Genomic DNA, 72,089 nt, shown 5'->3' on the forward strand with positions numbered 1-72,089 from the left:
GATTAGCAAAACTATACCCTTTCTTTCTTGGGACAGTGCACACCAACATCAGTGACTGAAAGTTTCTTACAACACTGACCAATGGGCTGCTAGATTTGGAGAACTGGAATATATGTGATAGGAGGCTCCCTGCTGTTGTCAGGACCCAGAAAAATTGTGGAAAGAAGTCAAAATCAATAGCTGGGAATGTGGATTGTGAAACTGATTAAGCCGAATAAGGGTTGCATAAAAGGGAGAGGACTCAAAATCAGGAGGATCAGGGCAGCTAGCCCTGGAATCAAGAAGACCTGAGTTTAAATTTGACCTCTGATACTTAATTGCCTAACTGTATGACATTGGGCAAGTCACTTAACCCTGTTGCCATAAATAAATAATTTTTTTTTAAAAATCAGAAGGATCATAACAGTGTCCAAGGGGACTAAGGAGAGGTGCTGTTAGACTGCAGGAGTTGGGCACTGCCTAACCCAAGAGTTACCTCAATTTGCTATATTCAGTTCTTTTTCAGGAAAAAGAAATGGTTTGGGGTTTTGTTTATGTTGTAAATTCCTGATCATATTTAACTGGTCTTGCCCTTCTGATTCTTCTGAATTCACTTAGATACTAGAAGATTCTTATTGTTGCCATCCTTCTTGTTCTCCATGGCAACAATTGAAGTTCTAAGCAATAGGAGAAAATCAAAAATGAGCAAGCTAGGGTGCTTTGACCCCAGGCTAGTCCAGATGTTGAGGACAAACCACCAGAAAGGACTGTGGACTATGAAATTAGGATTAAAGGTAAATTAGTATTAATTATTAGGAAAAAAAGGAAAAGTTAGGAATTAGTGGGAATAAATAAATTGCCCAATAGCATTTGCTTCTTTTAAAAGTAGCTCTAAAGTAGCACCTTAAAAAAGAAAATTTTGTTTAATGTTTAATTTTTTTACTAAAGACTTTTTCTTTTTTAAAGAATAGGGACATATGTGGTTAAATCTAATAGATTAGAAGTGGGGATATAGCTGTGATTTTTTTTTTAACTGCTGGAATCCTATGATTTTGTTAGACTATTACTGGGAATGGCAGCAGCCCTAAATTGCAAAATCAGCAAAATCAGTTTGTGTTGGGGTTTGTTTGTTTGTTTTTTTGGTTCATCTGGGAAGAACCACTTGAGAATTGATTCTAGAAAAACAAAATTATAAAGTAACTTCTTATGAGAATAGTGTCCCCATTTCATGTAGGCTGGCCTGGTTTTTCTTTGTGGTGGAGGGGGAGAGACCATTCTTGAGATCAACATTGATTTGGTTTCCTTACTGCCTGAGGCATTACATATACTCAACCTATAAGGAGTAGTTGGCTGAAATTTTTCAGAATTCCCATCTGGGACACCTTTTGCACTAGAGCATTGCCAACTGATGGGCTGGAGAGGTCATTTTTTATTTGAATTTGAGTTAGGAATTTTGTCCTTTCAAATTCTAATATAAATAAAATTTTTGCATTTTATGACTGGGTGAGGATCTTATTGTATTCCCATTTTAGCTCTAGATCACTAGACTAATCTGAGATAGGACTAGCCCAGATTACAGTCAAAATGACAAGCATGAACTGATACTTCTGAGTAAACATTTGCTGAAATTAGTGGATCACTATTTGAATAGGTGACCTAGAAGAGAAAGAATAATAAAAAATTTATTTCTGATATTGTTTTCTCTTAATTATGTTATTGTGTCCTTAATGATTTTAAAAGAAACTTCTAATTTACTTTTTTTTTAAGATAGGAAAGGAGTAGTTACCCCAAATACAGAATCTACTGTATATTTTTTACTTTGGTTTAATCAATGAAATAATAATTCCTTCAAAATTTGGAGGTACAAAGATGTACTTGTAATTGAACTAAACCTGCCATTTCTCTTTGCTCTCAATTTTGAGGGCATAGTCAGCAAGTTGAAAACACGGTTCCACTTAATTGCTGGGAAATGAAAATCTAGTTAAAGATTAAGGATTAAGGTCTAAGAGTCTCCTGATCACTAGACCATGACTCTTCTTTTTTCTAGTTTACCCTTCTGTATAATTCTCTAAAATAATATCTACTCAGCATTAGACAAGATTTAAAGGATCTCTTCTGTGGCAGACTTATTTTCTCTTATTTCAGCTATGTCCAGCCTTAGTGCACTGAAAAAAACAGGCAACTCACCAAGGATACAAATGGAAGATAAATCCATTTCTTTCTAATATAAAAGAAAATAACTAAAAATCCATACTATTTATTTGTATTGATATTAACACTGAGCATTAGAAAGTCATTCTTTGTAAACTATTATATTGATAAAATATGTAGCAAAATAAATACTATCAATTGTCTCAACTATTTTTTTCTCACAAACATTAAATTCATTTGATTTAGAGGGAATTTTTTTGTTTGTCTGCAAACATATGATTATTGTGCAATATTGCCCTCTTGTGTTTTCTTTGGTTAAATCATGATTATTTTTCAAGTTCAGTACTGTGATTGTAATTTATTCAAATAATGTAAATTGAGAAAATTTAAATTCTTGACTCATAACTTAATATGACAAAGTACATTGGTTCATACTTTTAAAAATCACATATTTTCAAAATCACAAAATTCCAAAAAGATCTATTTTAGCATAATTTTATAGCATGTTACTCCTTTTTTAACTTTGTAAATATTAATAATGTCTGATGTTTGTGTTGTGCTTTATATTTTAAAAGTACTTTTTCATAATAACCCTGTGAGGAAGGCAGAACTGATAGCATCCTTTTTTGACTGAAGAATTGAGATTCAGAGAAATTAAGTGACTTACCTAAAGTCACATAGAAAACAAGTGACAGGGTTAGGTGGCACAGTGGAGAGAGCACTGGCCCTGAAGTCAGGAGTACCTGAATTCAAATGTGACCTCAGACACTTAATAATTACCTAGCTGTGTGGCCTTGGGCAAGCCACTTAACCCCATTGCCTTTCAAAAAGAAAAAAGAAAATAAATAACAAAATTAGAATAAGAATTCAGATCTTTAGTTGTAGTTCATTGCTCTATCCACCACACAAGGAACTAAAGTTAAGGGAAAAAATCCAAACAGACACATCTAGCAATACCATCTGTCATGTGTGTTTGTGCACATACGGATATAATCTATTTTTATATTATAATGCAACATATCTAGGACATGGCATCTATGAAGGTGTAAAACAAAAAGAGCCCAAGACATGGACTCTATATTAAAACAAGATTCCTTTCCTCAGCATATCCCTAAAGACCAATATAAGAGATAATAGGTTGGCCCCATGTAAGTAGGGCTTGTTTTGTTGAGAACTCTGAGGTAGTATTATCTTGAGTAAATCAACCTCACACCCCCATTAACACTGAAAGAAAGATGTCTCCTTTTTCCTTAAAAGGGTGAAACCTCTTTCCCAAAGTTCTTCCTACACCACAAAAAAAGTATCATCCATGGACAACACCTTATGCCAGCCATGCTCACTTATAACCTGACTCAGCTCCCAACTCTCCAGATGGTTACACATCCACTATAATTACCTTCTCTTGCTGGAGGTGCCTCCACCCACATGGCATCTTCCTCTCATTAGTTGGTGAGTTCCTCCCAATTGGATACCAGGCATTCTCACTTTAAAGCCTGCTCAGATCCAGAATCTCCAGATTTTTCTACCTTACTCATTCAGATATCTCTTCCCTTATTGCTGTAGCTTTACAAGCCCCATTTGGGTATTACCTTCACACTTTTGAATGGAAGTTCCTTGAAGCAAAGATTTTCTTTTTGCTTGCACAGTACTTGTATTCCCAGAATAGTGCTAGCACACAGTAATTGATTCATAAATGCTTTATTATTTATAATGTATCATTTATGATATTATATTTTTCATAATATATAAATTATATATAACTTATATAATCTAAAGTACAGTATAAGCTCTAACCCATTCTTTTAGGGTCAGACAAGACTACCTCTGCCAATTCAGTGTTCTAAGGTTCAAAGGTAGGTTTGGGGTATCTCTATCCTTTGCCATTGACTCCAGACTGCACAACCTTTTCCCCTTTATTCTAGGGGACCAATAACTAGAAGTCCAGTTCCATTTTACCAATTTACCAATTTTGGCAAAAGAGTATTTACTTCAAAGACATAGCAAGGGGGTGGCTAGGTGGCACAGTGGGGCGGCTAGGGGCACAGTGAATAGAGCACTGGCCTTGGAGTCAGGAGTACCTGGGTTCAAATACAACCTCAGACACTTAATAATTACCTAGCCATGTGGCCTTAGGCAAGCCACTTAACCCCATTGCCTTGAAAAATCTAAAAAAAAAAAAAAAAGACATAGAAAGAAAAAAATGTAAAACTATTTTTCTCCTTGAAGTCAAATGTCTTCCTATACTTCTATACTTTAGTGTGGGGAGAGGGGAGAGGATCAGTCCCAAAACAGTGCAGTTCCCCTATTAGAAGTAGTCCCAACAGGTTCATGTTCAGATGTGGCAGATGAATCTTTTTCTCTGCTATTCTTGGACTGGGTTCCTGTAGTTTCACTTTCCAAAAGTACTCTACTCCTCAAAGTATTGATGCTGTGATCCTTATAAAACCTAGACTGAAATTAATGGATGCTGAAGGGCCCCAGCTAAACTCCCAAGCTCCTGGGAGATCTCTGAACATTTTAAGCTTGAAAGGGGATAGGTTGTAGTTGCTGGGTTCCCCCAGGATTACTGAGGCCAAAGAATTGATGTTGGAAAGGCATTTTGAATGATTCCTTAGTCAGTCTATAGAGCCACTTCTTCAACATGTGTTCAGATAATAAAAATAACAAGGCAATGGGAATAAGTGACATGCCCAAGGTTACACAGCTAAGTAATAAGTGTCTGGGGCTGGATTTGAACACAGATCCTTCTGACTCCAGAGCTGGTGCTCTATCCACTGCACCACCTAGTTGTCCCTATAACTAGCTTTTTTATAGTGTGCCTACTATGTGAAAGCATTATGTTCCCACTATACAAATACTGTCTAATTTGATTCTCACCACAACCCTGGAAGCTGAGTTGTTATTCCTATTTTATAGCTAAGGCAACTGAGGCAAACAGAGGTTAAGGGGCTAGCCCAATGTCACCCAGCATGTAAGTATTTGAGGTCACATTTGAATTCAGATCTTCCTAACTCCAGGCCCAGCACTCTAACCATTTAGCCATCTAATTAACTAGAGGATCTCACTCTCTCGCTCTCTACTAATGCAATTCCTTCATTTAGGACCATAATCCTGGAAGCAGTCTCCTAGTCCTTCCATGTGAAGAGATGCTTTCTAATACTATCTCAGGTGATCCAGGTATGGCCATAGGCTGGGACCATGTACCCACATTACACTAAGATATAGGCAGACTCTAGATTTTGCATTTGTATTTGTCAGACATATGAACATGCAGAGGGATACAATCAGTTAGTAAACACTGTAAATATGCACTGGCTGCCTTTGGCTAAATCAGAAGCAAGGTGAGGATAGTCATGAGAATACCACAGATGAGCTAGGAATAAGGTGGCTTTGGGCTAATCACCTTAGAAGATAGGGAGAACAACAGCATTCAGCAAGTCCTAGCATGTCAAACCTCACCAATCAGTTGTCATTAATCTCTCACCCTAAATTCTAATTATCACTGTCCTGTATTAGCAGCCCACAAGAGTTCCAGAATATATGTGATGGCATAGAGAAATGCCTCACCAAGAGGTGAGCACCCCCCCCCCCCAACACTCCAACACAGTGTTTCTCTTAAGATGGAATTTTTTTCCAGGTTTTCCTTCCAAAAGTCTCAAAGATAAGTTCAAATGTATTCAGCAATTCAAACAGTTTGATTTCTTCATGGCAATAATCTCTGGGAAGTATGGCTTAGGAACCAAAAACATTCCATTCTACTTTTGAATAACTTGATTAGCAAGGTCTTCTGAAAAGTAAGCCTAATTTTGAGTTGTAGTTTTTCTAGTCCTTTCCTCTGAGGCCAAAGAAGGCAAATCTAATTGTTCTACTGGCTCCCTTCTTGAATATAGCTGTCATATCATCTCTATGTGTTGTTCTTCACGTGTTCATCTGATCCTTTAAAAATGGAATAAACTTTACCATCTTAGATACCCTTCTCTAGGTGTTCTATGACTTATTACTATGCTTCCGAAAATGATGGCCAAAACAAATCAAATACTATGACTAAGACTGAGTATATGATATTGTACTTTTCTTTATAAGACTTAAAATAATACTTGTTCTTTTGGCTGCTACATAAAAGTGCCAATTCACATTGAGCCTACAGTCCTCTAAAATTCACCCAGTTTTCTTTTTGACAAAGTGCTCTCTAACTGGATCCCCTCATCTTCTACTTGGGAAGTTGGTTTTAATCTAAATGTAAGAAATTTATAATCATTCATATAAGATTTTATCATACCAGATCTTTTTAGAGTCTTTCATTCAATTTTTAAATATTTTGTCCTACAAACTCGAGGAGCGTGTTATAGACAAGTCTTTACTCAGATCATTGAAAAAAAGTACAAAATGGCATGAGAACAAGCATGCATAAATGCTTGGAACCCTAGAACCCATCTTCCATCTTGAAAATGTACCACTAACAATTACTCTTGATTACAAGCATTAATCTAGTTCTGGATGCCCCTAATCATGGCAATGTCTAGCTTACATTTATCCATCAAATAACATGAGACTTTGTCAAATGCTTTGTTAGGATATATTGTGAATAAAATTTATTTTCAGCACTTTTGATTATCAATCTAGTAATTCTGTCAAAAAATAGAAATAAATGAGATTAGTTTGTTATACTGGTTCTTAGTGAACATTGCTTCTTTTTCCAGATATAAACAAGCCATCTTAATGACACATTTTAGAAGTTTGCTAAGAATAAAGACAAACTTTTTTTATTCAGAACAACCCTTTCCCTCTTCTAATCCTATGGCAGCTTTTCCATTTTTCATGATTAAAGATAACTGATTGTGACTTAGCAATAACCAGATCTTTTAGTACCTGAGAATGAATGTATTCCTCTGACTTGTTGTACCAGCTTCAAGCCTCAGTTGTGTCATAAAATATTAAGAAATATTAGTGTCTTGGTTTCAAGTTCTTTCTTTCTCTTGAATCAAAGACCTATTCAATCACCCTTGAATAAAAACCAATTTCAGGTGATGATGTTAATTCCCTAGAGACCAGATTGTATAGTTTGTCTTAAGATAGGTAACTGCTCTTGAATTTAAAAAGTTAAAGACAGATAGAGAAGAAACTTTCTCCAAGAATGAACCAGCATCAGTAAATCATTGTTCTGTTTGATAAATCAAAAATTCTATTCTATGTAACTTTATTTTGCTTTGTTATAAAATTTCATTTTTGTTTCAAAATTACTATAAAATATAGATTGGAAGTTGATTGGATAAAAAAAGATGTTCTGATTAGATGAAGGAATTTTGCTGAACTATACTTCTAAGTAGAAATGCTAATATATTAATATGTTGCTTTTGACAGATTTTCTTGATTGTTTTCTTCCATACTTAGGACCTAACCTCAAAAGGTATAGCAAAATGCTGACATTCTCCTGATTTATACTAGTTATCAATTTCTTATTGCCACATTTTTCTGTTTTCATGTTATAGATGATTTTACTTTGTAGAGAAAGCAGAAGCGTGATAATAGTCAAGCAAATCTGTCTTCTCCTCTAACTATTCACTCCATGCAGCAGTTCTGTTCCTTCTATAATCATCATCATTTTCCTAATATACATTTTTAAAAGAACCAATCTTTTCATTTTCTTTGATTTCCCTCAACAACCTCAGTGTATTCTGAAATTTGTGCACTTAACAATACAACAATAACATTGCCATACTCTTGTGGTTTTCCTCTGTGATGTTTTCTTTTTCTGTAGATGCCTTGTAAAAATCTAAATGTGTTGATGAGTTCATTGTTCATTTTCCTTTGACAATTCTTTGTTTCATGACAAGGATCTTTCTTTTTATGTCATCAGAATTTCATTTTTAAGAACTTCTCATCCCGTCTTGACCAACTACCCTTGTAGGATTTTAGTTCTTGAGAACCTACCTATTACTTTTTATAAGTCCTTTGAAATCTTTTCTCACCAAATGTATGGTGTATGACACCATACCCTGTTTTTCTCTTTTACAAATCCTAAAAGTACAGTGGTCAATTCCACATAAGTTTCCCATAATTTATGCATCCACATTTGATGCTTCCTTGTTAGAATAAGATTTTTTAAAAAATCAGATCTAGAATAGCAGTTCCTAAGTTGCTCAGAATTTTGAAAAATGAAATGATCATATAAGACAAGAAATTATTAACTTTTACTTTGGATAGAGAGAGAACGTACTAGCAGATTAGTGAGCTCTGCTATGTGTATGTATGAGATTTGTGAACTGTTTCCTAAAGTCCTTGTCTATTTCCTCTTTTTATCAAAGCAGTCTATAATCTACCCCAGTAATAATATTGATTATACTATTACATTTTGAACTTTACCCAAATGCTTTTTATCATCTCTTAGCTCTGCTAGATTTCCCCACATGAATTTATGGGTGACTCAATCAATCAAAAGCTTTACAATATGTTTGAAAAGTCTTTGGAAGCCATTTCCTGAAGTGAAATGATACCAACAGAAAGTCTATTCCAAATGGCTAAGGATTTCATCGTGCCCTTTGGGTCTGATAAAAACATTGAGTTAGCTGAAATCAGAGAATTCCAACCAGTAGTTAGCTAGGAGAGAAAGTGTTCCAGTAAAATCCCTGAAAAGTAACTGACCAGAGAGTGGGGTAGGAATGGGAGAGTGGAAGGAAGAGTTTCCAGCTTTGGCCTCAGCCAAATATCATTCCCTTCTCCCATACTTTTAACTGAGGTAGTCTTTGTGAATTTGGTGAATAGTTGAATGGCATTGGACTTTCCATCCTCCCATTGTTGTTTTAGTGGTATTCCTAGATCAACTGATGGTAGGGTCTGCACTGGAAGCAAAGGACAGACTGGCACAGATTCATCATGCTTAAGGGACTTCTTGAGCTCCCCATAAATAAATAGGATAAAAACATTTATGTAACAATTAGGAACTTTATCCCTTTGCCACATGTGCATTCTAACATTTTAACCCAATCTCCCATAGACTCTGTATATATTTCTTGGAGACTGTATCACAGATTTTTGAATAGATATTTTATATCAATTATCCTTACTGCTGTTGTTGCTTAGTCAATTAGTCATGTCCAATACTTCATGACACTATTTGAGGTTTTCTTGGCAAAGATACTGGGATGGTTTGCCAGTTTCCTTCTTCAGGTCTTTTGACAGAAGAGAAAACTGAGGCAAATAGAGTTAAGTGAATTATCCAGGGTCACAGTGTCTGAAATCATATTTGAACTCAGGTCCTCATGACTTAAGCCCACATTCTAGCCACCGAGCCACCAAGTTGCCACCTAACTGTCCTTACTGTATCCCCTTAATAAATATCCTTTCCTAAAAAATACTTATGGCTAGCTAAATGATTCTCAAATGATAATCTTGTATATTGATGGAGGCTTGAATTTTCTTATTCTTTTTTGTGACATGGTAATTCCATTCAATAAGCACTTTATTAAATGCCTACTGCGTATCATCATCTGATGTTTTGGGCGAGTGGTAGCATTGCCTTTGTATTTCCCAGGGTCTTGCATCTAGCACAGTGCTAACAAACCACAGTTACCTACTAAAAGCTTTTGAACTGAACTGTTAGGAAATAAAATAAAAGAGTTCTATAAGGGTACAATGACAACAGAACTGTGAAAAATGAATCATTCAATCAAGCAAACAATGTAAGTGATTCAGCTAAATGTATGTGGAATCAGAATACCGATGTCTACCACTTAGAAACTGAACTTATTACCTGTGTGACCATTGACAAGTCAACTAACTCATCTGGAATTCAGTTCTATAAAATTGATTTTAGTTTAGATGACCTCAAAGGTCCCTTAAGCTCTAAATCTATGATCCTATATGCCAAATAACATTGTGTAGTTATTTTCTTTGTGTATTTGTTTTGGTTGTATAGGTTTTTTGTTTAGTTATTTTGTCAATTGATCCAGATTTGTTTAACTTTTTTTAAGGTTTTTTTGTAAGGCAAATGGGGTTAAGTAGCTTGCCCAAGGCCACACAGCTAGGTAATTATTAAGTGTCTGAGGCCAGCCTTGAACTCAGGTACTCCTGATTCCAGGGCCATGCTCTATCCATTGCACCACCTAGCCTCCCCTAGTTTAACTTTTGATGGAACCTTCAAGTTGGAGAGGGTAATATGCATTAGGAAATGATTCTATAAAATCAATTAAGAAAGGTATTCCCTATATTTATGGCTATGACAATTTGTCACTTCATTCTTTGTAGAGAATTCTTTGCATTGACTTAGAATTATAAATTTAAAAATACTCCGGGGTTGTTGGTCATGGTGATAGCATTTTGTTGACTTCCAAATGAGAAAACAGAAAACCTTGAATAGTATTTTAAAAAACTGTCTTGATTTAGAATGTACAAAAGGGATGAAGTTCTAAAGCAGTATTTCTAACCTTACAAGAAGACAGAGGACATATTTTTTTTTAACAAAACAAAAATTATTAAGAGGGTTAATACCCAAGATAAGTAAAGAACTAGCAAGAGAACACCTTGCTGCCCTTGACAAAATCCAATCACTTGCCATAAATGAACTATATTCTCGAGTTTTGAAAAATCTAACCTGATATGATCATTGAACCAGTGGGAGTGATATCTGAAACATAACAAGTAGCAAAATTGGAGCTAATTGGTAGCTATTATAGCTATCACAATACTGAAGAATAGAAAAGTTGTCCTAGTTTTCCAAAAAGGGAAGAGAATATAACCGGCAATCTAAATAACAAGATTGACTTCCAATTTCTGGGGAAATTTTAGAATGTATCATTAAGATATGGTTTATGTACTTCTAGAAAAGAAAGTAGTGGTTACAAGGAACCAAAAGGTATCAAGAATGGGTCATATCAGACTAACTGCATTTCCTTTTTTAAGCAGGATGAATACACTAGTCAATAAAGGGAATTCTGTAGTGTGAAATCACAGAAGAAATGAAAGATTAATGTAGCCACTAGGTGTCTCTGTGGAAGATAAAGTTTGACTGAACCCAGAGCCCTTTCTAATCTTCAGTTTTCTTCTCTCTGCATAAGTCTGACTGCTTAACTTAGCAGCAAGTAGCAACATACTGCTACAACAAGTTAATTTTAGTCTACTGGGATATAAGTGACCCAGATGTCCATGTAATTGCTTTCTTTTGCTACTTTGGGGAACTTTTTTTAAAATGCAGATTATTAATAAAAATTGCATTTAGTTTTAATCTCCCAGATCAGAATTGAAGTCTAATCACTAGGATAAGGCTCCCTGAATTTTTTTAATAATGATGTGAAGTTAGGTAAGTTAATTACTGGTTTCCTCTTTTACTTACTGCAAATGCATGTACACATGCACACACATAGGTATCTAATAAATATATGTGTATACTTGTTATGCATATATATAAATATATACATATTTATATATGTAAGAAAATATATGTATGTGTATATATGTATTTAAGTTCTTGAAGCATAGGAATTTGTAATTAACCATAGATTTTTTTTATATAGTGTAAAACAAGATAAGATACAGCTTTAGATAAAGAAACAGGAATGAGGAGGACAATTTGGAGAAATGAAAAAAAAAAGTTGTGTATTCTTTTAAAAGGGGAAATTGCGTCCTTTCATATCTGCTCAAGTTCTTTTACTCTGTCAAATAAAGGCTTTGACCTGAAACCCAGTTCATGGTTCCAGGGTAACTTCTTCAAGATACCTGCTGGTAGGGACAGCTAGGTGGTGTAGTGGATAAAGCACCAGCCTTGGAGTCCGGAATACCTGGGTTCAAATCCAGTCTCAGACACTTAATAATTACCTACCTGTGGCCTTGGGCAAGCAACTTAACCCTGTTTGCCTTGCAAAAATCTAAAAAAAAAAAAAGATACCTACTGGGAAACCATGGTGTTCTATGTTGTTATCGAAATCTGAATTATCTTTCCCTTACTGATTCTGTTTACCATTTTTTAAAACTACCAGTAATGACTCAAGCAAGTTCAAAAGTTAAAGGAAAGTTCAAATCTCTCTCACAGTTGGGGGCAATGGCTTTCTTTGAATTAAAAATCCCATAATGTTAACTATGACTCAAATTCCTAATATGTTCAGAGAGAAGACAGTAAGCCAGTATGGCTTGAATTTATGTTCCACTTGAAGAAGTGGTCAGCGAGAAGTATGAAATAGAGTACTTACTACGAAATAAGTTTGGGTGGGGCAGCTAGGTGGCAAAGAGCATCAGCCCTGGGGTCAGGAGGACCTGAGTTCAAATTCATCCTCAGACACTTAATTACATAGTTGTGTGGGCTTGGGCAAGTCTCCATTTGCCCCATTGCCCTGCAAAAAATAAAAAACAAAAAGTAAAAAACTGGAAAAATTAGGGTATTCCATGAGGCAGGCTCTCTCTCTCTCTCTCTCTCTCTCCCCCTCTCTCTCTCTGACACACACACACACACACACACACACACACACACACACACACACACACACACACACACACTGCATCCACCATCTCTCTTCCCCCTCTCTTTTTCCCTTTCTTGATATCTATGACTCTCTCTGTCTCTCTCACACACCAATTCCATAGGCCTCTATGTTGATAACTCCTGTTTCCAGCCCCGCCCCCCAAACATCAGTCTGAACTCTTCAGCTGTCTATTAGATACCTTTATGGAGGCAACTGGGGTTATGTGGTAGTAAGTATCTGAGGCTGAATCTGAACTCAGTTTCTCCTGGCTCCAGAACTCATATTCTATCCACTATACCACCTAGCTACCCTCTAAAAGATATTGCAAACTGAATATCCCAGAGTCATCACCAACTCAACATGTCCAAAACAGACCTCATTTTCTTTTCTCCTAACAACATGCCTCTTCCAAACTTCGTTATTTGCTTTGAAGGCATTACAATTCAGCAAATGTCCCAAATTTATAACCATGGCATTATCTTCAACTCCTTATTCAATTCCTCATATATCCAGTCAGTTATCAAATCTTTCCATTTCTACCTCAAGAATATCTCTTATATCCAATTACTTATATCACTACTCATCTAGATTATTACAACAGCCTCCTGATTGGCATCCTTCCCTCAAGTCTTTTCCCATTTCAGTCCATCCTCCATTACCCTGACAAAATAAATTCCCTTAAGACCAGACAGTGACTTTAGTTATTCAACAACATCCAATGACTTCCTGTTGTTTTCAGAATCAAATGTAAATTCCTCTCTTTCATTTTTAAAGCCCTTTATGTCCTGGATCCAACCTCTTTGTGACTTCATCCATTATTATTCTTCCTCTTGTACTCTTCAGCACAGCCCAATTGGCCTTCTATCTGTATACTTTGGATATCAGGATACTCTATTTATCTCTGTGCCTTTAGACTAGCTGTTCCCCTACCTGGATCACATACCACTTCTGGTGTGGAATCATTTCCCTCCTCATTCTCCCTGATGGAAAGACTTTCTTCCATTATGACACAGCTCAAAAAGCCTAGATGAAGCTTTCCCTAATTCTTCAATTACCAGTGCCTTTGCTTGCAAACTACCTTGTATTTTTTTATATTTATTCTATACCAACTTATATGAATCTTTGGTGTTTTCTCAATTAGAATATAAGATCCTTGTGAGCAGAAAGTGTTTTGCTCATTATTACCTCCAGCTCCTACATTGGCTTGGCACATGGAGTCATTTAATAAATATTTGTGGATTGATTGACTAAAAGGAAAGCAAGGACCAGATTGTGAAAAGCAATATTACTTAGAAGCAATAGGAAACCACTCAAGATTTTGAGTAACAGGGTGACAATATGTGTATTAGAAATATTTTGGCAGCTATATGGTAAGTGGACTAGAAAGGCAAGAGAATGAAAGGAGACTGAGCAATTATTCATTGCAATAATGTAGGCAAAGGGTTTTAAAGTCTTAAATTGGGGTATTAGCTATATGAATGTACAAATATGGAAGGGTAAATATGGAAAACTGCTATATATCAAGTCTTAGGGCTATATTATTTAAAAATTATTACTGTATTTTATACTTTAACCCTGGAATGCTGAGATTTTTTTAGTGCTAACAATTGATTTGTAAGTTAAACAATTGTTTTAAGTAACAATAATTATAAGACTGAAGCTTTTTCTGGAATGAACAAGCTTGCATTAAAATAATTAACTAAGCAGGAGGAAAATCACAATCTTGTAGCTCTTATACATAGGTATATAGTAAACTAGACTTCTATTTCTTGGGATGGGGGTAGAGAATTGCTAGGGATAAGAATAATCCCCAGGATGCTGATATGGGGACACAAGTTTCCTCCTGAAAGCTGTTCTATAGATAGCTATTACTATTTTCTTATTTCCTGGACCTTCCCTTCTAGGCTTTCCCCAATCCTACCTCCTTCACTCCCACAGTCCCACTTTGTGACACCTTTCTCCTCAGATCCGCCTTCTAGATTTTTATCTTCATCTTGTCTCTTCCATGGAGTGATGGCTACTGACTTCACCTATAACTTTTCTGTTACCACAACCCTCTCAACACAAATTAATTCCAAGACCTTCCCCACTCCCAAGCAAGAATTCCTATTTAATTGTATTCTAGAGATATATAAATATCTATGAATAAATGTGGATATTTGCAGTCATTCTGTCACCAGATGAAGAGGGGTAATCAATATTGTGTGGTGTCTTCTAAAATCTCAAAGGGAAGATTCAAAATATAAATGTGCCACAAGAAAGTCTTGTTTGCATACTTTTCCCATAGACTTTCAAGATTTAAGATAGTAAGGACAACATATGGTATTTGGTTAAGTTTTACACAACTCATATTTCATGCAATCTATACCTTTAACCAATCTCTACCCCTATAATCTGACAAAATATAAAATTAAAAACTTTTACAATTTCACCTCAAGTAATTCAAATGTAAGAACTAACGAAGCAATAATGAAAATAATAATAATAATTGATATTTACACAAGTAATTAAAGACTTAAAAAAACTTTTGGCAGATGATATACCAAAAGGTGAAAGGTAAAGATTTGCAGCAAAGAATAAATTAACTTCTGAATATAATCTTATGGGGAGAGGCAGGGAGAAATTAGACCTTTAATTGAATAGAAAACTTTCAAACATTCTTAAAGAAAAGGTCACAGTTTAGGGATAGCTAGGTGGTGCAATGGATAGAGCATCTGACCTGTAGTCAGGGGGACCTGAGTTCAAATCCTACCTTAGACCCTTAATAATTACCTATCTGTGTTATCCTGGGCAAGTTACCTAACCCCACTGCCATGCAAAAAACAAAAAAAAAGTCACAGCTGAATAGAAATTTTGAAATAAAATCATAGAATTGAAGAGAAACCTAGAAAGAAATTGGAAGGAGTTAAATGAGTTAAATGATAACCACTACAAGGAGGGGAGGTAGCTGACATTCATACTCAATGCAGTTTTATTGGAATGAAATTAGGTATTGATAGATTATTGAACAGTTAATAAAAGGAAGTCTAATCAGCTCCAACATGACAAGGACATACAACAAGGATAGGTAATCTTTAGCTTCTATAAAAGCAGCCTCCTTCAATATCCATATGGAAACACATCTAGTCAACAGAGCAGGATATGGTGAGTTGTGTAGTGTTCTGGCACCCAATAAATTGAAAGAATCCTAATTCCACATAGTTGGGAATGTGTATGCTCCTAGTTGAACAAAAAGGTCACATCAACATAGCCAGAAATAACTAGGAAGTGTTTTAAGGAAGGCACAGATTACACCTGCCTAACCATGTTGCAGGGGAGAAAAAGGAACTTTTGTAGACACTGAATCTATCACATATTACCCTGATCCATGGTGGCAAGGAGCTAAGGTTCTTCAGAGACCTCCCCCCCATTTAAATGTTTTCTGTGCTTTTACTGAATAATCTTTCTGTCACAGACAGGATTGCTTCTCCCCCTCCTCCCTCCCCAAGTCACTATAAATAAAAATAAAACAATGTCAATAAGTCAAAAATCTTAATATTTTTAAACCCCATTCAAAAGAACTGAATCTCAGATCTCAATGATATGATCCATATTGGGGGTAATGCTAAAGTCTTCACAGTTCAGTCTCTTATAGCAAATGTGTGATAATGAGCTAGAATGGCAGCAGGAATATCAAGAACATAGAACAGATGATACCACCTCCAGCATAGTCACAGATTCTTCCCCTGAGGTGATGATGAGAAGGGATAACTCCAGAAACATCAAAGTGACCAAACAAATGATGACTTATAGCATACTTTTATCACAAGTCAGGATCATCTATAGTAGCATAACTAAGATCATAAAAGCCTTTTGCATGCAACCTGTGTTTGAATCGAAGTTAATACCAAGGTTCTCCCAACCACTCAGAATTCCCTGACTCCTTCCTCTCTGAGAGTCGTATTTAGAGAATAATATAAATTTTTTGCCTCCTTAGCAGCCCCTGTGGAAGGACTTCCACAGGGGTTAAAGGACTCCCCTTCCTATATATCCAAGGACTCAGAATTACTACAGAGTTATATAGCTCCCTCTTTTTTTTTTTTTTGGCAAGGCAATGGGGTTAAGTGGCTTGCCCAAGGTCACATAACTAGGTAATTATTAAGTGTCTGAGGCCAGATTTGAACTTAGGTACTCCTGACTCCAGGGCCGGTGCTCTATTCACTGCACCACTTCATTGTACCACCTCGCTGCCCCCCCCCTTTTTAAAAAAAGTACATATATATATATATATATATATATATATATATATACACACACACACACACACATATATTTATGATAGTTATAGAATCACAATTTAATTTCCCCCCATGCTATTAAAAACCAGAATGTCTCCTGATAATGTTATCCATTTTGTCCCCTAACTCCTTTCAGGGAGAGTTCTTTGAAATATTACAGAGGAAAGGACGCCTATCAATTTAAGGGAACATAAGCAATTTCTCCAGGGTTTAGAGTGCTTTCTAAGGGGGGCATGAAACTTGATGCTAGGGTGACTTTGTGCTAGGTAAAGATTAAGGAAAAAGTTAGAGAGGGTTCACCAGAACTGCTTCCAAAAACCAATCCATCATAATTAGATAAATGTTCCTGAGGCCTTGATCTCAAAATTCATTGGACTGGAGAGTCCTCCTTGTTCCTGTGGCATCACTGATTTGATTCTGTGAGGCTGGACACATGACATGATCAGTCAGATGCATGATTATACAGTTATTGATCAGTAGGAGCAAATCTTTTGCCTTGAAAAAGGAAAATGCCATTTTGCCAGTTGGAGACAAATGAAAGCCACTTGGGTTAGATATGTGCTCTAACTCACAAGTACAGGTCAGCAGGAACAGTGGCCTTATTCTTACCAAAGGGGAATTATATGGTCCTGTCTCTAGCACAATGATGCTATACCACTTCTCTGTCCGTATTGGCAAAGGATCCACCCTCTCCCCCCAACCTCTGCTGTATTTGTAATAACTCCAAGCTGATTGTTTAGCTTAGGCTATCTTTGATGGGTGCTGATATGTTACAATGGGAGGCACTGGAAGAATTCTTCCATCGATCCTGACCCCAAAAGTGAAGACCTTTGATTACTTAGTCCTGCTCTGCAGATTCTAGACTTGGCCAGAAACATGTCCACTGCTCAGGAATCTGTGTGGATGAAGATCTTTGTCCCCTCACTCCAGGCTCTCTCACATGCCATCCATTTAGGCTTGGAACTCAGCCCACTGAGAAGACTTGCCAGGGCCCTAATTCCCTAGGGTATCTCTTGTTCCCATATTAGTGGCTAGTGAAGTCTAATTTTATATACCTATCTCATAACAGATGGAACCGTCAGTAAACCAGCAAAATGGCATTCCAAAGGATCCATGTCTTTCTTGGGGGCCTACTGGGCTAGTGAAAAGAGGAAGGGTTTCAAAATTGGAGGCTTCAATCTCTGGAATAGCCAACACCTGTTTGTGAAGGGCACCAGCACCAGAGGGACATAAGCAAGTGTGATTTCTAATGAACCATTTCCATTTAACAATAATCTCCCATGGCATTCCATTTTTGTTTGAAGAGACCATCTTGAATCACCAAATCCATAACAGGCAATACTGGACCTTATTTGTATGACCTTGCACCATTTGCTCAGTAGAAAATAGAATTTATATTGAGCAAGCAACAGTTTTTAAAAAATAGTTAATTTGTTTTAATCATCCAAAATCCACCTTCCCATTCTCCCACCTGAACTATATCTCCACCTCAATAAACTGAGAACACAAAGAAAAATAAAACCCATTAGAAGCATGCATAGCAATTCAAAGTATGTTTCCAAATTGGGACATTTGTCCCACATTTGGGACATTCCACGTCCCCAAAAATATTTTTGTCTCATTCTGAATTCTTAGTCCTTCACCTATCAGGAGCTGAGTAATATATTTCATCATTAGTCCTCTGGAATGCTGTTTGGTCATTATGCTGGTAAGAGTTCAGCACAATAGTAGTCTATCACATTTCTAAATTATATTATATTATGTATTATATATATTATATTAAACTTATGCATCCATTCCTCAATATAAGAGTTTTCCCTCAGATTACCATTCTTTTGCCACTTCAAAAAGAGCTATGGGGCAGCTAGTGAATAAAGCACCGATCCTGGAGTCAGGAGGACCTAAGTTCAAATCCAGCCTCAGACACTTAATAATTACCTAGCTGTGTGGTTGTGGGTTAGTCACTTAATCCCACTGCCTTGCAAAAACTTAAAATAAAAAGAGCTATAAATTTTTTTTGTTTATCCTTAGTTTTGCTTAGGACTAATTCCTTTCTCAATTTACCTCTCATTACCCTTCCCCCTTCTTTTCTTTTCTATTTCCCAGTTGAGTGACAAGTATTACGTGCACACACATATAGATATTATACATAATATAGATATGTTATAGATAATTTTATAGTATCTGTATTTGTGTTTCTGTGTGTGTGTGTGTGTGTGTGTGTGTGTGTGTGTGTGTGCATTCTGATTTCTTTTGACCAGTTCAGATGAAAGTGAGGGTCCAAGGGTTAGCCACACCTTCCACTCCCTCCTCTTTCTTTGTACAGGTGTCTACTTGTGCACCCTGATTAGGCAATTTTCACTAAACTACCTTTCCCTACACCTTACCCAAAATATTGTTCTTTCCTCTTTCCAATTTTTCTCTAAAATTGTATATCAAGACATAACAGAACCGCTCCCAGACTTATCTTAATGGACTCCCTTTGAGAATTCTGATGATAATAATATTGGTTCAGAGGGGACACACACACACACACACACACACACACACATAATCTTTCCATATTTAAATTCATTGTTCATAAACAGTTACATTTTTACATTTCTCCTCACTCCTGTGGCTGAACTTCAAAGTTTCTATGTAGCTTTGAGTAGACATGCACAAAAGTCTTCTATTTCATTTAAGATTCATTCATACCTCTCCCCTCCCTCCCCTCCCCATTCTTTCTTCTGATTGCCTGAAGTGTTTTTTCTTTGTCCTGAAAGTTCTGGATTTTGACTATAATATGTTGGGAAAATTTATGAAGTGACTTTCTGATCTTTCTAATTCTACTTTTCCTTTTTGGTTTTGAAATTTGATCAGTTTTATGAATATCTAGCCTCTTTTATTTTTTTATATGTTTATTTTTGTCATACATTCAGATTGTCCAATGAATCTTTTTTTTTTGTTTTTTGTTTTTTTTTGTTTTTTTTCAAGGCAAATGGGGTTAAGTGGCTTGCCCAAGGCCACACAGCTAGGTAATTATTGTCTGAGACCGAATTTGAACCCAGGTACTCCTGACTCCAAGGCCGGTGCTTTATCCACTACGCCACCTAGCTGCCCCCCAATGAATCTTAAATTTGTTCCCCTTGATCTTTTTTTTTTCCCATGTCAGTTGTTTTTGCTATGAAATAAATACCATACATTTTCTTCTATTTTTTCAACTTTTTGATTTTATTTTAATATCTCTTGTTGCCTCATGGAGGCATTGGTTTCACTTTAATTTTCTGGAAGCTTGTTGCTTGGGCAAAATTTTGAACCTCCTTCCAATTCTTCTGTATCATAAATTTCTTTTCCATTTTTCCCCCCTAGTGCTCTCATTTCATTTATAAAACATATTCCTTGTCTCTCTGAGGCATTGTTTATAGATATTTTTGAGTAATTTCCTCTTCATTTGTGTCTGTGCATCCCTGTCACTGAATGAAGTCTTTATGGTATCCATATGTCCATTCTTCTAGCCTCCTTCTTTACTTTGGACTTCATGTTAAGGATACACTCTGTTACATTTTTAGAAGAAAGATCTAAGGTGGTCCTGTTGCTCCTTTCTTGGGGTATTAAGTGTAGGATTTTTTCCAGGATCTCAGGGGCAGACTGGGAATGTGCAAGTTTTCAGTGCTTCCAAAGCCAAGAAAGTCTGATTGCTGGCCTCTTATCTGACCTCTGCATATTCCTAACCTGAGTTCAACTGTGTTCAAGAGTAGATTGCTTCTGGATTGCACCTCTTATCATTCAGCTGGAAAGTTCTGTGACAGAACTTTAGGTTGCTATTTGTTTTCTAATTATTGCTCTTCAGTCTGGACAAAGCTAGGAACCTAAGCTGAGTCTGGGGCCTGGACCTCAATGTTGTTGCTCTTTCAGGCTTCTAAATGTTCTCTTTTCTCCAGGACCTCCCTACCTGGAAACTACTCCCAGCCTAGGTTCCTTACTCACTCCACCCTGAATCTGTGACTCAGAAATGAGTAGTGGATAATAACAAAGGTGCCAACTGGCACTTCTCCCCATTAAGGTGACCTGGTATGGGTGTGTTGCTGTCCTAGTAGGAGTCTGGAATCTCCTATAACCCTGGTGTACATTTCCTCCCTGGGCACTGTAGTGTAATTAAAAGTAGGACATTTTTTTTTCTCTGAGGCTCTGCTTGGGATTACTCTCTTCAAGATTTACCCCTAGGATGATTTTCAGAACAAGTTATTTCTTCTTTGTATATGGCACTTTCTTTGTTTGGCTCAAATCATGGGTTTTAGTGAATGGGTTGAGTAAAACATACTTGAGTAAAAGTCAGATCCTGTACTTTGAACCTGAGGATAAGGCCCCAACTTCCTGGATGCTGCCAGATGCCACTGTGAATGAATCTGGCCTCAGATACTTATTAGCTGTGTGACCTTAGGGAAGTCATTTAACTTCTGCTTCATGTTCCTCAGTTGTGAAATGGGGATATTAAAGCACCTACTTTGAAGGGCCATAGTGAAGATCAAATAAAATAATATTTTTTAAATGCTTATTATAGTGCCTTGTACACAAATGCTTATTCCCTTTCCCTACTCCCTACTTACAGCCAGGATTCTGTCTACCACCCTCCCCCTCCCTGACCAAGGCTATGTCCATCCCTTCATTGGGGTCTTTCTACCTCTTAGGGGCACATTGGATTGTTGGAAGATTTTAGACATGCTGGTCTTTGATATTTTGCCCCAAAAATTTATGCCATTTTTTAGAACTTTACTATGGAGGATCTGAGTTCTAGGTCCTGTCATGCAGCTATCTTTCCTAGCTCTTTTTCTACTTCACTTTGCCTTTGTATGTTTCTAGACAGAAGAGGGTTAAATGTCCAAATGTATGGATTAGGAGCAGAATCCTTTAAAAAAAGTCACTTTTATTATATATCATTCTAACTCTGCCAATGTGTTTGATGACTTGATATCTGACTCTAGTAAATCACACAACCTATTTGCATTACAGACCTGAGCTTTGGGGGAAGCAGACTGGTTGGAGGAGAAAAGACTAAGGAATCCTCTACACCAAGTAAGTCTGAGTTGCCAGTCAATTCCACTGAACTCCAGTAGAAGTATCCCAGTAGTTCCTAAGCAAACAGTATGTATGTGTGTGTTGGGGGGAGACAGTAGGATTGGATCATGGTAACTCTTTCCTCCACTAGTGGTGAGAACCATTTCATTACCAGAAGAGCTGGAGGGCCTAGTAGATCAATGCAACATTGTTATCTTTCATTCTAAACAGAAACAAAATATTTTGTTTAACTTTCAGTCACCAGCAACAGGTGGACAAGTAAAGGACCATTTTTGAGTTTGCATTTTACCACATTCCTTGTTTTAATGAATAATCTGGAGCATTTTCAATTGGAGCTAAGCTTTTAACTGTGTGCAAAGTGTTCCTGTATTCATACAATTCCCTAAAGAATGAAATTAAAATTTAAAGTAAATATTAGCCAATAGTCCTCTCCATCATGCAAAACTAGCAAATTTAGCACTATCTAAAGAACCTAAGAATGGTCTGATGCTTCAAGTCAAAATAAAACTTTCCATAAAGTTCTTACTCACATTAAACGTGTAGTTTCATTAATATTTCATGATTCAAAATGTAATTACTCAGATTTGTACTCTAAGACAACCATTCTCAGTGTTACATTTCCTGTACGACTATCACCTAAATAGCATTATTGCTGAAAGAAGTTGAGATCAAAAAGGCTTGAAATCTGATTTTAATGTATTTGAGATAAAAAATGAGCCAAGTAGATCAAAACATCAAGAGATCTTTTAGAATGTAGAGGCAACTTTCCAAGCTTGTTTTGTTGTGGTCTTTTTTGCCAGGATTTTATCGGAAATTTTTGTTCAATATGCATTCATGATGTTGATCTACAATTCTTTTTCTTGCTTTTTGTTCTTCCGTGAAAGTTTTAGGATTGTATTTGTCTACTGAATATAATAGTGCTTCCCTCCCCCTTCCCCGAATGTTTAAGAATAATTTGTCGTTGTTCATTAAGCTTAATAAGAATTCACCTGTAAATACACCTGGCCTTACCCTTCCCTCCTAGTTGCAAGTGTTTTTAATTTCATCTCTTTTATATTCTCGTATGTAATAGGATTGCCCTGTAGTTTGTATATTTTGTATGAATTGTATGTAGATACACTTATTTTAGTGATCTGATTTTTAACTTTTAGAAGTAAAAAAACAGTATTACTTAAAACTTTAGTCTTTTTTGCAAACGCAATGCCAATGGGTGGGGGTAGGAGCCTTTCCCTTTACATAAAATTTAGGCTATTTGTGTCATTCAAAAGCAAATAGCTGCGGAACAAACGTTTCAAGCTTAAGCCTTGAGGACTCAGGGGTTCCGAACCCCGAAGCAGGAAATCCCCAGCTCCCTCCTGGCTCAGCGGGAGATGTGGACTTTCTCCTTTGGTCCCCCCGGTGCTACTACCGAAACGGACGTGTTCAAAAGCACGTGTTCAAGGGCTGAGGGCAGCGACTTAAAATGAATGAGTGTGGGGGCGGCTGGAGGGAAGCGCCGGGGCCGAGAGGCCCGGGCCCCGCAGCGCAGGAGGGCCCCGGAGTTCCCCGGAGCCCGGCGTGCCGGGGGCGGGGGCGGCCCCGGGAAGGAGGGCCGGGCCGGGGAAGCGCAGGCCGGCGCGCCTCGGCCCGGGCTGGGCCAGGAGCCCGGAGCGGAGGGCCGGGCCGGGCCGGGCCGGACCACGGACGCCCCGGGGGGGGGGGGGGCCTGGCCGGCGCGGCGGGGCCCGGGGGCGGGGAGGGGGCAGGGCCCCGCGCGGCCCAGGTGGGTCCGTCCTCCCGCTCCTCCTCGCTTTCCTCTTGAGCGTTCGGGAAGCCGCTAGGCAGGGAAGTGTCGTAAAGCCGGGGACAGGAAACTTTACCGGGGCTAACAGCGACGGCGCTTTACGGCAGGGGAGGCTGAGTGAAAAAACTCGGCGGCGGCGGCGGCCGAGCAGGAGGCGGCGGCGCGGCCCAGGCGGCGGCGGCGGAGCGGGCGCGGCAGCGGCGGCGGGGACTGGTGTGGGGTCAGTGGCGGAGGCGCAGGGGGGCGGCGGGCCCGGCCTGGGCGCTGGGGAGGCGCCGGCGGAGGCTGCCGCCGCCGGGCAGCTGGGCGGCGCTGTGAGAGGGCAGGCGGGGGGCAGGCCCCGGGGGCTGGGGGCAGCGGCCCGGGGGGCCGGCCCGGCTTTGTTCCCCTCCCCTCGCCCCGTCCCCCTCTCCCGGAGCCGCGGCCCGGGCTCATGGGCGCCTTTCTCGGTCTGTGTCGCTTCTAGGATGGCGGAGAGACCGCCCGGGCCTAGCAGCCTCCTGCCTCCGCCGCCACCGGCAGCGGCCGAGCCGCGCCGCCCCTTCCCCGCGGGGGCCGCCCCGGCCTGCTGCAGCGAGGACGAAGAGGACGACGAGGAGCGCCGGGCGGGCGGCGGCGGCCGGGGCCGGGGCCGCGGCCGGGCCGGCGAGGCGGCCGCCTCCCAGGGGCTCCCGCGGCTCCACTGCCCGCAGACCCCGCCGCCGCCGCCGCAGCCGGAGCAGCAGCAGCTCAACGGGCTCATCAGCCCCGAGCTGAGGCACCTGCGGGCAGCCGCCGCCCTCAAGAGCAAGATCGCGGGCGCCGCCGACCCCACCTCGGGCCCCGCCGTCGACGGCCCCCCGCGGGCCGCCGCAGCCGGCAGAGCGGGGCAGCCCCCCAGGGAGAGAACCCCTCACACGCTCCCCAATAATGCGAGAACTGCGCCCCCACACCCCGCAGCGCCGGCCGCGGCCGCCGCCGCAGCGGCCGCCGCCGCCGGCCTGGCCTCGGCCCGCAACGGACTGGCTGCTGGGACTGAGCAAGAGGAGGAGGAAGACGAGTCGCTGCTGCTGCTCTCCTCCTCCCTGACAGCTGTCTGCAGCTTAACAACCTCCTCTGACAGGGAGGCAGAACCCGAGGAGGATCGGACGATACGATATGTCCGATACGAATCCGAGCTACAAATGCCCGATATCATGAGACTGATCACCAAAGATCTGTCTGAACCCTACTCCATTTATACCTATAGATATTTTATCCACAACTGGCCACAGCTATGCTTCTTGGTAAGTGGGTGAAAGGAGAAAAGGGAGTGACCCCCCTCTGAGGATCCAGATCATGCCGGGGAGGGAATGTGTGTGGCAAGCTGACACAATTCCTAAACCCCTGCTTTTCCTAGTACGGAATGTGGTGGAAAGTAGATGTATACACACAGTTATTTGAAGATTTTTTTTTAAAAAACTGTTTAAAGGTAAGAAATCATGGCTAGGGTCAACTGTATTGATGTAATGGAAGTTTAATGGGAAGGGATTGGAGGTTTTGTGTCATGTATCATTTTTAACCCTAGTCTTGAGAGGATCAGCCATCATCATCCAAACACTTGACAGTCATTAACTTTGAAGGCGATTCTACTCAGATACTTTCAGTGGAGAAGTATATCCAAAAATGATTGTAGTGCCAGTAGAGGAATGAAAGACACGTTTTGATGAGCATGATTGTCTATAACGATATGGCTAAATGGAAGCATTAAATCTTACAGATTCTGTAATCAGAAGTTTTTTGTTTGTTTTTTTAAACTTTAGGACAGTTACCACCCTCAGGTGGCCCGGTTTTGGGCACTTGTGTAGGATGTAGAAAATCAGGTGTGAAATTGTTAATTTAATTTTACTTAAGTTGAGAATGGGCAGACACAAAAAAATAAGGGCTGCTCTGTGTTCCCCCTACATCTGGTTAAAAATGCTGAATTTTACGTTAGCAAAATTTCTAGTTGGTAGTGAGAGTGTATAAATTGAATGAGGGTTTTTTTTTTAATTCATTCACAGTTAGCAAGCAGTTTTTATAAAAGAAATATTCCACAGGTCACAATGATACCTAATAAATAAACTGAACGACAAATGAACTTAGGTGACTTTTATTGTGTAAATACTAAAATTATTTGTTGGTCCCATAAAAATCAGTAAAAAAAAGAAGTGTTACACCCCCCAAATTCTTAGAACTATTTAATGATTTTGTAAGGGAAAACTAGCAACTACATTAGCACTGGGTTTTTTTCCCCCAGTTTAATATAGTATCAGTAATGTATCCAAACCATTTTCTATTAGTTTAAAAGTTAATTACTTTTGTTACAAGTGGTCTATCCTTAAAGTACTTTTCACACAGGTGTTTTAGTCTGAGAAAAGGACTTGATAATTGTGATTAACAGTGCCATTTTTCAGTCTGTTCTTACATAGACCTGTGATTGTAGTGGTTTCTTTTACTTTATGCTTAATCTGCCATTACTATAAAAAGTGAATTTCACTGGACTTTTTAGGATTCCAAATTGATAAACTGAGAGGGAATTACTGTTTAAGAAATAGTAATTTAATTTGGACTTTTAACCATGGTTTTCTAGCTTTGTTAAGAACACTTGATGTAACCTTTTTTTTAAATTCCTGTAAAAACATTGATTAAATTGCAAGGTTAACTAAATAACCTTGTCCCTTGTGGCGAGCTAGATTTTTAATGGAAATACCATAACTTTAGACACTTAAACATTTTGTGTTCTCTTCTCCATAGACTGTACAGTCTTTTCCATAGGCGAGATTTTTTTTGTGATAGTTAGATATTGAAGAAGACATTGTTCATGATTTTTATAAGGTCTTTGTTTTTCCTGCTGATGTTCAGGACCTAAGGCTTACTATAATAAATTTGGGATTTCCTTAGGCATGATTTGTGCTTGTACATCTTTTTAGGCAGTGAAGATTAGTGTCCATTTGGAGCTTGTTCCTTTACTGGGAGATCTTAAAATTTAGATTTTCCATTAAGAACTAGAACTGTTAAAAATAAATGCAAAATTTTACATAGTTATAGGGTCCAGGAGTTACTAGAAACTTGAGATTATCTACATTAACCTATTTATTTAACCACAGATTTGGAAACTGAAACCCATGGAGTTTGTGGCTTGACTAAGATCACATGGTAGCAACCCAAGACTTTTGATACCAGACTGATGCTACATTTCATAATGATACTTTAGATTCAAGAACAGGGAAAAAAGTGAATTAGAAAGAACACTAGATGTGGAATCACAGAATCCTTATTGGTTGACCCTTTAGAATCTGTCTCATCCAAGTGATGCCTATACAGGAATCTTCCCAACAGCAAACTCATCAGCTCTTCTAATCATACTCTCCTTAATTTCTTCAACCAACCTATTATTTAGTCTGCCTTTAAGGCTCCTCCCATCTCTCTTTTTCTCCTTTTATGCACTCTATATTTTATCATTCACAAGATCTTGAGCGAACTATGGGACCTATTACCACTCGTGCTACCTTATGTAAGTCACTTAGCCTCTCTGGACTTTAGTTGCTTCTCTAAAGTGAAAAACTCAAACAATACAATTACTCATGGTCCTTGTGCATTTTTTCTTTTAATTTTGGTACTACACTGGAGGCACTTTGGTTTCATACCAGAATATCTCCCCTTGGAAATGGCCAGTGACACTGAAATGTTGTCATTTCCTCATGGTCACACAGCTATTATGGGTCAGAGGCGGGACTTGAACCTAGGTTTTCCTAATTCCAAAACCAGCTTTTCCTGCACTGTGTTGTATGTACTGCCTCTTCCTAAAGCCTGTGATCTTATAAACATAAGTGAAATTGAATCCAGCCCATGACCTGAACAACCAAAGGTTATTTTGTAAGATTATGTGTTTGGCTGCCCTGACAACTTAAAAACATTAGGGAGTTCTAAAGATGTCCTTTACCACTAAAGGAAGAGAGCATGAAAATGGCAGGTACCATAAAAATGATTTGTATTGACAAAATGGTATTATATATTCATTTTATGACCATTCTTGAATTTATCATAACATTTTTTTGAAACTGTTATTTCCAATATGTATCATCTCTTTGGCACTAAGTTTTGTGTGTATACAGTAGAGATGTATAGTAATACTTTATTTTATTTGTTTTAAACATGATACAAAACTTCAATTGGTCTTTTCCTGGATTTGTGAACAAGTCCACATTTGTGGACTTCATATCCTTTCTGCTTTATAGAATTTGATAACATCTACTTTCAGATTAGTACTGATTTTATTTTAGTTTTAAAGATAATTCCTTGATTTAGAAAAAATCGTTATTTGGTAGTAATATATTGAGAGTACACGTTTAAAACTTTTTTTACTTTGGAATACCCCCCCCCAATTGTTCAAATATAGTATCAATAATCTAAAATTATTTCATAATTTTAAAATGATATATACTTAGCACTTTTTTTTGTTTTTAACCAAAATATTTTTTAACTTGATAAAACTGCTATTTTACTAAGACATTTTAAATTTATGTTAAGTCTTAGGCCTTTTGTATAAAATTGGGTTTTTGTTCTTAAAAATGATAATACAGGTATTAATTTTTTTTCTGCTTAATTCTACTTGGTTAAAGGGCCAGAGATGAACTGGATAGAGTCAGTCGAATTGTTAAAAGTAAACTGTATTTTGGTGTTTTTGATGACATTAATACTTTCATTAGGCCATTTCACCATTTTGAATCAAAAGAGATAAAGATTTCATTCTTATAAACTGGGTTAATTCTAGGAGTCCCTGGTAATAAAAGATTTATCTTAATTTTCTAGGTAATTATGACTATTTTTCCACTTGAAATTACAACTGTAGAAAATGACCACTAATGTCTTTTTTTTTCCTTTTTGTTGGTATGTCAATTTATGTGGGTCAGTAGTTTTCCTAGTAAGTAGGTTGAGTCATTCAGATTGGTTTTTAGTATTAATTTCTCCCCCTTTTAAAAAAACTGTATTATATTTCTTTATATATATTATTATAAATTTTAAATAAGCTTTTAAAGTAAATATCAATTTCTGTCAAATACTAACTACGTTGTGTAATTGTATTTTTATTCAGGTTAAATATGCCATTTACTTTACCATATAAGATATGATTTATATGTGATTTTTCATCATGGTTGTAGGAGTTCCATTCAACAAACAATTGTTAAACTCTTTATTATGTGCCAGGCACTGGGAATACAAAGAAAGAAAGAGAGAGAGAGAGAGAGAAAGAGAATCCCTGCCCTCAAGGTGCTTACATTCTTCTGGGGAAGATCCTATCATGATTATAATGATTTTTTTCCCCCACAGGATACACTGTACAGAGTTTCCCCTGGAATGAAACTAACCATCAATTCTAAGTAGAAAAATAATTTTGTTAAAAAAAAAATCAAGATGAATCAAATTAATTTGATTCCCAAAGGACTATATTAGATGTATAAAATCGGACTTTATTTTATTTGTCTTAAACTTATGATCCAAAGTTTCAATTGGTCTTTCCCTGGATTTGTAAAGTCCATCATAATTGGCCCAACTCATAATCCTTTCTGGTTTTATAGAATTTGATAACATCTACTCTTAGATTAATGGTAATGATCTTATCAAAGATAATTTCCTTTGCTTGAAATAAAATAAGAATTTCAGAATTTTGTTAATAACAAACAACTTTGGGAAACTGATAGGAGGTGACTTTGTTATGTTTTATGAGATAATCAAATATATTTAACTAACATGGAATTTAGCATAAAATATATTTTGAGAAAAATGTTCTTTCTAATCAGTTGTTTTCTGTGACATTCTTAAAAAAAGGTTTGTAAGATCACTGATTTAGAGATGGAACATCTTAGTCCCTTAAATTTATATTTTTATGCAGGGAAGTTAAATGACTTTCCTGAGAGTGAACAGACAGTGACAGAATCAGGATATGAACCATGAGCTACTTATCCAGTTAAAGATTCAAACACTTTGTACTCTATCACACTACCTTTCAAGGCAGAACTTTTAAAATCAGGTTCCAAAATATTTTTTTGGTCAGGGTGTTTTGTGTTTTACTGCAATTTGAACTTTTTCCTGTCTTAAGAGCAAATTGAAAGATTTCAGAAGTTTTCTCTTTAAACTTGACTCCATCACCTTTTTAAAAGGGTGGGTGGGTGGGTGGTGGTGGTGGTGGTGGTGGTGGTAGTTTCTTCTTGGAAAATTCATTAATTGCAAAAGTGAATTTTTACCTGAGATATTTAGTACTATAGATATCATGAAATATGTAATTATGTTAAGATGCTCCAATATTCCTAAGTATCTGTAAACATGGACATTTTTCTTAAAGATGCACATTACAGTTCATCTATGCCAGCCTATGAATGGGTGGAGATACTGCTATGATGAAATTTGTTAGAAGACAGGATGACTCCAATTTTGTGAAACCTTTCTTAAGTCTTATTAAATAGAAGTTATGAAATTGTCAGCTAATAAACATTTAGATTTTTTTTACAAACCTAGAAAACTGAGAACCTCTAGTAAGCTTGAAACCTTAAAAATTTATATTTTTATTTTTATTTTTTTATTTATTTTATTTTATTTTATTTTTTCACTATATAATGCTGTCTTCAGAGCTTAGGACTGCCTTATGGGTGAGATATCCTTCCATGTGCTCTTTTGGGCACTTAAATAACTAAAACTCCTTTAGGATTCAAAGTACATATACTTCTTTTAACGAATTGTCTTCTGTGTAATAAAGCCTATACATTTGGATAAATCCATTTTATAAAAATGTGAATGATAGAATAACTCAAAACATATATTTTTAAAGATCCTACTACAGTCAAAGTAATATGCCTTGTACTTTTATTCCATCATATCTTTTCCATTAAACCTCTTAAAGAAATTGAATAATTAGGTGTGCTAAAATAAATGCAGAACATAGAATACTGTAATTAAACCTGTAATTAATACTCAAATGTCCTGAAACAATGGTTTTTCCTCTTTACTACATGTATTCATCTCCTTTCCCCCCAAAGACAGTGATTATTTACTTATCATGGGTTCATGCAAAAAGTTTTAATACTTCATTTTGTTGTCAAATCAGTGGTTACTCAGTATCTACATTGTGCAAGATGTACTAGTTGACCTGTTTTTCAGGCTGTTAATAATAATATAATAAGAAATTCATGTCTCAGGGAGTTCCTAGGTTACAATTTTAAGAAAATTCTGATTTGGTTAATGTATTATTTGCTATCTTGAGGATCTTAACCTAATAAATGGTATTCATTGGTTTAGAACTTTTTCATTATAGTAATGTATTATAACTGATGAGAACATATACTTCATAATTGTTCATTTATTTTTAAGGCTGTGGTAGGGGAGGAGTGTGTAGGTGCCATCGTTTGCAAGTTGGATATGCACAAAAAGATGTTCCGCAGAGGTTATATAGCCATGTTAGCAGTGGATTCCAAATACAGGAGAAATGGCATTGGTAAGAATTTTTTTTTATTTTTGTAATTAAAGCAATGGTTCGGTACTTTTAAGTTTTGAGATGAAGGTCAATGAAAATGAAAGTGGTATCTAGAGATAAACCTAAGAAACTCAGGAAAATAAGCTAATAGACCTGATGCTCATTCATGATACTTTAAAGAACTCTTTTTTTACTTTTTTTTCCTCCTCTTATGCTTCTTTTCAATTTTAGTAATTTTTAAACACCTGTGATATGCTTAGACCCTGTCCTAAGTATACGTGCATCCATGTGGTAGTTCCTCTTCCAGAGGATCCCAATTTTAATGGAGGGAGAGGGAGAAGTGAGAGAGAGCATATACAGAAAACCTTGGATATGAGGAAGAGAGAATGTTAGAAGCAAAAAAAAAAAGAGAGCCAGGGAAAGTGCTATAGAAGAAGTGTGAAGCTGGGGAAGATCAGGAAAGGCTTCATGTAGGAACTGTTAACCTTAGTTGGATCTTGAAAAAAGGCCTGCGAAGAGATTCTCTTCTAAGTCTTTGGAGAGCTTTTCCACCTCTATTTACCTTTGAAACATATTTAAGATTTTTTTTTTGTTTTTAATAAATGTTACAGATTTCACAGAGTTGTTGTTTTATCTGGTACTTATCCTGAAGGAAACGTTAATTTACTTAGTTAAGTATCTGGATAAAATTTTTATTTGGGTATTTCCAGCACCAAATAATCACTAGCAACTCTTGTCTGCCACAAAGGCAGAAAGGAACTAAAAATTGACAATTTTTTTTGGACTGACAAAGGAACTCAAAATTCTACAATCTTAAACTTGTCCGTTTTTTGTAACCTGTTAAAAACATATCCCTATAACACTGTATTATTAGTTTAGTTTTTTTTGTGATGGAGGAATCAGCAGACTAGAGTTGTCTGAGGGTATTGTAGTTTGGTTTTTATCACTAAAGTAAGAACCACTTGGGACTGAACTTTCCTGAAATTCAATTCAACAAATCCATATCTACCATTTCTAAGTCAATGGGTATATTAAGAAGAAAAATAACATCTCCTTCTTAATTATTTTTTTCCTGGCAAGGGGAAAAGAGGTTAAGTGCATAAATTATTTTTTAAGCTTTTGGCTAGTTAAGCCAATAGAGAAAATGCTATAAAGTGACCTGTCAAAATTAAAAAGGGAAGATGTCCCTTCTGTTTGGGGTGGGATCCTGTAGGGCAACTTGGAAGATCTTAGGCAGTTGTTGAATACTGATGCAAGCATAGGTTATGTTTCTGGACAAAGGGATGGAAATAGAAAACAAGATGAGATTGGATGACATTCCCCACGAATTTCCATTGGCAGTTTGCTGATGATCTGTTTTTTCCTTTTTTGGGGGGGGCTTTATTTTATTTTTTTAGGGTTTTTTTCAAGGCAAATGGGGTTAAGTGGCTTGCCCAAGGCCACACAGCTAGGTAGTTATTAAGTGTTTGAGACCAGATTTGAACCCAGGTACTCCTGACTCCAGGGCTAGTACTTTATCCTCTGCGCCACCTAGCCACTCCTTTGGGGGGGCTTTATTAATGGTTTATAGCTTAAGTAATAAAGTATCATTGATGATGATGATGATAGGTTTCAGTGCTCATTCTTTCAGATACCCCCAGGGAGTAAGTGATATTGTCCTCATTTTACAGATCATAAACTTGTTCAGAGTCATGCAGTTAATAGGTGATACTGGATTTGAACTAGGGTCTTCTTGTCTTCAGGTCCAGCATCCTATTCATTGTACCACCTACATGTCTCTGTTTTTGCTCACAAACCAAGAATTTTAGTTTTCTAAAACCATTTCTGAGCTAAATGTGCTAACCAGCATGAAAATTTGACACAATTGCAAATTTAACTTAAGTGAACTGCAAAGTTATAAAGAAAGCTAAGATTTTATGACTTAGAATTTATTATGTAGACAGACTCCTATTTTCTGTGTATTTAAGAAGGAATAATTTTTTTTAAAAGGACTGATATCATTTGAGAAGGTCCAATCTGCTAATTAAGTAATAGCTCTTTTCATTCTTTTTGACTCATTTTAATATTATGGCCCTTTTTTTTTTTTGATGATACTAAACCTTTATATCTTTGACACATTTTTTTCAGAAATATTCCAAAAAATTCTTTGAAACCCACAGCTGAATTCAATTGAATATAAATGCAAATCCTTGTTTAAATGTAAATTTTGTTTTTTCCTAGTTTAAAAATTGCTGTGTCAGTGATATAGGAAAAATTACATTTAGTATATTGAACAAAAGTAATTACATAAATTAAGAAGCAGAATAGTAAGGTTTTCTATGTACTTTATATAATAACGTGATTTAAGAAATTTATTTAAAGAATGAATGAATGAAAAAGAATTTTTAAAGTGCTGCATATTTTGTGTCAAGCATTGTTAAGCTTCAGGTAGGAGGTAGAGGGGGGTGAAAGACACAATTAGAAAAGCAAGATGAAACCTCTTCTCAAAAAACTCTTCCTCAAATTAGAGAACACAATCCATATAGGATGGTTCAAGTGCAGGGTGGATAGCAGGGCCCAGAAGTTTTCAAGGTGATATAGCAACAGGACAAATGACAAGACCCAAGAATCTTTAGGATGAATTATCAGGTGAAATTGCCATGCCTGGGTATTAAGAGGGTGTCACAGCAGGACAGATCAGAAAATCTGGAGCACCTTAGGATTCAGTGCTTAAGGCAAATGATAAGATCTGGTCTTGCCAATAGAATTGTGGTTGTTTACGCCAAACTCTTCTAAGTGGTGTGAGAAGCCATTTCTATTCTTCAAGCCATTGGCAGGATTAGGGGTGGGAAAACCTTAAGGACAAATGCTATATAAGACATATATTGGATATTTGGGGTATCCTTAGGGTTGGGAGATGAGGAAAGTGGAAGAAGAATTGGCAGAAAGTTGAAAGAGAAGCATCCCTTGAACAAGGTAATCCAGCAGCACCTTGGGAGAGAGAGATGAGGAGAGGCAAAAATTAAGAAGAATCTTTTGTGTTCAGTTAAGGATTCTAAAGTTTGGAATAAATATTGTTTTTCACTTTATAACATGAAAAAATTATTATAAAGACATTTTAAACTTAAGACTCTTTCTGAAATTTAAATTATCAAAATATCAGTAACCGTTGACTCTCTGCATAGATTTGTCCTAACCAGCCTAATGTTCAGGAGACTCAGTGGTTTGTAGAATTTAAGATCCAAAGAATCAACCAGTGAATAGACCTTACTAGCAAGTCATTTAACTTTGCTTCAGTTTCTTCATCTGTAAAATGAATTAGAGAATGTAATAGCAATTACTCCAGTTTATTTGCTCAGAAAACCCGAAATAGGGCCATGAAGAGTCAAAAAGAACTGAAACAACTGAATGGGCTCCTTTTCCAGTAAATCAGTTGGTTCCTTATTTTGGGACTCTGTCTTTTTAAAGACATTCATAGAGTCAGAACTATTTCTTCTCTGGACAACTAAGTTGAAGATTTCTTGTGACAGTTCTCGGATCTGTGAATTTATGAAACAGAGTCTTTAGGGGTTGCTGCTTAGAGATTGTTAACTTGACATCTGTGGCTTTGTATATATAGTGTTTCACTAAGAAAAATTTCCTGATACAGCTACATACTTGGTCTAAAGTCTGTAAATTTAGATTTTAATGTTACATATGCCTATTATCAATCAATAAAGTACTTTTTGAGACTTCTTTCAGTGTAATACTTGGTGTTTCTGCATTATTCTGAATTCTTTTAACTCAGACTTTTAATGAAATACCTGTCCTTGTACTCTGCTAACACTGATATCTGTATTCTAGGTACTAACTTGGTTAAGAAAGCTATTTATGCCATGGTTGAAGGAGACTGTGATGAGGTAAGTCTCTGAATCTTAAATAGCTTAGTTTTCTGAGTGATTAAAATACTGTGAACTTACTGCATGTTTGTGAAAAGAAATATTTTATGCATTTATAATTTTTAATGTTATTCTTTCTGATTACATGCAAAGATAGGTTTCAGTTTTCATCTTTTTGTAAATTTTTGAGTTCTAGATTTGTACAATCATGTTTAACATATTTTCAATTAATCACATTGTGAAAAAAGAATCAGAACTAAAGGGGAGGAAAAAACCATGAGAGAAAAAAATCAAAACAAGTTTTGAAAAGTCATAATAGTGTACCATAGTTTGTTTTTTTCCCTGTATGTGGATAGCATTTTTCATCACTCTTTTAGAATTATCCTTGTTCACTGAACTGCTGAGAGGAGCTCATAGTTGATCATCAAACAATGTTGCTGTTAGTGTGTACAGTATTCTCCTGATTCTGCTCACTTCACTCAGCATCAGTTCATACAAGTCTTTCCATGCTTTTCTGAAGTCTGCCTGTTCATGATTTCTTACAGGACAATAGTACTCAATCACATTCATATACTGCAATTTTATACATTTATGCTTTGAGATAATGATGTAAATTTAAGTAGAAGATACAAATAAGATTTGATGTAGACATTTTAATTATATATAATAATCTATGTTTCTTTTTTAGAAAAGTATTGCCTGTCTCACTTCTGAAAAAGTTACTATTCAATTATTAAATTTCTGAGTGAAATAATTATATATGAAAAATGCTTTGCAAAATTTAAGGAGCTATATTTTAATTTTTCTTATTCTAACAAAATTTCAGTGATTTTTATTTGAACTTAATTACATAGACTTTCTTTAATTTCTCTTGAAATAACTTTTTTCATTGTGGGGAAAACTGCCTATCCCAGAGACAAGGCTACTCAGACTTGAAAAAACTTTAATGTCAAACCTACAAAAATTGCAAAATGCCTATATCACTAACTTTATTTTTTTATCCATGTCATTTAATCTCTTCAACACATAGCATACATTTAATAAATGATTGTTGATGAGAAGATTTTTATCACCGTCATAACTGTAACATTACTATGAAAACTCCATGGCAGGAGAGGGAAGTGAATCAGTAGTCTGAATAAGTATTTGTGTGTTAGTAATGACACCATATATTTGTTTAGGATTTTATAGTTTACAAAATACTTTAATTTTTGTTAACTCTTGATCTTTACAGCATGCCTTTAAGGTTGGAGGGGAAGTCTTAGGATTTTCATTTTGTAGATGATGAAATTGAGACTTTTAAATGACTCATCAAAATTGTGTAGCTAGTAAGTAGCTTTGCAATAAACTCAGGATACAGTCTTCTAACTCTTAGAACTGTTAAGAGGTTTGTTTCATATCAAATATGGGGGAAGATCAGGAGATTTTAGAACTATGCCTGTCTTCTCTCTGCCATCTTCTCTAACTCCCATAACTATACTGCCACTACTGCTGGTGAGACATAGTGGAAAGACAACTGAATCTGGAGGCAGAAGTTAGGTTCTCATTCTTTCTTTATTAATTACCTACTTGTATATCATTGAATGAATCACATTATCCCCATAGGCCTCCGATTGATTTTAGCTAAAATGAAGGTGATTTCTAAAGTCATTTGTAGTTTTAAATCTTTATGATCCTAAGAATATAGGAGATTCAAAGATCTTCCTGATTATATACATACATATATATATATATATATATATAGTTTGTATAGGTTACTATTGGAAATTAATTAAATTTTGAGGAGGCCTAAAAAAAGTGCAATGTTGTAGAAAAAAATTATTCTGGGACTTAAAAATCATATGTAGACAATCTCTTTAAGTAGATAATTCACACATAGGCAATTTTGACAGTTTACTGCCTAATTTGAAAAACTATGAAATTCTGTTTTGAGTTCACTAGGCAGATTGTTGCTAGCAACTGAAATTTTGGGGAGTAAACTGGAGCTATCATTAATAAGCACAAGGTTCTGGTTTTGCACTACAGTCTTCTTGGCCTGAACACTCTATTAGGGAAACAAGTAAAATTTTATATTTCTATAACCAGTAAGTTGGAGAAGATTTCTATATGCCAGATTATACTCTAATCTCCTGATTATGGAAGAGAGGTAATTTCCAGGAATCACCTTGGAAACAAGGAATATTAATGTATATTATAACTATCCTACACTTAGGCATTCCTTTTTTTTTCTCTTGCCTATGGTTAATACATAAGCAGTATTTCTTTAAATGTTCTGAAAAGTTTAGTTGGAAAATGTTTCAGATTAATATTATATTTAGTTTGCCTTGAATTTTATCAGAAAATCATTATTCATTATCAGTGCTTTATTTTTCTATTGCTTTTAAGCCAACACAATCATTAATACTTTGTGGCTGAAATTTGGAAAACTCCAAAGCTGTTGCAGTTGTAGATGTAGACTTCAAGTGCTTCTTTCTCTAAGTTAAGACAGTTTGCTATGGTAAAAATGGATTATTTAAAGGGATGGTGCTATTGCGTTTTTTAAAATTTCAGTCCTATAGGACCTTCCCAATTTCATCTAATAATGCTGATAAATTTAAACATTTTTTTTAAATTCCAAGTGAAGTACACATTAGAGGTGAATTGGATTCTGAGTAGAATTCTAATATATCTCACTTTATTTGTAGGAAGGTTTGAGAAGTGAAATTTTAGGTATTTAGTCTGAAAAGTGTGTGTTATGAGAAAGAACAAGACAGACCATAGGAATAAATGCAAGAAAGATTTTAAGTATGCAAAAATAAGTTAATTGATTATAGTCAGAAGCTTTTGATAGCCTAAAAACAAATAGGAAACTTATTTGTAGAGAAATAGTCTTGTATTCTCAGATTGTAATAATCTTTGTATATAATCATAACTATCAGATGTGGAGCATTTGACTGTAGTTCTATGTAGAAAATAGTCCTGTAGACATCAATCATAAAAATCAATGAAACTTGAATTTCAGTATTCATAAGATACATTTGCTTTGGGGAATATCCATTAAAAAAAAGACATTCTTGTATAACTCAAGTTTATAGAAATGTAAATGACAAGTGGCCCCTTGGTGGCTCAGTGGATAGAGCACCGGCCTTGGAGTCAAGAGTACCTGAGTTCAAATCAGGCCTCATACACTAAATAATTACCTAGTTGTGTGGCTTTGGGCAAGTCACTTAACCCCATTGCCTTGCAAAAAAAAAAAAAAGAAAAGAAAAGAAATGCAAATGACGTATACAAATAAAGTGAGATAAATGATTAGGGACTTGCTGATTAGAGACTGTCACTTTATCTATAAGACTTTTTGTACTGAAAGGAACCCTACTAAACATGATCAGTCCCCTTATTTTACATACGAGGAAACAAGACTGAGTGGTTAAGTAGTTTATCTAAGGTCATAGATTTAGAAGATCCTTAGTACAGTGATTTTTTTTTCCTATACCTTTCATATTTTTAGAAAGTTCTTATTATTTTATCATTTGCATATCTGGTCATTCACTAAGTAGTTTTTGAACAGGCACCCCTGAGTAGAGAAGTAAGAGGAACTTGAAGGGTAGGCTTCAATATGAATGAAAAAATCTGAAGGTTTACAATGAAGACAAAGTAAAAAGTTGTTATATTTACCACAGTATTGGCTACTCAAATTACTTCTGGCAGAAACGAAATTACACATAAGAATATGTGGTTTAAGAAAGTCCTTGAAAGTTTTGGTCTCTAAGAATATAAAGGCTACTCTTTTGGGTAATGTTCAACTAAGCTAATAAAAACAAAAATATATATTATTTATATTCAAGTTGAATGATGACCATCAATAAATAATGTTTTTATTAGTTTAGTTGAACTTTGCCCAAGGAGGTAAGGTATATGGATCCATAGAAACTTTGATTACTACTCTAGAAGATTTTTAGCAATGTTACTCAAACTGGTCAAGCATCTCAGTTCTTTCCTGCCCTCCTTTATTTTTTTTTAACCCCACATCTGCTTAAATCACTTTTAACCTTAGCATATCCCTATTAGCCAAAGATATTCATCATTTACCTAAAATCACTATCTCATGGTCAGCCAGCCAAAAGAAACTGGGAAAAAGAAATCTTTTCAATAAGTTTTTGATTGCCTTACCTAATTCATTAAAACTATGCATGCAGTAGTAGCAGTATTGACTCATTTGGGAAGTGAAAATTTTATCAACTACTATAGAATTCTATATCACTATTCCTGTTATATTGTAAAAATACTTGGTGTTTTTTTTTATATCCTTGCAGAGGTAGATTTGTGTTCTTATAAAAACTATATACTTTTAAACCTAATTATATTTGGCCATCACCTCCATATGGAGTTACTATATATAACTACCATTAAGATGGCTTACAATAGTATACTATTTATATTTTTCATCTCAAAAATTAATCAAAATTACTTGAATTATCTATGAATAAGTATTGGTATGGTAAATTAAGAATACATAAATGAAAAAAGTTATAATGATTTTAATGACTTCATAAACATAAAATGAATTAATAGTGTAAAGTTTTGACTTGGAATTGACCATGTAACAATTTGCTCTAGTTGTGACTAATAAGAATGTGTCCATAAATTTCAGATATCCAAACTGAAACATCTTGTTACCTCAACAGAAAGAGTTGAGATTATAACACAATGAAGGAGCTCTTCTTTGATACTTAAGGAAAAAAAAAAAACTTCATGGTAGCCATTTCCTTTTACATGTTCTTGTCCCTAAATTTCCCTTAGGGCTCAGATGCTTAATAGGTGATTAACCAACTTGACAAATATTTCTTTTTCACATTACAAGTTTCTTAATAATTATGCATTTTCAGAAGACATGAAGTATTTGGAAAGGGCATTGGATTGAGTGTCAGAAAACTTGGCTTTAAATCTGAGCTCTTCACTTATTTGTGCGATTTTGGACAACTCATAGGAACATAGATTTGGACCACAGAGTTCCTCAGTTCAGCACACTTATTTTTGAGGAAAATGAGATTTAGTTTTCTTGACTTGTCAAAGGTCATAATATGTGGTTAAGTGGTAGAGCTTAAATTTGAACCTTTGTTCACTGGCTCTAAATCCTTAATTTTTCCCATCATGGCATACTACTCTCACTTAGCCTCTTTGACCCTCAGTTCCCTAATGGGTAAAGTGAGTTTATAAAATCTGCTTCAAGCTGTTGGGAGGATCAGATGAGATAATTTTTTTTAAATGCATTGTAATCCTTATATTTAATCTCAAGGCTTGCTCATTTCATTGGAATGCAAACTCTTCACCAATGAAAAATCATGCCTTATGTAGATGGATTTCATGAGTTTCTCTGGTCAACCCCTCCCCAATCACTAATACTTCCTAACTATACTCTGTCCTTAGATAATAAATGCAACTCTGGACCAGGCCCATGCCATTTTATGTTTAAATCTTGGGGAAGATTGGGTAAAGATTCCAAATAACTAAGGTTTAGAATACTGTTAAAGTATTATACAAATGAAAGTTATGGTTATTAAATAAGATGTCCCAGAAGTCTTAGGTCAGTTCTAGTATATTAATGCTTAAAATTACACTAAGATTTTTAGGATATCTTGTTTAGTTATTGTAAAAAAAGGTAACATTTCTAAAATGTTTGGAAATTGAAGATTTTTATTCATTTATTTATTTTTGTGAGGCAGTGGGGTTAAGTGACTTGCCAAAGGTCATACAGCTAGGTAATTATTAAGTGTCTGAGGCCACATTTGAACTCAGGTCCTCCTGACTTCAGGACCAGTGCTCTATCCACTGCACCACCTAGCTTCCCCTGAAATTTTTTTTTAAAGTGTAATCAGATAATTTTAAACATCCATACCTATATGTTTATGACAATACAGAAAATCTAAATTTCTAATGAATTTTTTTTTGCAAGGCAAATGGGGTTAAGTGGCTTGCCCAAGGCCACACATCTAGGTAATTATTAAGTGTCTGAGGGCGGATTTGAACTCAGGTACTCCTGACTCCAGGGTTGGTGCTCTATCCACTGTGCCAACTAGCCACCCCTCTAATGAATTTTTTATTTAATGAGGCAATGGTGTTAAGTGACTTGCCCAAGGTCACACAACTGGATTTGAACTCAGGTCCTCCTGACTCCAGGACTGGTGCTTTATACACTGTGCTACCTAGCTTCCCCCCCTAATGAATTTTAAGTTATATATTGCATGACTTTCTAGTACTTTTGAATTAAAAAACCAAAAACCTTTATTTCTCCTGTCACATAGAATGTTTTTAATGTCCCAATCTATGGTGCATTTCTTGTATATTTGGATTCTAAGAGGAAAAAAAATCTGCTAGGTTTGTTATTTTTCCCTAAACAAGAGGCTAGCTACATATATCAGTTTTTAAGTAGAATTTTCTCCATGCTTTAAATGGTACATGCTGATATGTTGTGCCATATTGCCAATTTTCTATTCAAATCCAGATCTATTTCCTAAAACATAGTTTACTTTAGCTAACACTGTTTTTAGTAATAGAAAAGATCACCCAGGAGGCATGGGACAACTATTTCTGATAATTTGAACTAGACAATGTAGAACAAGCAGTGGAGGCTGATGTACTTTGTAGCACAAGTAGGTAGAATCATACATTTAAAAAAAGCAACATGGGGTGGCTTGATGGCGCAGCAGATAGAGCACCGGCCCTGGAGTCAGAAGTACCTGAGTTCAAATCAGGCCTCAAAAACTTAATAAATACCTAGCTGTGTGGCCTTGGGCAAGCCGCTTAACCTCATTTGCCTTGCAAAAACTAAAAAAATAAAAATTAAAAAAAAGTTAATGCTTCAATAGAAATTGTACTTAGTTTGGAGTTAGAAGTTCTGGTTTTAAGGATTTGCTCTATCCTGTGTAACCTTGGGTAAATCACTTAGTCATTGGACCTCAGGTTAGTTAGCTATAAAATGAGAAGACTTGAACTGCATGACCTTCTAACTCTCAGTCTATGATGCATTGATCCTGATTGAAAGGAAGATTTAGGAAAACATTTTAGTTAAAGTTGTTACAGGATGGCAGCAAGAAAGGATCTGGTCTTAGGCGCTCTCTGATAAAACTCATAAGCTAAGGACTCTAACTAAACTTTCCAGAGACAGAACCCACAGAGGGACCCAGTGAGGCAGTTCTCCTACTCAAGGGAACCTGGAAAAGAGCAGAAAGGCTCTGCTCCCCGGGGTTGGAGGGGTGGCCCGCCAGAGGGGTGGCCACCAGAGCAAAAGAACTTCAGCCTCCTGGAGGCAGCCCCAGGGCGCTGGGAGCCATAAGCTCCCAGCAGCGGGGGAGTTTCCTGAGCTGCACCCCGGGGAGCACCAGGCACAAATTGGGGGAATGGGTGGGGGGTGGGGGGACCCCCTCTGCCTGAGCTAGCACTTGAAGCCCAGCCCTCAGGGCACACAGCTAGCAGTGTGGCCACTGAATTCCAGATCCAGGAAACAGAAGCAGGCGGAGCCAGTAAGCAGGAGCCCCCAGGGCATGAGCCCATTGAGCTGAGGGAGGGGAGTGAAGAGAGACTGCAGAGCTCTGTCCTCTGCCTCTGGAACAGGACTCTGGGGCTCTGACCACATTCAGATCCTGATCACAGTCCAGGCCTCCCCATAGAACAGCAGGGCCCCCCCCCCACCTCAGCCCCGTGGCATAGGGGACCGCTTATGGTCATTCACAGACCAGGAGGGAGGACAGAGCCTCACACACTGAGACTCTTGTGGGAGTGTCCCAAAAGCTCAGGAAGCACCCCCAAACCAGGCTTAGGCTGGGAAAATGAGCAAGCAGAGGAAAAAAGAAGAACACCATTGAGAAATACATTATCTATGATCCCAAGAAGGATCAATATACTCAGTCTGAAGATGAGGAAGCACAAGCTCCTGCATCTAAAGACTCCAAGAAAAAGAGAAATTGGGCTCAGGCTATGACAGAGCTCAAAAAAGACTTTGAAAATCAAATGAGGGAGGTAGAAGATAAACTGGGAAAAGAAAGGAGAGAGATGCAGGAAAAACATGAAAATGAAGTCAGCAGCTTAGTCAAGAAATCCGAAAAAAAAAAATGCTGAAGAAAATAGCATGCTAAAAACCAGATTAGGTCAAATGGATAAAACAGTTCAAAAAGTTATTGAGGAGAAGAATGCTTTAAAAAGCAAAATTGGCCAGATGGAAAAGAGATAAGAAAACTCTCTGAGGAGAACAAATCCTTCAGACAAAGATTAGAATTCAGAGAGATTGATGAATTTACCAGAAATCAGGAATCAATACTTCAAAACCAAAAAAAAAATGAAAAATTAGAAGAAAATGTGAAATATCTCATTGAAAAAAACAACTGATATGGAAAACAGACTTAGGAAAGATAATTTAAAAATTATTGGAATACCTGAAAGTCATGATCAGGAAAAGAGCCTTGACATCATTTTCAAAGAATTACTACAGGAAAATTGCCCTGATATTCTAGAAGCAGAGGGCAAAATAGAAATGGAGAGAATCCACTGATGCCCCCAAGAAAGAGATTCCCCCCCCAAAAAAAATGCCTAGGAATATTATAGCCAAGTTCCAGAGCTCCCAAGTCAAAGAGAAAATATTACAAGCAGCCAGAAGGACACAATTCAAATATCGTGGAGCTGCAGTCAGGATCACACAGGACTTAGCAGCAGCTACATTGGAAGCTCATAGGGCTTGGAATATAATATACCGGAAGGCAAAAGAGTTTAGAATGCAGCCAAGAATCAACTACCCAGCAAAAATGAATGTCCTCTTCCAGGGAAAAAGATGGACTTTTAATGAACCAGGGGAATTTCAAATGTTCCTGCTGGAATGGCCAGAGCTGAACAGAAGGTTTGATCTTCATATACAGGACTCAGGTGAAGCATAGAGTTTGGAGGAGAGGGGGCAAATATGAGAGACTTAATGATGATGAACTGCATAGAAAAATGACACTGATAATACTCATATGAACCTTCTCAGTCAATAGAGCAGGTAGAGGGAGCTTTTATAGTTGAATCACAGGAGAAAGCTGAATTTGAAGATAAAATATGGTGTAAAAATGGAGTCAGTAGAAAAAAGGGAAATGTAATGGGAGGAAGAAAAAGGAGAGGGGGGGAATAGGCCAAGATATTTCATATAATAAAATTTTTCTTTATTATGATGAGCTACTGCAGTGATAATGGAAAGGGGGAAGGCAAGGGGGATTGAGGGAATCTTTGCTCTCATCAGAGGTGGCTAGGAGAGGAAACAGCATATATACTCAATGAGGTATAGGCATCTGGAGTAAGAAGGGCGGGGGGACAGGGGGAAGGGGAAGATATGAGTGATGGAGGAGAGGATGGACCATGGGGGAAAGTGGTCAGATATAACACATTTTCTTTTTTACTTCTTGCAAAGGGCTGGGATCAGATGGCCTATCCAGGACCATAGGGTCAGGTGGATGCTGGGCCTAAGGGGTGGTATAGTGGCTCAGGGCCTCTTGGCCCCAGGACCAGGGATCTGTCTGCTGCGCCACTCAGCTACGCTACAGCAGAGTCCAAGTGAAAGGAGAGAGAAAAATATAGTACATGGTAGTGGAGAAATACAAAAGGAGGGAGTTGTGATCAGCAGTGGCAACAATGGAAAAATATGGAAGTAACTTTGGCCATGGACTTATCAGTCATAAGGAATGTGATCCACTCGTGACAGAGTTGTTGGTGTTGGAACAAAGACTCAAGCACATTTTTAATTATTATTATTTTTTTGGGGGGGCGTGCAGGGCAAATGGGACTGGGTGGCCCACCTGGGGCAGCATAGCAGGGTGATCTTTGGGTGTCTGAGGCCGGATTTGGACCCAGGTGCTTCTGGCTCAAGGGCCAATACTGTCTGCCACCTAGCCGCCCCTACTATTATTACTATTTTATTTTATTTGGGTTTTTTTTTCTTTTTTGGTCTTTGTAGGGCAGTGGGGTTTGGGTGGCTTGCATGTCACACGGCTGGGTGATTGTTGGTTGTACGGGGCCGGATGTGGGCTTGGATGCTTATGACTCCAGGGCTGGTGTTCCATCCACTGCGCCACCTGGCCATACCTACAATTATTACTATTATTTTTTTACTTTAATTTTTTTCTCTCCCCTTTACTTCATCGCTGAAGTGAGTCTATATTTTTTGGGGGGAGGGGGTATTTTGTTTACTCTTAAACAATAATATTTTATTAATGTATAAAAAATTTGTACACAATGAGAATAAATATTAAATATTAAAAAAATAGAGTTGTTACAAACTTGAGGAAATGGCCCAATTATTTTTACTGTGGTTATGACACTATTTGTTCTATTTTATAATTGAGTAAACCCTTAATCAAAACTATACATATATCTTAATTTATTCTCTTTGACAAAAGCAAAACATCAAATCCTTACCTGTAAAATTAAAGCATTAGACTAGTAATCTTTTAAGCTATTCATAACTCCAGTTTTTATGATTTTTGTGAAGTACATTTTTATTGATGCATTATAGTTTGCTACAGCAGTAACAAAATAAAGTGGATTATAGCATTTTTGTAAAAGCAGGCAGCAAAGTATTGTATTAGTTCATTAAGGAGGGAAAAATTATGATAATATCTCTTCTGTAAATAAAAATATCCTAGAATCTTACTTTGACACTATCAATATAAAGTAGATTTCAGTATAAAGTAAATTTGTTCATGTTCAGAAGCAATTTCATTGAAGTATACACAATAGGAGTTCTGTAGAATTTTCATAAGTCATACTATTAATGTTTTGCAAATATTATATTCCTTTGTTCTCTTTAGTGCCTTAAATTAATGACATTCCTTGGGACAATCTTTGTATGTGTTGGGGAAATTTTATATTTTTTTGAAGTTAGTTATTCTAATGACTTCTTTAGATCCAGGGAACTGTACTTCATTTCTTTTTTGGTGAATTTTTACAAGGCTTAAGTGACTTGTCCAAGGTCACACAACTAGTAAACATCAAGTGTCTGAGGCTGGATTTGAACTCACATCCTCCTGACTCCAGGTTGAGTGCTCTATCCACTGCACCATGTAGGAACCCCAACTATATTTTAAGCAGTTTATTAGGTTGCCAAGAAATCTTGAATTTCAGCACTTAACCACACTTCAAAATAGATGACTTACCAGGGTTATAAGGAGAAGTCCTTTTGGATTCTGTGCCAGAATTATCTTATATTTGTACAGTTTTATTAGCTTCAAATGAGTATTCTATATTATAGATAAATTGTAAAGATTTAATGAAATGTTCTCAAGATTCAAAGAGCTCCTCTTTTTTAAATTTGGTTTTGCTAGGCAATGGGGTTAAGTGATTTGCCCATGGTCACACAGCTATGTAATAAGTGTCTGAGGTTAAATTTGAACTCAGGTTCTTCTGACTCCAGGACCAGTGCTCTACACACTGTACCACCTAGCTGCCCTCATGAGCTCCTCTATCTTCAGTGACTTTTATGGGGGCTCCTTTAATGACTTAGCCATTTTCCCCAAAAAGTAAGATTTGTGATTTTACTTTGTTTAATCAATTCCTCTCACTTAGAATTGCAATTTTAGCATTTCTTTACTCTTCCTTAGTTGTTTTGATCTTAATATTGACCTTATGACAGAATTCCAGTGAAGAGTTTACCAGATCTTCTAATGGGGAGTATAGATTGCTGGAAATTAAATTTATCCCTAATATCAGAACTCTAAAAAAATAGTTTTTATCATTAAGTATTTATTAAATTCCTACTATGTGCCAAGTGTTCACAGACACCGAGAATACAAATAGAATGAAACAATCCCTATTCTCAAGATACTTAAAGTCTATTTAGAGGAGTGGTGTGTGTGTGTGTGTGTGTGTGTGTGTGTATTAAATATATAGAGAATATGTATATGTATATGGAGAGAGAGAGACAGAGAATAAGTATAATATTGTTAAATACTTCAGAAAGAGAAAAAGCTTGATGTTAGAAATTAGTACTTGAACTATGTCTTGAAAGATGTCATCCTGTGTGAGAGAGAAGTAAGGAAGAGTGCCTTCCAGGCATGGGGACTGACTAGTATAAAGGCATAGAGGTGAGGAACAGAGAAGCCAAGTTAACTGGATTGCAGAACATGGAAGAGGGAGTAATGTACGGTGGGGTTAGAAAGCTTATGCATAGGACTTTATATTTGATCTTAGAGGGACTAGAGAGTCACTTCAGTTTATTCAGTAGAGAAATCGCATGATCAGATCTTTTAAGGTAGATTGTTTTGGCAGTTGTGTGGAAGATAGACTTGTAGGGAGGCAGGGAAACCAATTAGAAGGTTGTTGCAATAATCTGAACCAGAGATAATAAGGACCTGAACTAAAGTAGTGGTTGTGTGAGTAGAGAGTGTATGAGATGTTAATGGAGTTACAGTATTTGGCAGTGATGAGATATTTAGAGTGAGAGAGAATGAAAGAATAACACTGAGTTTATGAATGTGGGAGACTGAAGAATGTGTTACCTTTATCAGAAATGGGGATGCTCAGAAGAGGGATGCATTTGGTAGAAAATGGAATGAATTTTATTTGGACATGTTGAATTTTAAATGTTTCTGGAATATTCAATTTGAAAGGTTCAGTAAGAAATTAGTAAGGGGAAGAGGGCCAGAAACTTGGGGAGAGCCTCATTATATAGAACTTTGAGTCATCTGCATAGTAACCAAACCCATAGGAGCTGATTGAGAGACAACAAGAGTTGAGCACGGGAGGCATCCCACTGTTAAAGGATGTGCTATAAGTTAATAGTCCAGCAGAGCCAGGAGAGAGTAGTCAGACAGTAGGAGAATGAGGAGAAAGTAGAGTCATGAAAGTTAGAGAGTTGCTGCTGCTACAATTACTTGATTTTTTTTTTTTTTGGCAATGCAATGGGTTTAAGTGGCTTGCCCAAGACCACACAGCTAGGTAATTAAGTTTTTGAGGTCGGATTTGAACTCAGGTACTCCTGATTCCAGGGCGGGTACTCTATCCACTGTGCCACTTAGCTGCCCCAATTACTTGAGTTTTTGAAGTGTTTTTCCCCCCTAAGAAAAATTATTAAATCAATATTTAAAAAATAAACAATTTTTTTGGTAGGATGTTTCTTCTTTGGTTTTGACACTGAGTTCAACCCATTTATTTTATGATTAAAGAAACCGAGTCAGTGGGAGAGAGGGGGTAGGATGGTTAAATGACTTTTCCAAAATTAGAGAAATAGAGATAGAGCTGAAAATATTCTTAAGAGTACATTCACTTATCAGCAGACATTGATTAATCACTTGTACAGTACAATTCTATACCTAGAATTGAAACATTAATTACATGAACTTTACTGTCAAGAATAGGAGTAATTCATCTAAATGTGCTTTTAATTTTCCACATTTTCCATAGTGAGACTATTCAACTACAAATCTAATACAACTCTCCTAACCTTATATAGATAGGAAACTAAGGTCAATAGCAGAGGTCAGCTAACCTGCCCCAGATCACATAACAGTGATAAACTAGAAACATAGTTTCCTATTTCCTTCTTTATAACTTTTGATTTTGCCATACTAGTTCTTTACTTTTATTGACCAATCTCCTTTTCCCAAGTACAAAAATAAAATGATTACTTAGAGTAATAATAAAACCAAGTAGGGGCACAGATAGTGGCTTTGACATTTCTTTGACTATTTCAGGATTTAGGAATGAATGAACTAGTGGTCAGTAGAGAAGATTGTTAAAACCTATAAAGTTTTTCCCTCTGCCAGCCTGACAGATTCTTTTGATTAGCAGTCATGACAGCAGAAATCATTATTAAATTGTATATATCGGGGCGGCTAGGTAGCGCAGTGGATAAAGCACCGGCCCTGGAGTACCTGGGTTCAAATCCGGTCTCAGACACTTAATAATTACCTAGCTTTGTGGCCTTGGGCAAGCCACTTAACCCCACTGCCTAGCAAAAACCTAAAAAAAAATTAAATTAAAAAAATTGTATATATTAGTGCTTTCTAAGCTGCTTATATATATATGTATATGTATATTTAGAGAGAGAGATGGTGATGATGAAAAGCATAAAATCATTGACCTAGTAAAGCAAATGATAGCATTACATTCTCTTCCAAAAAGGTGTCTCTAATTCATATGTTAGAATGTGATTCAGTAAACATTTTGCTTTAGGTTTGGTGGTTAATTTTAGTAAGTTAACAATATAGGTGTTGTTTATTCCCCTCAAATACATTCTAGTCTGGCTATTATTTGTTATGCATGAATATTCTCTTAAGGTACTTTTTTCCAATAACTGCAGCTGGACTTTACCAGTCATATATCAATATTTTATGAAGTATATTGAAGAGAACTTTATAGGCTTCAGTTTTGAAATTTTTAATTGATTTCACTGAAAAAATAAATTGAAGCATTATTTTTAAATTCATCTTTTTATAATAATATAAAATTCATTGAAGAGTATAAGAAAGCTACATTGGATAGTTCATGTGGCCAAGGTAGAAATTCCTTACTACTTTTCAAATGAATTTTGGTTTGTTTATTTTTTAGGCAAATCTTTTTAAGTCTTTGGGTTAAAATTTTATTTTGTTAGAGGAAAAATAAAATTAGTTTAAACAGTTAAGTAAAATTAGCTAAAATATAGAATTAAGTATCTCCTTACATCTTTTTCCTAAAAGTTTTTGCTTTCTAAAAGTTTTTAAAGAAGAAAAATGTGTAGACTTCATTGCCTTGCTATTATAGGCATTCAGCTATTTTGTGCAATGCTATCAGATTTTATTCAAGTCAGACAATTAAGTTTTCATATCATGTAACTTTTTGAAATAACTAATAAAGGTTTTTTTTTTATTTCTTTGAAGGTTGTCTTGGAAACGGAAATAACAAATAAATCTGCTTTGAAACTTTATGAAAATCTTGGTTTTGTGCGGGATAAAAGGCTGTTCAGATACTATTTAAATGGAGTTGATGCACTGCGTCTTAAGCTATGGCTGCGTTAAAAGAAACTATCACATGAAGGAACAACTTCCAACAGCGCACAGTCGGCCTTTGCATGCAATGCAATTTGTACAGAATTGCTTTGCAGGTGGATTTCATAATTTCCATGCAGCTCTTACCTGTCAGTGTCTCATTGAGTGTCGCACATATTTGTTGCACTATGGCATGGCACATTTGTTCTGAATTAAAAGATTGTTTCCAACTTCAAGAGTTCTTTTGGTACCAGCAAGTTGTGCCAGTTGCTAGCCAAGATTTGTTTGTTCATTTGCAAGTCTACTGACAACGTTATATACCACAGTGAACATTTTATCACAGAACCTGTATGTGGAACATAATTTTTGTTCCTGAAAAAGCCAATTTAGATTGTAAAATTCTCTAAGTATACTAACATTTCATACAAAACTTGCCATAGTTTTCTGGGGGTGGGGGAGGGAAAGCTTCAATTTTAGGTTTTATTTTTCAATATTGAATTTTCCATTTTTGAATATTGGTACCTCAGTGATTAGTGAATGAAAAAAGTGTATTGTAGGGTGGGGTGTGTGTTACAATGAGTAACAGTAACAATTAAATTGCGTCTCCCAGTGCCTGTATAAATAAGTATATTTGTCTTCATCTCTAATTTTTTAGTGCATGCTTTCTTTTTATTTCTTTTAAAGATGTCTTTGCAAGAAAACTGCTTTTATTTAAATTCTGAATTTGATAATAAATTATTTCAGATTTTATAATTTGGATACTTTTCCCAGGCAAGAGACAGAGCTATTCTTATACAACAAAAAAATAGAAACTGTTTGGAAAATTCTTCAGTAGTTGCTAAGGGGTGGGGTGAAGGGTTGGGAACTTGAAGGCTCCAGTAAATTGCTGGGTTTGGATGCACTTTTTCTTTTTGATAGGGATTTTTGGAAAGGAATAGAAAATTAATGTAAATTGGTATGATTTTATTTAATCAAAATTATTGCTATGAGCTGTGAAAAACAGCTTTTATAAAGCAGTTGGAGCTTTTTTTTCACTTGATTTGGATTCAGATTGCTTCGGTGTTCTAAAATGCTTTGATTTTCAGTTCTTGGTCTTGGAAATAAATTTCAAGGTGTATTTTATCTATTTCAGCTGCTTTTTTTTCCTCTAAACTATGTAAGTTCTGGGGGAGGATCTGTCTTTTTCTTTTCCCTCCTAAAATAAAAAGGGAGAAGAATATACATCTTTTTTTTTTGAATGAGTTACATGGGTTTTGTCAAAAAAAAGCAACCAATCATGGTGATTGATCACCATGTGATCCATCAATCATCTTTGGCTACATTGTGTTTTGCTAACTTGTCAATTGGCATGGTATAACAGCTTGTTACAATAAATTGATTGTTTTTCAATTTTAGCAATAAACCAATGTTGGTTTATTCCTATAACTGGAAAACCTAAGTATACATGGAAAGGGATGCACTCACTATGAAGAATGTTCTATGGAAAACATAATTTTTCAGAATTCAGATTTGCCTTACTATAACTATACTGTTACGATTTGGTTATAATTTAATTTTATTATTTTTTTAAGTCACTATAATTACTGTACATTTAAAAAACCCTACCTCCATTAACATTTGAAAAATTCCACTTTCAGGAAAAAATAGTTTTTTTAAAGGAAAGCTACTCTTTGCTCAGTAGAGTGTATTTGAAGTAAACAAGCACTTTTCAAATAAAATGTTTAGTATATTCAGTATATATATATATATATACATATATATATATATATATATATATAGTGAAAAAAATTTTACTTCAGCTGGTGGGATCATTTGTCTTAGTTTAAAGAGATATATTATTAAAAGTGCCCAATCCTATTTAGACTGGCACCACTTCTAAAGGCTTCATAGAACAGTAAGTACAATTTTAAAAAAAATGGAATTGGTGCAGATGAACCCATATAGCACTATGAGGGTGACAACCTTTAGAACAGACTGTTTATTTTAAGCATAAGCAGTCAGTTTTCATTTAGGTTCTGGCATTCAATGATAAAAATAGTACTGATCACAGTGGTATTTTGTATGTTTTAACTATAAAGGGAACTTTAACAGAAACAACAGATTGATTGCACAGAAGTCTTTAAACATTAGTTCACAACTTTTTTTTTAATTGATGGTTCAGAGGTGAATGCTGTTATAAACTAATCACTCAGTGTGATCAGACTACCCATGCACTATTGTAAAGAAGGCAAGATGTTTGAATAAACAAATCAGACCAGCATTTTAACTTTTGTCAGACCAGTGAAATAATGGATTTAGACTTCTTATTCTTTCAGATTTACAGTTTCACTGAACTGACTGAATCAGTTGTTTTGGCATAGGCTTATTCAATTATTCAATATATTCCATCCATGCATACTTGTTACATTTTTTTAGTGTACACAAAAATTATTTTGCCCAATTGAAACTATTGAACTATAACAGCCTGCTATCAAAAATAAAACTCTAATAAAAATCAATTTAGCATTTTAAAATGGATTTTTTTTGATAAATGAGAGTTTTCCTCCTATTTTACACAGTATTAGTTGATTGTTATTTTGAGGTACTATAATTTAAATATAATTATAGAGCCATTGAGTTTGTATTTATATATGATATTGAAAATCACATAGCTAAAACTGAGCAAAATGGATAGAACTTTCTTTTAAAAGAGTGCTGCCTATTAAAGATTGACAGTTTGCACAGCCTAACAGTTTCATTACAGGCTGTAAAGAAGCTGTACATGTTAGCATTAAAGAAACTAATGGGTGTGTACTCTCGTGGTTGATGTGTGGTCTAATTGTAATTCTCCTTGTATGAAACTCAGAATACTTGTAAGGTCCCAGTTTAGAAAACATTGCAATGGTTTTTCAGGTTAATAAGAATAACTATTAATTTCCTTTTTTTTTTCCGGATTTGGTTTTAAGGATTTCTCTCCTATTTTCTCCTCAACAATCTCCCCATTTGCTTGACAGGTCTACACAGAGGAGTTTGTCTTTGTCACTTAGGTTTTAGATTTACCTTGCACTATATGCTGGCATTGGCTGACATGGATAAGGCTGGATATGTGTTTCACAGTGCCCCAAATCATGAAATTCCTCATTTTCCAGGAGTGGAGACATAGTCTAATTGGCATAGTGCATCAAAATTATTTTTCATTGCACCATGACATCTCTAAAATTGAGTGCTATAATGTTACAGGGCTGTCAGGTTTGTAAAAGCATAACCATAAATTATATTGGAGTTGGATATGAGTTGGGTGTCTATACAATATCACGTGTATTTCAAAAATATTGAACTGCTGTTTGATGATAATGCTGCATAATTTTCTTCTGTTCCGTATCCTTTGGAGAAAGGGATTATAATGGAGTTTGAAATGTGCAAGCTGTCTAAACAAGATGCAGTCAAATAAAACTTGGTTAAGTTGTGTTTGCATTTTTCTTTTAAATGCAGATGTGTTCTTTTTTGTGATCTGGAACCTTGATTTTTGCCAGGTAGGAAAATGCCCAGACCCCTTCCCTACTTCTAATTTTTCTTAAATGAATCGAAGACTTGCTTAGGAAATAAAAACCATTATCTTTCTACCTATAATTTTATTTAATTTGTATAATCATTTTGAATATCAATTACTTGAGTTTTAAATGAGCTTTAATAGGGTGCTTTTGCTGTGCATTTAACATTCAATTGCTTCTATTATAAATTTTTTTTTCTCTTGAGTTTGATGCTAAGGTACTTTTCTTATACTTTTGTTTACACTTAAGCAACTTGTCCGCTGAGGCTTCAAGATGGAAAAAAAAAAGGTAGAAACTCTGTGCCTTAGCAAGCACATTGTAATTTCTAAAAACTTGAAAGTGGGAATGGTCAGTATTAATAACCAGTGAAGTTGTTGGATGACTCAACCATTATGTATGAAAAAAATCCTCTTGTCATATTTTACCTATTCAATAATCATGAAAGGATTTGAATATGTAAATTTTATTTACTGATAGTGATATTTGATTTTTCATACATCCAATTAGTTTTCTTAGTATCAAAATAATTAGGTAATGGAATGTAATCTTGTGCAATTACAGGCAAAAGCCAATGTAAACTGGCAACCCAAAGATGTAGTGAAGCTTTCAAAAATCTTTATTTTAAAAAAATCCTTAAAATCAATGTCTTAATGAAATCTGTTTTCCAGACTTGGTAGCATCACTTCAATTGCTGCATATCCTGACACTTTGAACAATAACATTTGAGGAAAGTATTTGAGAATAGAATATAAGCCTAAACCTCTCAGCTGCTTTTATTTGTAAATTTAAAACATAAATAAGTTAAAAAAAAACTGCCTTTGTTGGGAGGAAAAATGTATAGTTAATTCTCATTTACCTTGATAATGTGTTTAACATAGAACTGTTTTCTGTCTCTGATGTTAAAGGTTTTGTGCTTTAACTACCCAGAGGCAGGATCTTAGTTTTGATTACTTGAAGTTATCTGTGTTTTCAGAAAAGAAAAACAAAACAAAAATCAGCCTTAAGTGCCTGCATTTTACTTCCTGAAATATTTTTAATGAGATATTTTCCTTTTAAATCTATAAATACCCATATAGTCAATCTTAGAAATTTTACATTTTAGAAGATAATTTTTTAAATATTTTTTGTTGAGGTGGCTGATCTATAGAATAAAACATAATGTGTAGTTTGTGACTAATAAATTGCTGGGAAATACTTGTCAAATTACAGATCTGGGGCTGATTAACACTCATTTGGTTTGGCACAGGTAGTTCTTGGGGTCATAGTTGTCCTATCATTGCCCTAGACCATATCTGGACTCCAGTTCGTCACCTTAAATTAACTGCATTAAATGACCAGGGCACTAAAGCAAAGAGCCAGGAGGATAGCTTAAAACTACTAATAGCTGGTTCTGGGTGGGTGGGGGGAACAGCTTTAAGCACAAGTTCTTTTAATTTTGAATCAATTTAATCTTTGCATATAAAAGGCAGCACATAATTTACATTTTTGAAAAGCCTCTGCTATAAATATAAATATAAAGCTATTCTTTCATAAAGTTTTATTGATGCCTTTATATTTCAGTCATTTCTGGAAATTTTTTTTCATGCCTATATTTAACTCCCCCTGCCCCCCCCCCCCCCACACACACACATTGAACCCTGCCTTATTTTAAAAAAGCAAGACAGGGAGCGGCTAGGTGGTGCAGTGAATAGAGCACTGGCCTTGGAGTCAGGAGTACCTGGGTTCAAATCAGACCTCAGATGCTTGATAATTACCTATCCATGTGGCCTTGGGCAAGCCACTTAACCCCATTGCCTTCAAAAAATTAAAAACAAAATTTAAAAAAAAAGCAAGACAAAATTCATTGACCTGTCCTGATTATCTATTCTCTAATGCTCTTACTGATTTTTCAGCTATTCAAAGTTTAGCTCCCTTTTAGTGACTTTCATTTACGTTGTATATTAGTCATATCATTTTTGTTCTGCTTATTTCCTACTGCATCAGTTCATATGATCTTCTAGTGTTTCCTCTGAGTTCACTTTTGTAATTTCTTACTGGATAATATTCCATTACATGCATATACCACCTTTCCTTAGTCATTTCGACGGGTACATATTTTGTTTCCAGTTATCTGCTACCAAAAAAACCACTTCTCTGAATATATTGCTATACAATAGGTCATTGTTTTTCTTTGACCTCCATGGGGGAGTGTTCTAACTTTTAACCAAATTCTAAAGATTATCAATAGTATCTAGTCATTCAATAGCTCTCTCCAACTATTTAAAATGCACCTGTTACAAATGTGGAAAAAAGTGAGATGTTAATCTTAAAGTTGGAGAGATTAATCATGATATTTTCTATTTGAGGAGTGTTACATTATGCCAAATAATATATACAATGTTTTAGATGATGGATTTGCTGTTAATAAGATAGCTGCTATTCATTGTGTGAAAATATACCTCATTTTTTTTCTCACAATAGACATGTTCCTGAGAATTTGTGTGTAAATTTCTGTAAATAAAATAATTTAAAATGTGCTAGGAGAGCTCAATTTTTAAACTGTATAAATAAATTATTGGAGAATTCAATAATTGGTAAGCTGATTTAGTGTTTCCTAAAATTTTCAGGTATACTTGGTCAGAGGTTGCAGTAATTGTAGTCTTACTTATTTATAAGAGTGTATATTCCAGGAACTATTATTCTCTTACTGTTAATTTATTAACTGAATTTCAATTTAAATAACTGATTTAAAGTGGTAAAGGTTTTCAGATGACATCTTATCTTCCAATTTTATAGATGAGGAAGCTTGAAACTCAAAGCCCAGAGTAACACTGATAGTAATAGACATGGGATTTGAACAGACTCTAAATTCACTATTTTCTAACTGTACCATCTTTTTGTATTTTCTCTTCAGTTGTTTTTTTAAACCCTTTTAAGCCAGATAAATTTATATATTTTCAGAGGCAAATATGTTGCACAAAACAGCAATTTTTTTCCACCCTTTAAAGATTTTATTTTTAAAATGATAGCTACATCTTATCTTACAACAAATTTTTGAATGTTTTCTATACTATTTTTTCATTCAATTTTAAATTTTTAAACTTAGTTCTTTTCAGCAGGGCAACTGATCATTGAAGTAGCATGATAGGACACCCAAATCATTCTTATATAAACACATAGAAGAAAGGATTGCTTCAATCTAACCTGAATGCTTCATAGGTGCTGGTATTTTTGCCTGCAGATGAAAACTTGAATTGGGGGTGGGGTGGTATTTAATCTGTTATTCCAGTGAAATTCATCTTTAACTTCAGATACATTCCATCTCCCATTTCCATGCTTTTGCAAAGGCTGACCCCCTCATGCCCCCTCTCTTCTGCCTTTTAGAATTCCTAGGTTTTTTTAAAGCTTATCTGTAAGGTTGCATCCCAGATGGAGCCTTTCTTTTTCCTCTCTCAATTTTTAGGGTTTCCCTCTAAAGTACTTTGTAATTTATATGTGCTCATTTGTATGTATGTTGACTCCCCTCCCCCCAAAACAGAATGTAAACTTTTTGAAGGTAGGGACTGCCTCTGTTATCTCTGTATACTCAGTGCCTAGCAAATATAAATCTTTAATAAATATTTGCTTGTTGATTGATTAAAAAAGAATAGCTGGAGGCCTCAAGAACACAAAGGTTTTATGACTGAAGTTCTCTGTGTTGTCATTTTATTAATACCAAAATGAATCGATATATTCATTTTATCAAGCATAAAATAAAAATGCTCACTAAATTTAAACACTTAATATTAGGCCTATTTTTAAAAATCTATTAAAGAATTGAGAAGTAATTTTTCTTATGTTCTAATTGATTTTTTAGCTCTTAAATTTTGTTAATACCATCTAGGATGCTGGTAACTTATTGAAATTAAACTTTCATGTATTTCTTTTTGAAGGGGAAAGTAGTTAAAATGAAAGCTAAAATTTTTCCTTCTAATTGATGTTTTGTCTTATTTCTAAACTTTAGTATGTAATATATCTCATTAAGATACCACTAATAATGCTGTCTCAAAAAAATGTAACTGCACAGTGAATATTATTTTAGAAAGGATTTGTAAAATTAGTGACAAGACAGTTGTTTTACTATATTTTTTAAAATAAAAGAAAATAATGTAAAATACATAAATGTATAAACATAATGTATAAACTGGAAGTGAGGAATCTGCCAAATTTTGGGTCTAGAATAAATTTAGGGATATTAATCAGATCACTTTGTTCATTAATCAGATCATAATGTTCAAGGGTTTGTTTTTTTATTATTAGTTCATCTTAGATCATAGAGTCAAAGATTTTGAGCTAGAAAGTTCATTACAAATAATCTCTAACACCATAATCATACAGATTGAGATTCTGTGAGATAAAAATGACTTGGCCAAGATCATACAGGCAGTATGGGTAAAGCTAAGATCTGGACCCAGTAGTTTCCTTTAGCTCTAAATCTAGATCTCTTTCTATTATCCCTTACTGTTTTTAATCAATTAAATTATCTAAGGGGTTGTGATTTGCATACTATAGATGTGGCAGATTCTTGGGTTTTAAGTTCATTCGGTTTTAATTCAAGGCTATTTTAATAAAAGTGTGAAATAAAAGTATCAGCTTGCCATTAAGTATTTAGTGTACTTGGATTCATTAAACTAACAAGTTTATCCCAGATAGTATGTAGGACAATATTTAATTTTTTTTACCATGACTGATCATGGGTAGACCATGAATTTAATAATAGTTGTGGCATCCATTACAGTTGTCAGGTTTCCTCATCCATAAAACAACTGTTAATATTTACCACAGAGGAATGATAATCCATATTAATGCTCCTGAGTTCTCAAAAATTACCATTACTGAAGAATTTTTCTTTTGTGGAGGAACCAGTCCATTAATTTGAAGCATTTTAACCCACCCCCCCCCAATCCCTCAGTGCATCAATGAAGAAGGAATCATTAGTTTTGAGGGCATTTAGCCCATAATCCATACACACACACACACACACACACACATAAATAATTAAAGAAAAGTCCTAAAATGTGTGACAAAGAAACTTCCAATAAAACCAAGTTAAGCTGAAAGAGAGCCAAAAAAAAGTATAAGGTTTCTAAATTGTGAGATAAGGAATAGGCTGATAGCAGTAGATGGAGGAATGCTGGCAGGAAGTTCCTGAGCCATGCCATGAGTTGTAGAACCATATTGAGAATAATTATCTGAAATTAGGTTAAAGGCAATGAAGTCTGGTACAAAAGGAGGTAAGAGGGAGAAAAGCAAGAAATCAGGTGTCATTGAACAGGATCCAGGACACAACACAGCATTAGCCAGGGATTTGACCATTCAGTGGTCAAATATTTTATGACTGGCTAATGCTCTGGCAAAATATTATCTTTGCCAAGTTGTACTATGTGTTTTTAGAGTTGTGTTTTTTATTTTCAGGACTAGGATGACTAACATCCATATCATGGTAGTCAAGACCCAATAAAATAACTTGTACCACATTAGATTCCCTGTAAAAGAATGCCCTGAAAATTGTAATAAAATATAATTTGTTGCCTGAAATGAATAGCACATAATAAAAAATTAAATGGCATTCTTATCTGTACAGCCAGAGCACTAATGAGACTATGCTCAAGTCAAGAAGTTGAACTTAATTTTAAGAAAGTCCTCAAAGTCATTGCTCTTTATTAATAAATTCATTGATATCTTCCTTTAACAAATATCTGTGGCTTAACAAATATCTGTGGCTTCCTCCAACATTGAGGACTGCCCCAGGGTCTAAGCTGCATTTATAGACTGTTGGAGATGTTGATCCAAAGAATCCTTCCCCAAGAAGTGTGAGATTTGGGGGAGCTGGAATGCTTCCTGTGCCTCTGGTAGCCAGTGCCTCATGGGAGTCAGATATTTAAAGATATGACTATGGACTTTACCCGGAAGAGGGAAATAACTTGGAACTTTCTCAGAAGGAATTGTACAAAGAATAGGAATCTCCTCTGCCTGAGATTTGCAGTTGCAAGTCAATTGTCATCTGTACAGTGGAAAGAAAGGGAAGCAATTTAGCAGAGAAAGTCTTAAGAAGCTGTTTTATAATTATTACTTTAGTGATTAAATTGGTGACACAAGAGGATGTAGATGAGCCCAAATCTACAAATATTCAAGTAGAACTAGAAAAGTGGTTAAAAAGTGAATAGAATGCTTTTTAAGGTCTGATTTTTAAAAATTTAAGCCAGTGCAGATGATAGCCTGTTTCCTCACATGTGTACATTATGCTTCTATCTGGGATTGCTATGATCAAAACTGCATTTTCAAGGGTTAATGGGTCATAGACCTGTCTAGCCCCATGGGCTGTGCCCCTCTGTTGTGACTTGTTTCAGAAGTGACTCTTGACTGTGGTTCTTATTCTTCACTTTGAACAAAAGGTAGTCCTGAGTCCTGACCTCCCTCTCCCCCATAGGTGTGAGTGTGGGCTAGGTAGGGCTGGAAAGACTATCCCAAAGCTCTACTGAACTATTTTCTGTACCCTTCTCATCCTGCATTGACCCTGGACTTGGAGTCAAGAAGACCTGAATTCATATCTATTCACAGACACTAGTGGTGTGACTCTGAGCAAGTCACTTAATCTCTATTGTAGTGTTCTCATGTGAAACGAAGATAATAATGGTCCCTTCCTCCCATAGTTGTTAAGAAGATAAATTGAGTTTTGCACAGTGCCAGCTACACATAATAGATACTTAATATTTGCTTTCCTTTATTTTCTTATTCTTTCCTTTTTCCCACTTCATTTCCTTTTCTAAAAATGTATTAGGAGGAATAATGATTTAAAAAAAAATCCCAGAGAAATAGCTATAAGCTCAATTCAGTCCAGAGCTGTCCAGAAAGACTGTCAAAAGCCTGCAGAGGCTGTGAACTAAGACTAACGAGAACCGCAGCAGTTAGCAAGTCTAGTATAGCACCTAATCAGATTGGCGGAGCAGCATCTTATACCTTTCAGAAGATGACAGGTCTATAGCAAGAGACCAAGCCAACTCCAAGGGAAAGGGAGAGGGAGAGGGAGAAATGGGAGCAGAGGGGGAGGGGAGAGAGAGAAAGGGGGGGAGGACAAGGGAGGGGAGGAGAGGAGGGAGAGGAGAGAGAGAGAGAGAAGAGAAAGAGGAGAGGAGAGGAGGGGAAGGGAGGGGAGGGGAGGGGAGGGGAGGGGAGGGGAAAAAGCAGTCAAGGCCTGAGCTGAACAACTAAGAGACCAAACCAGATATTAAGAATTCCCACAGATTACAGGGCTAGTGCTAGTCATCACATTCATAATTATCCAGACTACAGAAGGAACAGACCAAACAGGGCCTGGCCACTTCAGGAGTAAATAGAATCTGACCAAATTCAGAAACAGACTAGAGATATACGTAAACAAACAAAAACTGTACAAACACACACACACACACACACACACACACACACATACACAGTTAAAAATATGAATTTATCAACAAGTAAACCCAGAAGAGGACAGTAAATCCATAGTAAATTCTAATAGAATCTCAGAGAAAAGAATATTTGATCACAAGCACTACAAGAATATCTGGAAGAAATGAAGCAAGAGTTAAGTGATGAAATACAGAGGAAAATTGATTTAATATTTTATAGCAGAAGGTGAAAGACCTTATGGCAGTATTAAACACTATGAAAAATAAAAGAAGTCATAATTAAGCAGGTGCACATACAAGAAATATTAGAACAAATTAAAGCACTGAAAAAATAAAAAGAAAATTAAGATATTTACTATTTTAAAATGCTGCTCTGGAAAACAAGTCAAGGATAGAAAATCTAATAATTTTCATAACTCCCTAAAAAGCATGATCAAAAAATTGTATTTCAAGAACCGAAATTTTAAGAAATCATAAAAGGAAACTTTCCAGATCTATTGGAACCAGAGGGCAAAATGAAAGTACAAATAATTAATTGGTCACATTTTAAAAGAAACTTCAAATTGAGAATGCCTGGACTTGTCATAGCCAAAATCCAGAACTTTCAAGTCAAAGGAGGAAATGAAAGAAGTTAGAAAGAAATAAATGAAATGCCTAGAAACTTTAGTAGGATCATACAAGACTTTGAAACAAGTATCTTAAGAGAGGAAATCTTGTTATACAAAATTCCAGAAAGCAAAAGCCACTGACTTTTACAACCAAGAAAAAGCCCTGCAAAGCTGAATGTAATCATATATTCAAAAAACTGTAAGGTGTATTATAAGGTGTGTTGGGGAAAGGACAAAGGTGGGGGACAATCAAAAGGAGAGGAAAAACAGTAAGAACCAATGATTAGGATCTGACCTCAGTTGTTAGTGTTGATCATAATCTTACTTTTACTACCTTCATTATAAAGTGGGGAATAGTGAGCAAAAGGATAGAGAGAGTAAAAGAGCATATGATCAAGAGAATCTTGAAATATGATTTTTGATCATGCTTTTTAGGGAGTTGAAAAATTCTCAGATTTTTCTGTCCTTGTCTTGTTTTCCAGGGTAGCATTTTAAAATATAAATATCTTAATTTTTTTTTCAATGCTTTAATTTGTTCTGATATTTTTTGTATGTGCACTTGCTGATTTATGGCTTCTCTGTTTTACTTTTTTTTTTAGGTTTTTGCAAGGCAAATGGGGTTAAGTGGCTTGGCCAAGGCCATACAGCAAGGTAATTATTAAGCGTCTGAGACTGGATTTGAACCCAGGTACTCCGGACTCCAAGGCCGGTGCTTTATCCACTACACCACCTAGCCGTCCATCTGTTTTACTTTTTTTTTTTTAGATTTTTCAAGGCAAGGGGGTTAAGTGGCTTGCCCAAGGCCACATGGCTAGGTAATTTTAAGTGTCTGAGGTCGGATTTGAACCCAGAAGCCTGACTCCAAGGCCGGTGCTCTATTCACTGCGCCACCTAGCCACCCCTGTTTTACTTTTCAATTAATTAATTGATTAATTAATACTTCCATAAGGTCTTTCACCTTCTGCTATAAGATATTAAACCTAATTTTTTTCCTCCTTAGCTCTTATTTCATCACTTAACTCTTGCTTCATTTCTTCCATAACTAAATGGATAAAATCATCCACAAAATTGAGGAGAGTAGCAGGATAGAACAGAAATCAGAATCTAAAACTATATACAAGAAGAACACTTGAATTACATTCCTACAGAGTTAAATTGAATTGAAGCATAATAAATAATTGAAAAAACCAAATGACCAATATCAGAAATTTAAAATAATATGGAAAAAAATCAAGAGGAAATAAATTTTGCTCAATTATATTGCAAAAGCTCATAATTTTAGTGAAATGATTATATTTATTAAATATAAAATCTTTAGGTGAACAAAATAAGAAATAAATCACTTAATCTGATCTCAGAAAAAGAAATGCAAAGAACTATAAATGAATTATCAAGGACAAAGGATCCAGCATAAAATGGTTTTACTAATGGATTCTATCAAGCAGTTATCAACTAGATTTTACCTAAATTATTTACAAAAATTGGGGGAAAATGGTACCCCTTCAAACTTCTTATATGAAACAAAAATGGCCCTGATACCAAATAAGGGAAAAAGAAATTTTTTTAAAATTTATTTTTATTAAAGATACTATTTGAGTTTTACAATTTTGGGAAAAAGAAATTTTTTAAAAATTACATAGCAATGTCTGTATTGAATGTGGATACAAAAATGCTGAATAAAATATCAGCAAAGAGGCTAAAGTAGATTATAAGAAGATTATACACTAATATCAGTTTAGATTTACATGAAAATATAGATTTAATATTAATAAGGCTAATAAAAACAATAGGAATAAAATTTTATCAATAGATAAAAGCTTTCAAAAAATATAATAAATGTTATAAAACATTGTAAAACATAGAAATAAATGAATTTTTCCTTAATATGTTCAACAGTTATTATCTGTAATGGGAAAATGCTAGAAACCTTTCCAGTAACATTAGGTTTAAAATAGGTATCTATTGTTACCATTATTACTTGATATATGTATAGAAATATTACTTAAGGAAAAAATTAAATAGGCAAAACAGAAACAAAATTGTTAGTTTTCTAGACAATTACATGGTTCACCCAGGGAACCTAAGAGATTCAATAACAAGAAGAAAAATAGAAATAATCAGTAAAGTAGTGAGATATAAAATAAAACTTTTAAAAAATCAGCATTATAAATAAAGACATTGTGCCCAAAATTATAAGAAAATCAGAAACCTAGAAAAGGATGGATTTTACAAGTTTTACAAGTTTCTCAATAAACATCTCATTTCTCAAACACACACACACACACACACACACACACACACACACACACACACACAAAACTAAGCCAAATTTATAAAAATTAGAGCCATTCTCAATTAATAAATTGTCAAAGCATATGAACAGGCAGTTTTTCAAGAGAAGAAATCCAAACTAGCAATAGTCATATGAAAAAATTCACCAAATTACTAATAATTACAAAAATGCAAATTAAAACAACTCTGAGGTACTAGTTTATACCTATCAGTTTGCCTAATATGACAGAAAAGGAAAATGGCAAGTGCTGAAGGATGTGTGAAAAAAATAAGGATGCTAATACACTGTTGGAGTTGTGAAATGGTCCAATAGAGATTTTGGAATTATGCCCAAAGAGACCAAGAGCAGGGGACTATAAAACTGTATATTCTTTGATTCAGCAATACCAATACAAGGTTTATATCCCAAAGAGATCAAATTAAAAAACAAAAACAAAGGACTCATATGTACAAAAATGTTTATACTAGCCCTTTTTGTTGTGTCAAAAATTTGTAAACTTGAGGGATGTCCATCAATTGAAGAATGGTTAAGCTGTGGAATACAATAATGATGGTATAAAAAATGTCAAAGAGGGCAGAGCCAAGATGGCAGAGTGAAGGCAGGAAGGTAACTCTCCCCAAGACTACTCCAAATGCCTTTAAATAATGACTCTAACCAAATTCTAGAGAGGTAGAACCCGTAGAAAGACTAAGTGAAACAATTTTCTGGCCCAAAAGAACTTGGAAGATCCATGGGAAAGGTCTGTTACACCAGGATTGGAAAAGGTTGCAGAAAAGCCTGGCCATGCCAGTCATGTAGAACAAACCAGCTCCAGCCATCCAGGAACAACTTATGAGGCACCTGGGTCCCTGGGGGCACCTGAGTCCATGGCAGTGGAGCAGTTTTCAGACCTCTCAGCCCAAGGATTGCTAAGGACAACTTGGAAGGTCAGCAGGAGAGTGAGCGCCAGAGTGAGCACAAAACCCAGGTAGTGCAGGTCTCACTGCAACCCTGCCCCCCCCCCCCCCCTGGAACAGGAGCAGGCCTATGAAGTCACTGCACAGGAAGCCACCCAGCAGCTGCTTCCAGAATGCCCAGCCTGTGTCAAAGGCCTTTCTGCTATCCCTGGACTAGGACTCTGCTTCTTTGCCCATTTTCAAATCCAGGTTGCTGTCTAGGACTCCATACTGCCATAGTGGAGCAGAGACCCTCCTCACAGCTCCAGGGCAGAAGGGAGTGCTTGTGTTCATCCCCAGACCAGAGCACAGGCCAAAAGAGCAATAAAAATTTCTCATAAGACCTTGAAGGAATTGAGGTTCCTGGAGGGTGTTCCAAAAACATTCAAAAGCTTGGGAAATGCATTAAAACCAAGTCATAGACTGCGGAAATGAGTAAACAAGAGAAGAAAAGAATCTGACCATAGATAATTACTTTGGTCCCATGGAGGATCAAAACACACACTCAGAAGATGACAAAGTCAAAGCTTCTATATCCAAAACCTCCAAGAAAAATGGGAGTCAGTTTCAGGCTTGCAAGAACTCAAAAAAGATTTTGAAAATTAAGTAAGAAAGGAAGAAGAAAACTAGGAAGAGAAATAAGAGCAATGCAGGAAAATCATGAAAACCAAGTCTGCAGCTTGGTCAAGGAGATACAAAAAATACCAAAGAAAACAATATGTTAAAAACCAGTTTAGGGCAAATGGAAACAAGAAGTCCAAAAGATCAATGAGGAGAATGCCTTAAAAAGCAGAATTGGCCAGAAGGGAAAGGAGATATACAAGCTCTCTGTAGAAAACAACTCCTTCAAATGTAGAATGGAGCTAAGGGAAACTGATGACTTTATTAGGAATCAAGAAACAATAATACAAAACCAAAAGAATGAAAACCTAGGAAAAAAGTAAAATATCTCATTGGAAAAGCAACTGACCTAGAAAACAGATCCAGGAGAGATAATTTAAAAATTATTAGGCTATCTGAAAGTCATGACCAGGAAAGGAGTCTAGACTTCATTTTTAAAGAATTTATCCAGGAAAATTGCCTGGATATCCTAGAAATAAAGGGTAAAATAGAAATTAAGGTTATCCACTGATCACCGCCTAAGAGAGATTCCAAAATAAAATCTCCCAGGAATAATATAACCAAATTCCAGAACTCCCAAGTCAAGGAGAAAATATTACAACCAGCCAGAAAGAAACAATTCAAATATCCTGGCACTACAGTCAGTATTACACAGGATGTAGCAGTTTCTATATTAAAGGTTCAGAATGCAACCGAGAATCAACTACCCAGTAAAACTGAACATTCTCTTCAGTGAAATAGGAGATTTTCAAACTTTCCTTGTGAAATAGCCAGAGCTGAACATAAAGTTTGATCTTCAAGTACAGGACTCAGATAAAGCATAGAAAGAGAGGAAGGGAAGGGCAAATTATGAAGGATTTATAAGAGATTGCTTGTATGCCTGCATGGGAAGATGATACTGATAATTCATTTGAACCTTCTCATTTATTATAGCAATTGTAAATATGGACAAGGCACAGGGAAAGAGATGAATGTGAAGGTATAGGGTTAGGGTTAGGGTTGATTAGGGTTAGGGTTGATGAAAGGAATGTACAGGGAGAAAGGTGAAGGAAAGTTGGAATCAGCTGTTATTTCACATAAGAGTGGCAGAGAAAAGCTTTTGCAATGGAGTGGAAGGGGGAAGGTGAGGGGGAAATGAGTGAGCCTTCCTTCACAACAGAAGTGGATTTGAGAGGAAATAACATACATACTCAATTAGGTATAGAAATCTAGCTTGGCCCAGAGGAAAATAGGAGAGGAAAGGGAGAAAGGGATCAGGGGAAGGGGGTGCATGTAGGTGATAGAAGAGAGGGATGATTGTGGGAGAGGGTAGCCAGATACAGCACATTTTTGAGGAGGGCAAGGTGAAAGGAGAGAGAGAGAGAGAGAGAGAGAGGGAGAGAGAGAGAGAGAGAGAGAGAGAGAGAGAGAGAGAGAGAGAGAGAGAGAGAATAGAATAAATGTGGTGTGAAGGAATAGAATGGAGGGAAATATAGCTAGCAATAACAACTGGGGGGAAAATACTGAAGCAGTTTCTCTGATGGATTTATGATAAAGAATGTTATCCATCCCAAAGACAGAGCTGTTCTTGTCTGACTACAGATGGAAGCACACGTTTTCCTTTTCCTCTCACTTTATTTTTTCTTGAGGTTTCTCTCTCTCTCTCGATCTCTCTCTCTCTCTGTTTGTGTGTGTGCACGTGCGTGCATGCATGTGTGTGTGTGTGTGTGTGTGTGTGTAAGGATTATGTTTACTTTTACAAAAAGACTATTGTAGTAATGTGAAAAAAATTTTAAACTTTTAAACTATATTTAAAAAAACATCAAAGAATATGGTTCCAGAAAAACTTTGGAAGACTTATATGATCCAGTGGAAAATGAAATGGACAGAACCAGGAGAACACTACAAAATAACAGGAATGTGATAATGAAAATCAACTATGAAAAGACTTAATTATTCTGTCAATATATGATCACATGACAATGCCAAAGGACTCATAATGAAAAATAATATCCAATTTCAGAAAAGAGAAACAACTGATAAACTCTGAATACAGATTAATGCACATTTTATGCTCTATTTTTCTTGCTTTTTTGTAATATGGCTTAAATGGAAAATATTTTTTTACAATTTCACATGTATATTGGTAATCATATTGATTGCCTTCTTAGTGAATGGAGGAGGAGGTTCTGGAAAGGTAAAGATTTGAAGCTCAAAAGAAAAAATTGAAAAAATAAAATTAATCAGCATTTCTCTATATTATAACTAAAACATATTAGAAAGATAGAGAAAAAATTTCAAAATAACCCCTGGACAAAATGTGAAAAATTCACTTACCTAGACATGGATTACAATAGTTGTTATTAAATATTCAGTGTTGCAAGTAAAAATATAATATAAATGTTAGCTATATTAATAATGATTGTTATCAGATATTAGACTATTCTACAAATCAGTGATCATCAAAATAATTTGGTACTGGTTAAAATCAGAGTAGTTGATCAATACAATAGATTATGTACACCACCAGATTTTATTGAACATAAAAGTGCAGTGTTTGCTCTAGTCAAAGAACCTATCTATTGTGTTAAGGAGCTCACTATTCCACAAAATACCTAGGAAAATTATAAATCAATTTAGACTGGTATTCACACTATACAACATTATATGCTCCAAATGGGGACATGACCTAGATGTAAAAGGTCATATCAAAAATGAGAGGATCAAGGAAGGATATAACCTTAATTAATGTATAGGGAATTATTCATTAAATAAGATAGAGAAAGGATTATAAGAGATAAAATTGAAAAGCTTTTAAATAAGATCAATGAAGTCAGAATTGGGAGGGAAACAGGTACCAGTTGAAAGAGAGAGAACAAACCTTTTTAGCTAATTTCTCTAATAAAAATTTTGATATCCAAGACACAGAGAAATGGTATATAGGCAAGCACAATTCTCTATTCTCTTCAAGAATAGACAAACAACATTTGGTGTTTATCAGTGGAAGAAATCCAAAGTAACAAGAATTATATTTTTTTTAAAAGATCCAAACAATTATAAGAGAAATGCAAGTTAAAACAGTTTTGAAGTTTCATTTCAAATTAAATTGGCAGAGATTACGGTAAAGGAAAATAACATTTATTTGAGGAGCTGTGGGAAGATAGACACACTGCTGCACTGTTGATGGATATGTGAACTGCTTTAGTTACACTAGAAAGTGATTTTGAACTATACCTCCAAAAGAACTATACCCCTAAAACTGTACATTTGATTCAGAAATACTTCTACTTAACTTACACTTCAAAAGATCAAGGATAAAGCTTAATAATCCATAAATATGAAAAATTTATAAGTGATTTTTGTTGTAGCAAAGAACTGAATGTAAAGTGGTTACTCAAAAACTGAGTTACTGTTGAATGTGAATTTAATGAAATATTATTACGTTATAAGGAATGAAAAGGGGGAAGGATCAGAGAAATTTGTGATCAGTTGTATGAAGGTTGAGGAATTGAAGCAGAACCAGGAAAAGCATTTATACATTCACTTCATAATTGTAAAAGACAACTTTGAAAGACTAGAGAATTCAATGATCAGTTTTAATATCAAGTAGTTGGTGATAATTATCATTCCTATCTGTTGCAGGAGAGGTAAGATGAACTGTAGCTAAATAACTTTTAGATATAACCATAGTTTTGCTTTATTTGTTATAAGGAGGCAATTTTACTTATCTTGGGAGAATCAACCATGTGCATTGGAAGGAGTGTTGGGTTCAGTCAGTGGACCTGTGTTCAAACTCCAACTCTCATTTAATTTCTTGAACAAGTCACTTAATGTTTCATGGCTTCAGTTTCCTCAACAGGACTTGATGACTTCTAAGATTCTTTCCAATTGTAAATAGATGAGTGTTAATAGGAGTGTTATAGGAGAAGTGAGGATAGTGACAGTGATATGAAAAAAAGGACTAGAAAAATATCAATAAAACATTACAAAATTTATAGAAGAGAAAAGAAAGAAGTTCACAATTGGAAACAGACAAAAAAATACTTGTGATTATCATGTGGAATTTGCTGAATCCTTTTTTTTTAAATGAGATGTATAGTGGGGTCAGTTTTCTTTGTATGTAATTCTTTGTTTCTATCCTTTGCATATAGAAATGTTTATATTCACTCATGATAATCAAATTCATATTTTATAAAGTCTTCCTTTAATATTGGCCACACTGCACACTGTCTAGTACAACTAGAAATGTATTAATATTCCAAAAGATATTTTTCAAGGCCACTTTTTTTTTAGATTTTTCAAGGCAATGGGGTTAAGTGGCTTACCCAAGGCCATACAGCTAGGTAATTATTTTTTTTTGTAGGAATTCTAAATTTATTTTTTATTCACATTTTGTACAAATGTTTTTTTTACATTAATAAAATATTCTTGTTTACAAGTAAACAAAATAGCCCCCCCATAAATATAGATAGACTTACTTGGGCGAAAAAAGTAAAGGGGAGAGGAAAAAAAATTAAAATTAAAAAAAATAATAGTAATAATTGTAGGTATGGACAGGTGACGCAATGGACGAAGCACCAGCCCTGGATCTATGAGCACCCGAGCCTAAATTCAGCCTTGTAAACCCAACAATCACCCAGCCATGTGACATGCAGCCACCCGATCCCCACTGCCCTGCAAAAACTAAAAAGAAGAAAAAAAAAGACCCAAAGTAAAATAAAATAGTAATAATAGTAGGGGCAGCTGGGTGGCAGACAGAGCATTGGCCCTTGAGCCAGGAGCACCTGGCTCCAAATCCAGCCCCAGACACCCAAAGATCACCCTGCTATGTGGCCCCAGGCAGGCCACCCAGCCCCACTTGCTCTGCACCCTCCCCCAAATAATAATAACAAAAAATGTGCTTCAGTCTTTGTTCCAACACCAACAACTTTGTCACGGGTGGATCACATTCTTTATAAGTCCATCACAAATGTTACATCCATATTTTTCCACTATTGCCATTGCTGATCGCAACTCCCTCCTTTCTTATTTCTCCACTACCATGTACTCTATTTTCTCTCTCCTTTCACTCTGACTCTACTGTACGGTCGCTGAGTGGCGCAGCAGACAGATCCCTGGTCCTGGGGCCAAGAAGCCCTGAGCCCCCATACTACCCCTTAGGCCCAGAATCCACCTGGCCCTATGGTCCTGGACAGGCCTTCCAATCCCAGCCCCTTGCAAGAAGTAAAAAAGAAAATGTGTTATATTTGACCACTCTCCCGCCATGGTCCATCCTCTCCTCCTTTATTCACATCCCCACCCCTTCCCCCTGCTCCCTCCTTCTTACTCCAGATGTCTATACCCCATTGAGTATATATGCTGTTTCCTCTCCTAGCCATCTCTGATGAGAGCAAAGTTTCCCTCATTCCCCCTTGCCTCCCCCCTTCCATATCATTGCAATAGCTCATTGTAATAAAAAAAAAATCTTATTATGTGAAATATCTTGGACTATTGCCCCTCTCCTTTTTCTTTCTCCAATTCCATTTCCCTTTTTTTTCTCCTATTGACTCCATTTTTACACCATATTTTATCTTCGAATTCAGCTTTCTCCTGTGCTTCAACTATAAAAGCTCCCTCTACCTGCTCTATTAACTGAGAAGGTTCATATGAGTATTATCAGTGTCATTTTTCCATGCAGGAATACATGCAGTTCATCCTCATTAAGTCCCTCATATTTTCCCCCTCTCCTCCAATCTCCATGCTTCACCTGAGTCCTGTATCTGAAGATCAAACCTTCTGTTCAGCTCTGGCCATTCCAACAGGAACTTTTGAAATTCCCCTGGTTCATTGAAAGTCCATCTTTTTCCCTGGAAGAGGACATTCATTTTTGCTGGGTAGTTGATTCTTGGCTGCATTCTAAACTCTTTTGCCTTCTGGTATATTATATTCCAAGCCCTACGAGCTTCCAATGTAGTTGCTGCTAAGTCCTGTGTGATCCTGACTGCAGCTCCACGATATTTGAACTGTGTCCTTCTGGCTGCTTGTAATATTTTCTCTTTCACTTGGGAGTTCTGGAACTTGGCTATAATATTCCTAGGGGTTGGTTTTTTGGGATCTCTTTCTCGGGGGGATCGGTGGATTCTCTCCATTTCTATTTTGCCCTCTGCTTCTAGAATATCAGGGTAATTTTCCTGTAGTAATTCTTTGAAAATGATGTCAAGGCTCTTTTCCTGATCATGACTTTCAGGTATTCCAATAATTTTTAAATTATCTTTCTTAAGTCTGTTTTCCATATCAGTTGTTTTTTCAATGAGATATTTCACATTTTCTTCTAATTTTTCATTGTTTTGGTTTTGAAGTATTGATTCCTGATTTCTGGTAAATTCATCAATCTCCCTGAATTCTAATCTTTGTCTGAAGGATTTGTTCTCCTCAGAGAGTTTTCTTATCTCTTTTCCATCTGGCCAATTTTGCTTTTTAAAGCATTCTTCTCCTCAATAACTTTTTGAACTGTTTTATCCATTTGACCTAAGCTGTTTTTTAGCATGCTATTTTCTTCAGCATTTTTTTGGATTTCTTGACTAAGCTGCTGACTTCATTTTCATGTTTTTCTTGAATCTCTCTCCTTTCTTTTCCCAGTTTTTCTTCCAACTCCCTCATTTGATTTTCAAAGTCTTTTTCGAGCTCTGTCATAGCCTGAGCCCAATTTCTCTTTTTCTTGGAGTCTTTAGATGCAGGAGCTTGTGCT

The 72,089-nt window shown here is 35.9% G+C and overlaps 1 protein-coding gene across 2 annotated transcripts; it reads left to right on the top strand.

Moving 5' to 3' along the window:
• The first annotated feature begins 659 nt into the window (after nt 1-659).
• Nucleotides 660-59,117, top strand: NAA30 (N-alpha-acetyltransferase 30, NatC catalytic subunit). 2 transcript variants are annotated; one of them, XM_074235892.1, is made up of 6 exons: nt 660-773; nt 21,851-21,913; nt 24,166-24,964; nt 31,065-31,188; nt 34,990-35,045; nt 49,877-59,117. In XM_074235892.1, exons 3-6 carry the CDS (start codon nt 24,167-24,169, stop codon nt 50,012-50,014), a joined length of 1,116 nt encoding a protein of 371 aa, XP_074091993.1. In that variant the 5' UTR covers nt 660-773; nt 21,851-21,913; nt 24,166; the 3' UTR covers nt 50,015-59,117. The 2 variants fall into 2 exon arrangements, with proteins under 2 accessions (XP_074091993.1, XP_074091994.1); XM_074235893.1 differs by lacking the exons at nt 660-773; nt 21,851-21,913 and adding an exon at nt 23,825-23,919.
• The last annotated feature ends 12,972 nt before the right edge of the window (nt 59,118-72,089 follow it).

The sequence above is a fragment of the Macrotis lagotis genome, chromosome 4, assembly GCF_037893015.1.
Source record: "Macrotis lagotis isolate mMagLag1 chromosome 4, bilby.v1.9.chrom.fasta, whole genome shotgun sequence".
Classification (NCBI taxonomy): Eukaryota; Metazoa; Chordata; class Mammalia; order Peramelemorphia; family Peramelidae; genus Macrotis; species Macrotis lagotis.

Excerpts from the sequence above, each read along its gene's own strand:
- NAA30 (XM_074235892.1), top strand. The coding sequence starts at position 24,167 with ATGGCGGAGAGACCGCCCGGGCCTAGCAGCCTCCTGCCTCCGCCGCCA. Across the intron at positions 24,965-31,064 it reads GGCCACAGCTATGCTTCTTG|GCTGTGGTAGGGGAGGAGTG; the intron begins GTAAGTGGGTGA and ends TTTATTTTTAAG. Across the intron at positions 31,189-34,989 it reads ATACAGGAGAAATGGCATTG|GTACTAACTTGGTTAAGAAA; the intron begins GTAAGAATTTTT and ends TCTGTATTCTAG.